Below are 72,089 nucleotides of genomic sequence, written 5' to 3'. Positions count from 1 at the left end.
TTTCAGTTTGTGAAATTGGGCTCATTTTCTGTGATCCAAGCCATTGCTATTTTGGACCATCCATAAAAAATCAACGAAATTTCCGATAACTTTTTATAAGTAGGCGATAAGGAAACTTTCAAGAAGAAGATATAGAAACCTACAAATGAACCAACGAAAGACAATATTCTATGGTGAAGATTTCTCGCTGTCGGGATGATTTCTGGTGCATGGCCATCCACTGAAAGTCTCAAAATACCTAGATTTTGGACGCGGATTGGGTGGTGACTCCAACACCGCCGAGCTAGTTGGTGCTGGGCGCTATGGGCCCACCATGATGTATGTGTTTTATGAACCCAAAAATAAAATAGATCTAAAGCTCTAGTGGACCACACCACGGGAAAAAGTTGTGATTGAATACCCACCATCAAAAACTTCTTGAGGGCCACAAAAGTTTTGGACCAATCTGATATTTGTGTTTTCCCTTCATCCAGGTCTGTGTGACCTTATCAACAGGTTGGATGGCAAACAAACATTACAGTGGACCCTAAGATCAAGGGTGGGTGTTATTATCCTTACTCTTCCTTCGGTGTGGTCCGCTTGAGCTTTGATCTGCTTCATTTTTGGGCTCATGCCCGATAATAAGCTGGAAAAATGGATGGACGGTGTAGACATACCCCACATACATCATAGTGAGGCCCACAGTTCTGGGTCACTAGCTACCTAATGAGCCATGGGAAAAGGTTCTATTAGGTCGAGCTCATGGGAACTCCCCGTGATGTCGAGCTGTTTGGGCCCCACCATGATGCGTGTGGAACATCTACCCCATCAGTCAGATGCGCCATTCCATAGTGGGCCTAGGGCTTAAAAATCAAGTCAATCCGTGAGTTGTTGGGTCACACCACATACAAAAGTTGAGAGGGGTTACCCTCCATTAAAACATTCATAATTATTTTTTGGGCCAACTGAGATGTGCTTCAAAAATCCAGCCCATCCATTATGTGTGTCCCACTTCAATGAGGGGTCAGACCAAGTTTCAAACGTATCCAATTTTCAGGTGGGCCCCACCAAGTGCTTTTATATGTTTTATGCTTGTCTTCACATGAGTTTAGATAGTATGGCCCACCTGAGTTCCGTAGATGGCTGATTTTTGGGATATCCAATAATCTAAAGGGGACCCATCAAATGCACGGTGTCGATGTTCGACAAACATCATGGTGGGGTCCACATAGCTTGACCTCACAGGAAGTTCCCATGAGGTCTACCGCATAGAACCTTTTCCCTAGGGAAATATATATATAGGAAAAAGGTTCTATGCCTGCTGGGCCCCACCGTGATGTGTGTCGAACATCGACACCGTGCATTTGATAGGTCCCCTTTAAATTATGAGATATCCCAAAAATCCGCCATATAAGAAACTCAGGTGGGCCAGACCATCTAAAATCATATGAAGACATGCCTAAACATATAAATGCAATTGGTGGAGCCCACCTGAAATTTGGATGCCTCTAAAACTTGTTATGACCCTCATCCAAGTGGGACACACATAATGGATGGGCTGGATTTGTGAATGACATCTCAATGGGCCTAGCAAATGATTATGAATGTTTTAATGGGAGGGTAACCCCTCTTAACTTTTGTACGTGGTGTGGCCCACAAAAGTCATGGATTGACTTGATTTTTAAGCCGAAGGTCCACCATGGAATGGTGCATCTGACTGATGGGGCAGATGTTGACACGCATCACCGTGGGGCACACACAGCTCGACCCTTCCCATGAGGTTGAGAACATAGAACCATTTCCATATGTGTGTGTGTGTGAGGGTCCAGTGCATAGAAACATTTCCATATATATATATATATATATATATATATATATATAGAGAGAGAGAGAGAGAGAGAGAGAGAGAGAGAGAGAGAGAGAGTTCCCATGGGAACTCGTGGAAACTTTTTCGAGAACTCATCATACGTGATGTGACTCCAAAAAATGAACGGTCCAAGTGAAGCAACACCTCATGGAACCCCCCAGGCCTAATATTTACTTCGATCCAAAACTTTAGTGGGCCATGAAAAATGAAAATACTCTCCTCCCTTGATTTTTATTTCTCTTTTCTATGGCCCACCAAAATTTTATATCAGGATGAAAATTTGTCCTTTAGAGTTTCATGGGATTCCGCATCACATGAACCGTTCGGATTATATGCCCATGACATGTGTGTAAAGGTGCGCATGTGTGTAGGTGCACAGGTGAGCATGACTATATATATATATATATATATATATATATATATATATATATATATATATATATATATATATTGGTGGGCCCTATAAACAGTCACGAAGATACATTATGATGGGGCCCACAAAGCTCAACCTTACAGGAAACTCCTGTGAGGTCGACCTCATAGTACCATTTCCCATAAGGATGAGCTTCATGGACCCTACCTTGATGTGTGATATACATCCATCCCATTAATCCAATACACCCTTCCATCGTGAGCCATGACCCTAAAAGTCAAGCCAATCCATGTCTTAGTTGGGCCACACCACACACAACATTTGAGAGCCGATGCCCACACATTGAACCCTTCCTGACTGTATGTAGGGCCAGTGAGATTTGGTTTAGACATTCAGCCCATCCATTGTGTGCGTTCCAATTGGATGAGGGGTCACACCAAATTTTAGGCTATTTCCAAACTCAAGTGAGTCTCCCAGAGTGCTTTTAGATGTATCAAGCATAATTTTTCATGGTTTCATATGATATCCCCCACCCGAGTTTTCAATATATATATAGCTGAATTTTAGCATATCCCACAACCTAGAAGGGGCCTACCAAATGCATAGGGTGGATGTCTCGACCTCATGGGAAGCTCCCATGAGGTCGGCTCATAGCAACGACCCGTTGCTTTTAAATAGCATATGGGGTAATTAATCATCGATCCAAACCATCATTCATTCATACAACTAAGATTAAATAAAAATAATTATTATAAAAAAAATAAAAAATCCATGGTGCAAGAATCATGACTATCAGGTCATCTGGTAGCATGAAAATAGACAGTCAAGTTCGATTGGAGAAATAAAATAGCTCCAATCATTGTCTTGAAACATTTAGTTGATAGATCCCACTTTCTATTTCTTATGATTCTAAAACAACACTTTGATTTGATGATTTGGCTCATAAACAACTGACGGCTAAAAAAAAGAAATAGCCCTATCAAAAGGTTTAGGATCACCCAATCAGCATGATTCTTGCACCATGAATTGCTTCTAATTGTGTGAATGAATGAATAGTGCCGTTTAAAAGGTTTGGGGGCATCATCCCTAATCGAGCTATTGGCACAGCTAAGACACCTGCTTACATGATATACTCCAAGAAGGGAGTTGTAAAAACTGAAAATTTGAATGTAATGTAAAATACCCCAGCTAGGCCATTTTATAATAACCTATAATTTTTCTGTTGCAAGAATACACTCAATGATTGTAACTAAGGGGGATAAAAAGATGAAGAAGGAGATCATGAAATTTTGCATTTGTTTCCTCATTTATTGTTAATAGAGTTTATAGTAAGATTTTATTTTATTTATTTTTTTAAGTAACTGGTTTTTCGATTGGAAAGAAATAATTCATGAATTTGGCAATGTTTTATTTGCTGAATTCATGAAATGTGTAATTCATTATTTGAAACCTCTCCGGGTCAACAAGGACTCAACCTAGTCCGACTCCGATGGGGCAAAAAACTGGCCAATTCATGGTATGGATCTTTTCTATATAGTTGCCCAGTTTTGGACAACTCTGATGAGTTTCGCATTGTCTGGGATGATCCACCAAGTCATGAAAACTTGGACCGAATTGATTCATTTTGAAAATAATAATAATAATAATAATAATAATAATAATAATAAATCAAATCATCAATAGCGATCTTTGACTGATTTTTGTTTGACTTTATAAGAAATAATTTTAAAGTTACTTTGGCAATTTCATATCAATTAATATGCTTGATTAGATTCTAAAATCTTTTATTTTCAAGTTAATCTTTTACCTCTTTCCTAATCACACTCCCTTATTTATTTAACCCATGGCACACTTATTTTATTCACACATTCAAAGCGCTACACATTGCTTCAACTCTAAGCCACACATGGTAGTACTGTAACTTTTGAAAGGTATATCTGCAAAATCTCCCTTTTTCTTATTTCTGATTTTGTTGTATATGTTACAAATGATCATCCATCTGATTTTTAGACTTAGCTACCCCACCAGTTGAGGTATTTCTAATAAAAAGAAGTATTTCTCAGAAGGTATCATTTCTGACTCACTACAATCAAGACATGTTCATTTTCATTGGTTGTCACCATTGTTTATGAGAACAATGAGCCACTAAACTAGATCATCCATTAGGTGAGCCATGCTTGGTATGGCTAATATGAACTGCAGGCAACCCGAGGCTTAGTCACATTACTAGATGGATTGGGTCTGAGTCTTGAATGCCTTCCGATACACAATAGGGGTCGATTTAAATGACTAAATGAAAATTAAATATATGAGCGTACTACAAGATTAGGTTAGATAAACCTACACTTTCACTACTGGCCATTATGTTTCCATTATGTTAACAGGGACAAAGGAGACACCAATTTTACTAGCTGCGAAGATGGGTGTGGCAGAGGTGGTGGAGAAAATCTTAGAAGTTTTCCCGATTGCGGTACATGACATGAATGATGAGAAGAAGAACATAGTGCTGTTGGCAGTGGAGAACAGGCAGCCCCATGTGTACCAGCTTCTGCTAAAGAAGAAGCTTTTGCAAGAGACTGTGTTTAACAAAGTGGACCATGAGGGGAACAGCGCCCTTCATCTAGCTGCGACAATGACCCAAAATCGGCCCTGGCTTATTCCCGGCGCCGCTCTTCAAATGCAATGGGAGATCAAGTGGTTCAAGGTCCGACATCTCTCTCTCTCTCTCTCTCTCTCTCTCTCTCTCTCTCTCTCTCTCTCTGTGTGTGTGTGTGTGTGTGTGTGTGTGTGTGTGTGTGAAACACATTATTAATGGGTTGGATGGCATATAAACACCACGGTGAGCCTAAGAAGGTTTTAATGGTGGCAATTTCCATCCCGACTTTCCTGTGTATGGCCTACAATTGAGTCTTGCACCTGCCTTTTTTTTTGGGGGGGCGGTGGGGGGGCTGGTCTCATCCTGAAATGAGTGGAGATTTTGGGGTAGGAGAAGCTACTTTAGCCAACTGACCCACTATGTTGGGTTGCCCATGCCGTATTTGCGGGATTCCATTAGATGTAAGGTCGAAAGTTCATTTTATTTCCATTTTTACTATAAATAGTAAGTTTTAATTCGATCATAACTTTTGATCCATTGAGTTTTAAGCGTCGTGCCCAACATGAAAAGCTTAGAAAAATTAGGAGAAAAACACGGTTAGGCCATATTGGACACTTATTGTTTTTGGCCAAACACCTTGAAGTCTAGTAGGAATCATGACCATTTATAAGTAATAAACTATATATAGTAAGTCACGTTTTTTAGGATGTTTGAGTTAGAGTTTGATTCTGAACTTTCTTACTAGGGCATTTTTTTTTCTTTTTTTTCTTTTTTTTAAGACCTTCATTTCATGAGAAAAGATGTACAAAATTTAGACATTTGGGCTTCCCACGGAACAAAAAAAGGCACCCATGGTCACCTATAATAAAGCCTATACAAAATTAGAGTTCCCTAATTGCGCCTAGTCCCACCCTATCTAGCAGAATCATTCCCCGAATAGGAGGAGGGAGATCAACGGTCTCCATGTATAGACTGCTCCCTTGGACACTGCTGCCCTCTCGGGCCAGACCATCCGCTGGACTGTTAGCTTCCCGAACAATGTGGGCAAAACGGATATTACCCACTTTCATAAGACTAGCTACATGAGCCATCCAATAGGTCCATCTCCACGATGGCTTAGACCTGCCCATTAGGGAGTCTATCATTAGCTTAGAGTCAGATTCAACCTCCACCAAACACAAACCGTAACTGAAACAGAGGAGCAGTTCATCTAACACTGCTCACACCTCAGCAGTGTTGTTAGTACCCACCCCATATCCATTAGAAAATGCAAAGAGGAGGTTACCAAGAGGACCTCTGTAAAGACCTCTGCCGCCGGACAAACTTCTTCCTAGGTTCGATATCACTATTTAAAGGATTATAAATTCGTTCTTATCATCAATTAATTTATTTTTGATTTTATTAAAATTTATTTTTATTTTCCTATTTTCCTCATGGATTCAAGAAACCTCTGTGAGGAGTCCAGAGAAGCTCCATGAGCTCCCCGAGGAAGACGATGATCTACCTCATCACGTCCATCCCTGTGTCAGACATCTGGGTGGGTCATACAAAGCTTCGAATTAAATTAATGTCTTCTTGAAGGCCAAGACCCTACCAATCAGCTTATTTAGCTCAATACTACCATGTAAACATATTAAATAAATTAAAAGAGAGGGTGAATTTTCTATTTCTACCGTCAACTTTTTCTTAATTCACCCATTTTTCCCATACCAATTTGACCTACCCGATCAGTTGATCAACAGTAGTCCAATGAATGGCATGTTCACAGTAATTAATTACCTACCTGATTGATGGCCTAGATCTCTAAAAACACCATAGGCTCCATCTTTGTACACCTGGTTTTAATTTATGAACATGCTAATTAAATTCAATGGCATGTGAAAATACTATAATAGATCAAAATACATTAATGTTGTTGTGTTTGTTCTATTTCTCGCCGTGTTTTAACTTAAACAGTTGTGTTTCTACCAGTTTGTCCAGGACTCCATGCCTCGCCGTTTCTTTTTACAACACAACAACAATGGAAAGACTCCGACAGAGATCTTCACCGAGACGCATAAAAAACTAATCAAACAAGGTGGTAACTGGCTAACCAACACGTCCCAGTCATGCTCAGTCGTGGCAGCTCTCATTGCCACAGTTGCTTTTGCAACCGCAACGGCATTGCCTGGTGGTGTGAATCAAGAAAATGGCAGCCCCACGCTAGAAGGCAAGCCAGCATTCGAAGTGTTTGCTATCTCCTCACTAATCGCACTATGCCTCTCTGTCACCTCGCTTATCATGTTCTTGGCAATTCTCACTTCCAGATACCAAGAGAGAGATTTTGCTAGGGATTTGCCAGTGAAGCTGATAATAGGACTCACCTCTCTCTTCATCTCGATTGCTTCCATGTTGGTTTCCTTCTGTGCTGGCCATTTCTTCGTGCTCAAAGACAAGCTAAAGTATGCATCATATCCTTTGTATGGACTTACATGTTTGCCTGTCACATTCTTCGCACTAGCTCAGTTTCCGCTCTATATAGATCTTCTCAAGTCGATCATCAAACGTGTTCCGCAACGTACGTATAAGATTCTTTCTTTCTAGCTCATCACCTTATGTGTATGTATGTAAGCTATATATATTTAAAAAATAAATAAATAAATTTATTTTTTTAAAAAAAACACTTGAAGAGGCCTGCCTATCTACAGCCAAGCATATATATGGCACGTTTTGTGTGAGTACAGAAATTTCAGCCAGGTGGGCTGCACCGTTTATATGTTTTTGCAGAGAATTTAGGCCGCTTAGCTCCTCTCGATCAGCTGGGTTACATTAATTGTAAAATATAAATGGATGGTTACAAAATAAAATGTTTTCACTGTGCATTTGTTTCAAACATTGTGGCCCCGGGCTTCTGTGCCCACCTGATAGGATGTGCTTGGATCTGGTTTATATAAGCCATATTGTCACATGTGTTGGATGGGGATGGGATATCCAATTTGGTGGTTTTGTTTTAAGATGTTTGAAATGGAGATGGATGCTCCGCTACATGGCTCTGCGGTGTTATAACTTGAGATTGTTTTGGTTGTTTGGTTTGCTTCACTGCAGCTAGGGTGCAGATGTATAATTCTCTTTGGAATTAGCTTGAAACGTGGAATTAGCTGATGCTCTTACTGAGAATCATTGTCCAAGTCCTAGTAGCTTGGGGTTTTGTAAGTAGATAAAACAACTTGTGTGAATAAGATGCCACTATTTTGTTTTGTTTTTTTTTTTTTTTAATGAAAGCACGCTAACCGTAATTTTGTTAATTAATTTGACAATTACGATTTAAACCTCATTCGGGTAGGCTTTACAAAAAGCTTATATAAACTATACAGCACCAATATGAAAGGAAGAAAACAAGTAAAAACATGCATGGAAACAGCCTAAAGAGAAATAAAAGGTCAGAAATATTGAAATTGGTGCCTTCAATCAAGTAAAAAATTAAGTGAAAAATAGGAGATTTTGATCGATCGACTTTAGCCTCGATTAATCGAGAAATTTCCAAAATTTCAATTAACTCTCTGGATAGTTTTGGACAAGTTCGATCAACTGAATATACATGGAGGCTCGATCGATCGGGATGAATCTAAAATATCATGTTAGCTCTCTAGATAATTTTGACCATGTTTGATTGATTGAACATTGTGGGATCAATTGATCGAAGGATTCTCGATCGATGTCGATTGATTGATGGTAAGATCACGCAGTTTCTAAGTAAGTGTGCGTTTTTTTTTCTAATTCCGAATATGGGGTTATGTACACAGGTGTAACATGGGATTAGGCTATTGAGAACCTGTTCTAAAGAAATCTAGAGTTTCAAGAATATTTTTATTAGGTTTTCGCATAAGTTGATCCCGTCTCTTGTAATTCGTTTTTATAGTAGATTGTTTGTCGTTTTGTGCCGTGGTTTTCTCCCGCAATGATTTTTTCACGTAAATTCTTGTATTCTCTATAGTTGCTTGTTTTTGTTTTCCTATTACTTATGTGATTCAACTCTAAGGTTGCTTCCGTGCCCCCCCAATAAGAAACCCTAGCAAAGTTGCAGGCCGCCATCAATTTGGTCATCCACGCTATTGATTCAGATGCAACAACTCTTAACATACTACCACACCTGACCCACTTATATACGCAGACCTCATCATCGATCTGTCCAAACTAGTTGGGCCTTCCCTATCAAAAGAGCACCCCAACTTGCTAACATCTGCTGTTCCGCAACTCAATCCACACACCACGACAACATTTTAGCACATGGCCACAGGCTTGGCAAAATAGAATCAAAATTCAAAAAAAGAGAAAGATGTTCACATGGCAGCAACTAAAATAAATAAGAAGACTCACAGTGGAAAAACCTAAGCATGTTGCCAACTGATCCAAACAAACACCACTCCTTCCAAAATAGAGGTCCATTACCTAAATATCCATCCACCAAAACCTCTCTATAAACCACTGAGAGGCTAAATGGTATGTTATAGCCAAAGCTAAAAGAGAACCCCAAAATACTCATATCCTCCCCACACCAACACCAACATAACCTCTTTCCCATGCTCCTCAAGAAGAGGGCAGGATCAAGAAAGGGTCCCTGCCCTGCAATATCCTTTCCCAAGACAACTACGTATCTGCCTTTGAATAACTTCCAACAATAATCTTCAACTTCACTAGTATAAACACCCCACCCAAGCGAGCAACTTAAGATCACAAACATTTACAGCATTGATATTTCCTAAATACCCAAAACCCAAGCCATAGCCTATACCCAAGCCATATAGTCTATACCCAAGCCAAAGCTAAGCCTTAGCCCACCCTAAAATTAGGCTAAATCTAAGGCAAATTCAAACCAAATTCATATTGGGAATGCAACAAGGCCTAACATGACTTGTCTGATGCAACAATAACCTCAGAGGAAATTACATGACACAATAGGGAAAAAAAAAATTCAACTAACCACAAATAAAACACAAATTTTATATGGAAAAAATCTTGCAAGGAAAAACCACGACACCAAGCGACAAATAATCCACTAAATTAAAAAGTTACGAGAGATGGAATAACTTACAGATTTAAAAACCCTAATTTCCTCCCTCCAAAACCTCAAGCCCTCTCCTTTCTCAAATGTCTTGTATTAACCCTAATCTGCGCTTACAAGAGATATACTCTATGTACGCAATTAAAAACAAAACCCGCACTTATGCATTAAGTCTAGTCGAACCAAATAGATTTTTGGTTGGACCGAATTGAACCGAAGTGCAAACTTTCGGTCGAACCAAAATTGTCCAAAACATTATAGCGGGCAACGGGTCCGAATTCCAATCTTTGGTTGGACTGATTGAGTTTTTTATTAGACTGAAAATTGGGCTTCTGCACAACAATTCAAGCCAAATTTAGAACCGGGAATCTAGCCCAAATCCCAACCTAATACTCTAAAGAACTTTACCAGTGCCCAAACCATAGTGTTTTGGAGGTCAAGAAGCCAAAACAAGTCTGTTGCCCAAAAATGAAGCTGAACCACATAAGAGATGACACTTCAAGTGCAACCTACCATGTGGTATGGCTTGAGCTTTGATAGCAATAATTGTGGGTTGATGTGTAAAGTAAATTTCACCTCAAAAATGAAATGATCCCTTATAATTTAAAATAAACCTATTCTTTCCGCTTTTTACACTCCATGTCACTCCTTTCAACTAATGATAGAGTATCATATGGCACCCCTCTCCTCTGTAACAATTACTTGCCTCCATTTCAGTAACTATTCCTCCCGAAAAGTCTAGTGACCTGAGATTTTGTATAACACCCATGGTTTTTAATAAATTAAAATAATAATAATTATTATTATTATTATTTTAAATTTAAAATTGAGAGAGGGAGAGAGAGATTCTATATCCCATCTCTCCCTTTTATCCAAAACCCTATCTTTAGTATCCTATCTTGAGTCTTCTATCTAATCATAATCTCTGATCTTATCTCTATACCTAATCCCTCTCCATTTTTCTCTCTCTTCCCCCATACCTATCAACCTCCCTATAAGCCTTTCCTTTTAAGAAATGTTTCATAAGAAGAGCTTAGAGAGCTTAGATTCAACAAGTTTATGTTCTTTCTTTCATTTAACTCGATCTATGTAATGAACGGTGTGAATCGGCCACGCATTCAATACATTGATATATGGATAGATACGATGTAAAGATGATAGAAAGTTAAGATTCTATATGAAGTTTCTTGTCACGAGGATTGATTTTGTGTACATCTGATTATGCCACATCAAATTTGTACGGATCATACGATCCTTAAGGCCAAAATATACAAGAGCCATAACTTCCAGATCGATCTAACCATCGGATGGGCTACCCTAATTAGACCTAATCATAGACATTAATTTATATTTTTAATTCTAAGATAGGTGATCTTACATATCAGATTTGATTCCTACCATTCATATATATTCTTAGATAAATCTATCATGACATCGAAAACTATGAATGACTTTAATCGTCTGGTGGGCCACAATGATCGTAAAAAGGGTTATTATTAACATGATCTTAAGGGAATTGTAGATTTTAGATAGTCTAGATTTAGATAATTATTGGTTTTTCCTTAAATTGATCAAGTGGAAGCCAATAAACGGTTTGAATCTGATCCAAAGAAGTAAATAACCCCTAAATCGGAGAATAAAGGAAAAAATTTTACAATATTAAATTAATCTTCAATCAAGAACTTATTTAAAATGTATAAATTATTTAAGGTTTGTTGAATAGTGGTTAGCTACCTAAGGTGATTAATCAAAGGTAAGCCCCCCACTATGTGATAAAATTGGATCAAATAATAATGTGGTGTATATGATTGTTAGGATTTTCAATTCAAATCAATCTAATCATCTTGTGAATTTTTCATTACTAGACTCAAGTGAGTAATCCCAACATGTCTCATGTTTAGAATTAATATTATTTGAGTAAGTGTGGATATTTATATGTACATGGTTGAATGTTGCTAAGAGTTATGTATGTGTGAATGGAAATTGATGGACTTTGATGAAACTTAGAATGAACGTAATTCCCACCTCTAATTAAACCAATTAGCATATGAAGTTTTAGTACACTTTATGTATAAGTCATATTCCGTAACTCAGGTTTGAGGGCGTACACTTTGTATTCGAATTTTAGGACATGACATTTTGTACACCTTTATGTATACGCATACATTTATACTTGCATTCATGGAAGCATACATGCATAAATCAATCCATTCATCCAACAATTCATGCATACGCACCTCAATAAATCTATATAAAGTGTGGCCATTTATATGTGTGATAGATTTGTGTATAGTGTTAATCATTGATTTATATAATTAGTAATTATATGTTTTTTTATGTGTATGTGCGTGTGTGTGTGTAATCAGTATTTGCATTTATTTTGTAATTATGTTTCATATGATTGGATCAATTTCTACCCGATTCAATGTGCTAAAGTTCGACATATCCAATTATGTATTGTTGAAATTGAAGATGAACACGGTGTTGGTGAAGGAACGATATGCAATTGTGATTCAAGAAAAAAATATATCTTGTAGAGATGAACGACGATGTATTTGAGTAAAAAAATCAATTAGTCATGACAGATCTTTTTCTTACACTGGACGATTCAGTTTTGTTCAATGTGTCCAATCAAACTACTGCAAAAGGTTCGCAGGACAAATTGTGAAATTTATATGAAGGAAAATCAATGTCAAACAGAATCTTCTTTCAACGGCAACTGTACAACTCGAAGATAAAGTAGGGGTCCTCTTTTACATGAAAACTTTAATGGGTTTAATACTCTAATTAGCATATTGAATGTGGTCAATGTGAAGATTGATAATAAAGAAAAGGTTACACTTCTTCTTTGTTGAATACCAGATTTGTGATGATTTGATAATGAATCTTAGCAATGGTTTATATCTCAGTATGGAGTCAACCATGTTCATGTTGATTACCAAATAGTCTTATAGAAAAATGCATGGGGATTCTTCTAGTGATGCTATGATGGTTAGAGGAAGATCTACTGAGAAGGGTATTGGTGGAAGATATCAAACAAAAAGCAAGTCGAAAGGGCACGAAACATGTTAGTGTTGGAATTAAAGAAAGAATGGTCACTTACACAAAAATTATAGACTTAAGAAAGCATATTAGAAAAATTACAAACCTGATTCACACGATCAAACATTATATTCAAATGGTTACCAATAAAACTTAGTTGAAAAATATAATTAATCTGAAGACAGGGATGTACTATCTACAGTGATTCCATGAGAGAATTTGAGCCATCAATGGATCTTAGGTTCGAGTACTTCGTTTCATATGGCTCCACACAAATATTATTTTTACATATATTAGTTATGTAATGCGGTGTAATTTACATATGTGACGATAAAACATGAAAATTGTGACGATCGGAGATGTCGTAATTACTATGTTTGATGGTATCACATGTATATATTTTTGTGTGCAGAACATATCGAATTTGTAGAAGAGTTTTTTATCATCGAAAAAGGTCGATGAAGATGATCATAAGTTTTTTTTGTGATAAAAGTCAATTAAAGATTGTAAGACCCTTATCCTAGCCCATACCGTTTCATAAGCTTACGTGGTCCTCCCTGTCGAATTCCGGTGACCCTGATCAGAAATTGGTGTTTGCGCGTGACCCTAAGTTGCATCCTATCGACCTTAGTTGGCTCGGCCCGAGACTTGTATCATTGCGACCGTGCCGTCGCTGCGATTCCGATGCCACGTCTCGTGCACTAAGGCGATACCCGGGCCAGGAGATGTGGGCCCGCGTTTATTTTGAAAAAATATCGCACGTTGTAATTCCCAAGAGAACCTATCAAATCAATCGCATCATTCAAGTCAAGTACAATAGGTACAACACACATGCCTCTCTTACCAACAAAGCATGGCACCCCTCTCTCTCTCATCCCCAAAGTTAACATTCCTTACACCCATCACCCATTCCTCTTATCCCTCTCTCCTTACATATTCTCTCTCTCTCTCTCTCTCTCTCTCTCTCTCTCTCTCTCTCTCTCTCATTTTCTACTCATTCTCTCAAGCAACCCAAGCACCCAACGTCCATGGCTTCCATGGAGAAGTTAGGTGTGGCCCACCTCCCTACCACCCAATTCTGTCATCCAAAGATCATCTCCACCGTTGAAATGCATCCCCCGGAGCTCTAGGATGTGTTGATGGAAGAAGAAGTCCAAGAAAATCAAAGGTGGGTGATTTGTGATTTGATTTTAATGATTTGAGGGCCCACTTGTGGTGGCACCTATTTTGATGAAAGCATTGTATAGAGGGGCCCATAGTGGCAAGGCCCCTCCTCCATCCATTTCTCTCTCTTTCTCTCTCTCCCTCTCCTTCCATCTTCTTGTGGTCCACCATGATGCATGTATGTTATCCAAGCCATCCACCAAAGGGGTCTCGCACCGCTGCCACGTACATCAAAGCCCACTTGGCTATCTGTTGAGGACGGATGTGGATGAAGTGAAATTCAAACATCAGCTTGATTTAAATTTTGGTGGGCCATTACGTGGACCCACCTTATTGCATGTGTGATACTCACACCGTCCATGCACCCCTTGAATTTCGGTCCACATCCCAACATGTGGGACCCACCAGATGAACGATAGTGAGCTTGCACGGTCTAGGATTAGCTACTGACAATTGTTTGAGGTGACCTCACCAAGTTTTGTGGGGCCAGCAATGATTTAAGTGCCAGATCCACACCATCCTCACCATCCAGCCCTCTGGACGGTGGGATCCACCTTTCCGTGTGTATTTCATACATGCCATCCGTCCCTGGATTCCATCCATGTGGCCCTCTATCATATGTGTATGGACCCACACTGTCCATCCAGGCCTCCTTGGCCAGATGAGTCAGATTTAAATCTCAGGTGGAGTGCACTGTCCACCACGTGGACCCACCCTGATGCTTATGCTATATTCATACCGTCCATCTAAGGGACCTACCATGCGTGTGGGGTCCACACACTCACCGTCCATGTGGGACCTATGATGGATGTGTCTTACATCCAGGCCATCCGTGTACGCTGGACTCCAGACGGGCGCTGGCCATTTTAAAAAAAAAAAAACAAACAAACAAACAAACAACACACGTGTATAATATAATATATGTTATATACATATATGCATATGTGATTGGCCCACGTGGACCCACTTGTCTAGAAAGCGGATTGGCTGGTATAACGTACACCAACTATATGGCTGGTGATATTGACGTCAGCAGCATGTGGGACTGCTGTGTGGACCCTATCCACATCGTACGTTTGATGTATGGTGGGCCAGTAGCTGCTGCACATGTAGCAGCAGCTCAGGGTCACCGTGATGTATGTGCAATCCATTCCATCCGTCCATCCATGTGCCCCCTACATGATGTATGTGTGGGTCAAATCTACATCGTCCAAACCTTGGACGGTGGGACCCACCATGAGGCACGTGTTGTATCCTTACCACCGAACCATTAAGAGAGATCATTTTATGGCAAGAGAAAAGAAAGAGACAAATCTATAGTTCAAGCGGGCCCCACCATTGAAAATAGTGGGGACAATGACATCCACCGTTCAAAACTTCTGAACGGCCAAGGTAGTTGCAATCAAGCTAATGTTTTTGTTTTTACTTCATCTATCTCTATGTTAACTTAGGTATAGGTTGGATCTCAAATACATCACGGCGAGCCACACTGTAATGTGTCCCGTTATTGATCAGGTGGACCACATTGTAAAAACAGTGGGGAATGAACGCCTACCATTGAAACCCCTTTTGAGAATACAGAAGTTTTGGATAAGTATGAAATTTGTTTTCCTCTTTATTCAGGTCTTTGTGACCTTGTGAATAGATTGGATAAACGTTATGGCGCGGTCCACCTTGATGTATGTGTTGTACATCCATGTTGTTCATCTGGCGGGCCCATTTAGGAGGTGCAGGCCCACCTGCTGGTTGTGCAGGGCCCACCTGTTTATACTTTTTAGCCCATGTGCGGGGCTCACCTATTTTGCATTTGAAGCCCATACGATGAGGCCTGACTTAATGTACACGAGGCCCATTATGATGTGTATTAGGCCCTTATCATGCGGCCCATTATGACGTGTATTAGGCCCATGATGAGTGGCCCATTTGATGAATTCGAGACCCAGGTACGTGGCCCATTTGATGCATACGAGACCTATGTGTAGGGCCTACATGTTATGTATGTGCGACCCAAATGGAGAGGCCCATTGTGATGTATATTGGGCCCATGAATGAGGCCCGATGTAATATATACAAGGCCCATATGATGGGGCCCATCTGCTTGAATCTGAGGCCTATGGGCAAGGCCCATTGTGATGTATTTGTGGCCTATGGGCAAGGCCCATTGTGATATGTATTAGGCTCATTAATGTGGCCCATTGATGCGGTCCAATTGATGTATATGAGGCCCACTGGTGCGACCCATGTGATATGGCTGACTCGATATATATGAGACCCATTGGTGCGGCCCGTGGATGCGATCCACTTGATGTATTTGATAGCCCATGGGTTGAGACCCAATGTGATGGATATAAGGGCCACGAGTAAGGCCCAATGAGACGTATGTGGGGCCTTTGTATGGGGCCAAATGTGATGTATATGAGGTCCATTGCGATGTGTGTTTACTCCATGATGTATGTAATGATGATTATGGCGGGTCATGCCTTGGGAGCAATGATGGTTTAATGTCCACGTTGATGGGCAATGATGGTTAAAGGTCCACATTGTGACCTTTCCTTAAGCTTAGTTAGGCTCATTCTCATCATTCTCTTATGGGTTAAACCAAATTATTGGGCCCCATTGATATTGCTTGTTCCATCATCGGTTGTCCATCCATGGATCCCGCCTTGCATAGAGGCCGATTACTGATGCTGAGTATCGAGGCCGCTTCCGATTTGTCGAGGCCGATTATATAGGTCGATTCCAATTTGTCAAAGCCGATTGTATAAGCCGATTCCGATTTATCGAGGCCGATTCCGATTTATCGAGGCCAAGTATCGAGGCCGATTCCGATTTGTCGAGGCCGATTGTATAGGCCGACTCCGATTTGTCGAGGTCGATTCTGATTGTCGAGGCGAATTATATAGGCCAATTCTGATTATCGAGGCTGATTCCGATTCATCGAGACCAATTGTATAAGTCGATTTTGATTTATCGAGGCTGGTTATATAGGCCGATTCTGATTAATCGAGGCCGACTGTATAGGCCGATTCCGATTTGTTGAGGCCAATTGAATATGCTGATTCCGATTGTTGAGGCCAAGTATCGAGGCTAATTCTGATTTGTCGAGGCTAATTGTATAAGCTGATTCCGATTTGTCGAGGCCGATTATATAGGCCAATTCCGATTGTCGAGGTCAAGTGTCAAAGCCGATTCTGCTTATCAATTTGGATTGTTGAGGCCGATTTCGATTGCCAAGGTCGATTGTCAAGACCTATATGATGTATATGAGATCCGTTGTTGAGGCCCATTGTGGTGTGTATTCGGCCTGTGTAATGTATATATAACCCGTGTTTAAGGCCCAATGTAATGAATATAAGATGAGGCCCATTGTGATGCATTTGAAGGTCAGGCGATTAAGTCCATTGTGATGTATATGAGGCTCATCTAAGAGGCTCATCGCGATGTATATTAAGCTCTTGAATGAGGCCTATGGTGTTGTATATTAGGTCCTTGTGTGAGGTTATGGGCCCATTATATGTTAGGTTCTATGTGAGCCATTTCTTGGGGGCAATGTTGGTTAAATGTCTACATTGTCGAGGTCGTTTATCGATGTCAGTTATTGATACAAATTATGAGTATATGACAGCATAACATCATGATACATGCTCATACGCATCATCTGCATGTTTGTTATGAGATATGATTAACCATTACATATGTCATTGGGTAAGTTGTTATGAGACTCTCTGATAGGCGGAGGTTACCTCACATGAGCGTACGGTATGCACAGGATTGATGCATGTCTAGATTGTATGACTTATGCATCTTGCATTGTGTGTTGTGATTACTGTAGTCCTAGCGACATCAGGATCGTAGCTTCCACAGGCATATCGTGAATGGTTAGATGGGACACCGAAAATATGTTATTAGCATCGAGCTGCTACAGATGGCCCTAGGTGAAAATCTCTAAACCCTCTTGGTACTAAAGGACGCCCCAACGTTGAGACCGAGTGGATATATATGAGCGCATGAGAGCCGTATACCAGTAGGCCGTGTCTCCCACTGTGTCGTAGTCGATTGGGACAGGGTGTGGCCTTAATAGTTAGGCTGAGTTTTACCAGTTCGTGAATGGGTGCGATATCGACGTGCCGGATAGATATTGGCTGACTACTGGCCAGGCGGATAATGAGGTCTTTTCCACTTATGCAGTTGTGCGCTTAATTGGGTGACAAGTTGGTGTAGAGTATACTAGACCCCGGTGATGATTCTATAGAGGAACCGTGCTGATATGTTGACTTATTGAGTAGGAATTACATACTCATTCATTCATTCATTCACTATCCACTCGGGCTGGTGGTGCGCAACTATTTGTTACTTGTACGGGCGCGCGACTAACCTGAGATCCGTAATTTACCACATTGAGTCTGACTATCCAAATTTAGGTATGGGACTGGTTTGGATAGAAGTCCCTTGTAGTGGACCCCACAGCTTGCGATACTACGTACCATCATCCCGATTTTCACATTGCAGCTTGGTCATTTCATTCGTACCACATATTGCATATTGCATTACATCCTCGGCATATGACATCTTAGGTTGCTATGTTTCTGTAGTTATATGACTTAGATAAGGCTAATGACATTCGTAGCTCTTTTAAATTGTATAATGTATTGCATCCTCGATATCTGATATCTGGTTCATTATGTTTCCGCATTACATAGTCGATTTACATTACTTTCTCAGTATATGACATTAGCTTGCTATGTTTTTGTATCACATATCTTGGATGAGGTTGATAATATTTTTATGGACTTATCAGTATTTCTGCTTACTTTGATATTGAATAGTTTGTGGACTTACCAATATTTTCGTTTACTCTGATGTTACATTCTAGGCACGCATATACTGCCCACACACTTGCACCACCCTCTAAGCTTTTTATAAGCTTATGCACGATAGATACATGTAAGTGGCATTAGGCTACAACAACGTCGAACTTGGAGCGTACAACTGACTTTTGGAGCTTTAATTTTTTTGATATATGTATTTCCCTTTCAACACTATATTCAAATGTTTATATTAGTGGATATGTGATGATGATGTTACCTTTGTGATTTGGGTATACTTGTGGTTATATTTCTTACAAGTAAAATGTATATTGAAAAATCCTCCTTGCAGGATCCTAGGATCGGAATCTTGTGTATGCACGCCGGGAGCCGAGAATGGGGTACTATGGAGGCTGTCGGCACCAAATTCGGCGATCGAGAATTTTATGAGCCCGATTTTCAAGATTGGGGCGTGATAAAGATTATAAAAGGGGCAATAGTAGTGGCGAAGAGAGAATTAATGAGTGATTTATATCATTTGATCGAAGATCATCGGTGATTTTATTATTCCCAATGCAATGATAGACTTTGTGACAATCATGCACAAGAGATTAGGCCATATGAGCAAGTAAGACATGTAAAGTTAAATTGTGGCACTTGTGGTACATGTTAGGTGCTTCAAGCACTAAGGTCCCACGTGTGGCACATGCATTGACACGTGGGCACTTGAAACTATATGAAAGCATTTGTGCAACATGGGCACTTGAAACTATATGAAAGCATTTGTGCATATTAGCGCTGTTGGCACATGACATATTTGGAGTGATTGAAGATGACACGTATCATAATGCATATTGAGTACTTTGGACGTGTTCGACGCAAGAAAAGATGATTGGTGGTATATGTGGCACATCAATACATTGGTGCACAAGATAAAATGAATAGTGTCACGTGTGGCACATTAACACATGTGGGATGCTTTTACACACACATGTGGGATGCTTTTACACAATGGAGTTATGTGGCATATTATTAGTGCATGTAGCATAGTAGCACATGTGGGGCCTGCTCAAGAGGTGGACATTGGTTCATTTGGCATAATGATAAATTTAGTATATGGGTGATTGAAGATGGATGATGGCACATAGGGGTGTACACGAACCGAGCTAGCTTGGTTAGCTCGCTCGACTCGAATCAAAAAAGATCGATTCGACTCGGTTTGAAGCTGAGTTCGAGCTGATATTTTGAGCTCGAAAATGAGTTCGAGCCGAGTTTGAGCAGGCCCTAGCTCGACTCGACTCGAATCAAATCTAGCTCGAATCCAGCTTGAATCGAACTTGGATCGAACCAGTTTGGTGACTCGGTTACTTTGCCATTGATGTTGCTCACCAACTGTTTGATAAAATGACTCAACAAAATGTGGCTGGTGGCAAGCAAGGTATGTACATTAAATAAATACTTTTTTTTTCTCTTTTTCTTTAAATTTTTTTAATTTTTTTTAATTTTTTTATGTTACTTAGAAGGTGTTTGATAAAACACCTGTAAAACCATTGCCTCTGTTTGTAAAACAGTGGGTTTTTGAAGTTGCAGTTCACATGTTTGTGGAAATGCCTCAATGGCGAACTCGGCTTGATCTTGGCTCGAGCTCGGGGCCCAAGCTGGCCCAAGCTGTTGACCGAACCGAGCTGAGCTGGCTAGTCAAGCTCGAGGACTGAGCCGAGTCGAGTTCGAGCTGAGGTCAGCCAGTGTTCGAGCAGAGTCGAGCAGAGGTCAACCAGTGTTCGAGCCGATTCGACTCAATGTACACCCGTAGTGGCACATTTAGACTTAGGTCATGTTTTTATACCCACATTTAGACTTAGGTCATGTTTTTATACCCAACAAATAAACAATTATTACATTTTCACAAACATGGGCTAGTATTTATGCTTTGAAAACCAGTTTTGAAACTATTAGTTTAAAATTTTGAGCCCTAACATATATATTTATATTTACACCCTCCATTCTTTTTACTATAACATTTTGAAGCATTTACTGAAAAAGGAGGCAAATCCGACACTCAAATGACCCAGGTAGTTTTTTGCCGATAGGTGTTCGCTTAATGATGCCCCCAAAAAGTTAAACCAAAAAGATTTTAACGATAGCTGTTCAGTTCCCTTTCCTGGTGTGGTGAACCTTAGTTTTGAAACTGCCTTGGTTGTTTTCAGCTCGCGTCCTAAATTCAGCTCCATAACGGATGGACCGTGTGGATAAGCCACAGGCATCACCGTGGCCTCACATATATTCCGCACCTCTTTTGTTTTTGTCAAGTCAAAGCACAGGAACGAAGCAGTACTTAATGAGGAAATAATCATTACCCATTTACAAGGTATCTACGGGGTATTTGGGAAATCAAACAGGCCCTTAAAAACCCATTTTCTTCCGTAAGGGTGTTGGCTGGAAAATAAATCAGCAAAGAAAGTTGAAAATGGTGTTTCCTGCAGATTCCCGCAATTGCTTGATAAACAGTGAAAGTGAGTTTCATTCGAAACAATGTGCACTTTTCCTTTCCCTGAATCCAGACAGGCCTTGAGTGAAAAAATTCAGTAAATTTGAAATTCAATCAACGTTATTGTTTATCTGACTCTCAATCCAATCCAACAAGGTGAGGTATCCTACTTTATGGTTTTGGTTTCTCAGAATTTCTAGGGATTTGTATTTAAATTCTTAGCTATTTCTTCTTCTCGATTCGACCTTTTACTCTTTTCTTTTGAATATTCTTTTTCTAGGGTTTGTGTTCTTCATATTTCTTAGATTTTTAACGGTTTGATTTTTTGAATACATCTGTTGAATCCTAGAGTGAAGACTAAGTAAAGCTGGCACAAGCTCAAGCATCATGTCCAGGCGCGAAATGCCTTCATCACAGTAATTTTCATGCCTTATATATATATATATATATATATATATATATAATTTCTACCTGTCGATTCTCGAATTTTTGGCTTAGCTGATTTTGGTAATGAGCAATGATGATGATTTCATGCATATTGTTAGTAGTTTTCTTTGTTTTAGAGAAAGGTGGGAGTACACCAGCTGTAATTTTGTTGACTCGATGGGAAAATTACAGCTACCAGGGGGACAGAGCCCCACCCAACGAGATGTATACAAACGGAGAAGAGGCCACCACAAAATAGAAGGGGCCAGTGTAGTTAAAAAACAGGGCAAGAGACACCAAAATAAACCAGTAGCTCAAGCTTGACCGCTAAGAAAGAGGGACCATAGAAAACCAACCTCAGCCTCAAAATGCAGAAACAGAGAAAACTGAAACAAGAGCAAAAAATCATTCCCGAACTGACATCGCAAGATAGGGTGCCTTTGAGAGCATTCACAAGTTCACCGTTCCGACTTTGACCATCAGGATTAAGCCTCTGTCTTCCTTGGGCATTTCTCTAGTCGACTGGAAAACCGCTCCCCGTACTAGCTAGGAAATCTGCCATGTTGTTGCTCTCCCAATCCATTTTTCTAATTTGACTGTCCATGTCTTGAAGGACTCTCTGGATCTCTCCCCACCAGTGGCACTCCAGCCATGGTCCTTTGGCTCTAGAGCATAACCCTTCCACAACAAGTTGGGAATTGCTCTCAACAAGAACACCTGACAGCCCCAAGCTCTTGCACATCATCAGCCGATCATAGATGGCCCAGATTTTCGATACATGTTAGAAGTCATGCCATGAAAGTTGTGAAATGCGAAGAAGACATCACCCTTATAGTCTCGGCATCAACACTCGAACTGAGTTATCTCTTGACAACCCATCGACATTAACGTTTGGGGGGAATGATAATGATCTTTCTAACCTAACTGATGCTAATTTCGATCAATCTCAGTGCAATTAATTCATCAAACCCAGCCTGCTCCTTGAATTATTTATCCACGTACACTGCATTAGCCCAGCCTATAACCATCTACATAATTCTAGCAATAGAGTCTTCCTACCTTTGAATTTGCTCTCAGTTTGAGCACGGCATAATTCCCAACAGATGGATCCTGGTAACAGCCCTTTTAAGATCTTAAATTGATTGATGTCATCTGCTATAGAAAATTGCTCAAGCAATCTCTGATGAATGAACTAATTAGTAATTAAGGCAACACTGAAGGCTTGGCTGAAGGACCATACCTTTCCGGCCAGCCCCCTTCCATAACTAGGTGATCTAAGCCTTGGCAGGGTACACTACCTTCTTCAAAGCAGCATTCACACTTGGATGGCTTGGCCACCCTTGTGTCTTTTACCCGGTCATACACATGCACTGATTTGTGCCATAATTTTCATATGAATACTGAAATTTTGGGCAGCATCATAGCATGCCAAAAGGCTCTAAAAGAGCAAGAGGGTGGCCCAAAAGGACATGGATGGAGGTGGTAAGAAAAGACTTGATGACCTATGGTCTAACCGAAGGTCTGGTCCTTGATAGAATGGAAGGCCGGAACAGGATTCATGTAGCCAACCCCAATTAATTGGGGTAAGGCATAGATGTTGATGATGACCATTGCATACCAAAACAACCTTGCTCAACTGTGAGTAGATTCATGCCTTTGGAGGTTTTTTCCATGCTCATTTCACAGAAAAGGAGCCCTCAACAAATGGAATCCAGATGGGATGGTCATCATACTCAAGTATCCACACACCACTAGCAATCGGGACATGAAACACATTAGACGGAATAGGCCTGCACTTTGCTTCAATTTCGAAATTGCCCTCAATGTTCGTTACCTCAGCAATTGTTAAGCTTGTATCCTCTGCATGTCTATTTTCCAACATTTCAATCAGAGGGCCATTTTCACATCCGTTGCATCAAAAACTGATGAGGCCCCACCCAACCTGACGAATATCAAGGCAAGAATGAACACTATGCCGCATGAAAGAATCATCCTGCTGATGAAATATGGCCACCAGGAAGATATTTTGCTAGCATGAACCTTATCTAAATAGACATAGACAAGATCAAATCACAACCTAGCTTCAATATGAAGCTTTGCATGATGTCTGCCATTGTGGATGTCTAGGTCCCTTCCCACTTTGGAAAGCACATCCTCTTCCTTGATATTAAGTATCTTTTATGTCTTTCTCTTGATGCTTACCAAAAGAAATTTGCAAACAAAGCTTCCATGAAATTAATAATTACTTTTGGGACGTGAACAACTGTGAGATGTGGATGGGAGTGCTCAAGGGGATGCTTTAGAACAAAACTAGCTTGCCCTTGAGGATCATAGCTTCTCTTTCCAACCATAGATTTTGCAAGTTATCCTTTGAATCACCTTGTGGAAGTTGGAAGCCTGCATCCTACATTTCTAAGTAAAGTGAACCTTTCAAAAAACGAAGAAGAAGAAAAAGAAGAAGAAGAAGAAAGTAAAGTGCATATTTCACTTATCTCCTTTTCCCATTTCTTTTATTTCCTTTCCTAAGGCTGATTTTATTTTATTTTATTTTATTTTTTTGAAAAAGGAAAAGATATGAAGAAATGCTCCAGTGCTCTTAGAGCACTAAAAGTTACAATGTTCCTAGTTGCATTGATGCCCTTGGACAATCAATTCATTGATCTATAGTTGTTCAATAGGTCCAACACACATTTTGTGGGCCTCCGTGCAAATACCACACCATGAACATATCCAACCGATTGCTCAATCTCCACTCATTCTCAATGAAATATCATATAGTTTTCCACAATGGAGTATCTTGTGTTAACACTTATGCAAGGGAAATGGGCACATGCGTTTGAATGTGTGGTAATTACCATTTGTTTGAGCTGTGTGGGATCAATGCTGATGTGTGAGTGACATCCAAACCTTCCATTACATGACCTTGACACCCCACCCCACCTTCAAACCTAGATCCTAAGATTCATATTGATAATAACTCAAGTGGATCACACAAAAGGGAACATTGATGGACATTGGGGAGAGGGATGCTTCGCCTATCTTGTAGATGCCACCCAATCCATGCATTGGCTGAGCCCCAACAGGACGAAGGGACACAGCAAGTCAGGTGGAACACACCATGCAAAGATATAGGTTTTAGACATGATCGTGCATTGTTCCCAGTGATGTGTGCCACCTGAGATTTGGATCAGAATGGCTTGTTGTCCATATGTTTAACGTGAGGAGGTGCACCAGATTCACAGTTTGGATTGCATGTAAACATCACAAGTTGGCACCAAACAGCCTAAACACACAGTTATTACCATACATTCCAACGATTGTGATCATTCCCCCTTGTGCAAAATCAAATCAGACTAAAACTATACCAACCCATGTGGTATCTTATTTACATGAGTTTGTTTATCTACTCACACAACTGTAACATACTATAACTTGGATAATGATTCTCAGGAAAATCATCCGCTAATTCTACATTTCAAGCTGGTAAAGAGTAACCTACATCCATACATTGGCTGCAGTGAAGCAAACCAAACAACCAAAACAATCTCAAGTTACAACGCAGGGCCATGGAACCCAACATCCACACACATTTCAAACTTTTCAAAAAAAAAAAAAAAAAAAAAAAAAAAACCAAATTTCATGAGCCATCTACATTGAAACAGTTGTCAATATGCCTAATATATGCCAGATCCAAGCATTCTATCTGGTGGGTCACATTGATTAGATCTTTTGGCACATAAATCCGGGGCCACAATGTTTGAAACCAATGCACAGTGCAAACATTTTCTTTTGTAGCCGTCCATTTATATTTTACACTGTAGAATCATTCAAAAAAAATGTTACAGTGTAGCCCACCTGAGGAGTTAAGCAGCCTAAATTCTCTGCCAAAAGACATAAACGTTGCGGCTCACCTGGCGAAAAGTTCGGAACTCACACAAACACATGCCATATGTATGCTTGGATGCAGGTGGGCAGACCATTAAGTGTTTTTCATAGCTTAGGCACAAATACAGGGACACGAGGTGATGAGCTAGAAAGAAACTATCTTGTGTGTGCGTTGTGGAACACGTGTGAAGATTGACCTGAGGAGATCGATATAGAGTGAAAACTGTGCTAGTGCTAAGAATGTGACAGGCAAACATGTGATTATGTACGCGGGATAGGCTGCGTACTTTATCTTGTCTTCGAGCACAAAGAAATGGCCGGCGCAGAAGGAAACTAGCATGGAAATGATCGAGAGGAAGAGAGAGGTGAGTCCCCTTATCATCTTTATTGGCAAGTCCCTCGCAAAATCTTTCTCTTGGTATCTAGAAGTGAGAATTGCCAAGAACATCACAATCGAGGTGATGGATAAGCATAACGCGATTAGTGAGGAGATGGCATACACTTTGAATGCTAGCTCGCCTACAAGTGTGGGCCTGCCATTTTCTTCTTGAACACCTCCAGGTACAGTCGCTGCAGTTGCGAAAGCAACGGTGGCAATGAGAGCCGCCACGACCGAGCATGACTGGGATGTGTTGGTTAGCCATGCACCACCTTTTATGACTAGATCTTCATGCGTCTCGGTGAATATCTCCTTGGGGGTCTGACCATCATTGTTGTGGTGTGGGAAGAAATGGCGAGGCATCGAGTCCTTGATGAACTGGTTCATTTATTAGAGAAACACAATTTTTAGCTTAAAATGCAACCAGAAACAGAACAGCCACAAAACCAATGACAACAACATTGTATTTTGGTGTATGATATTATTTTTACATGCCACTAAATTTAATTAGCATCTCATAAACTAAAACCAGGTGGCTACCTCATTTTCAATGCATTGTTTTCTTTTAAGACAAAGTCAAGGACAATCCCATGGACAGCTAGGATCGAAAGAAATAGGACTAGAAAGTTCAATCTAGGGTCTAACACAAAGTATAGTGTCTGGCAGCCATTACCTTGTGATTGGTTAAAAATTTAATATGTATAGTAAGTCACTTTATAAAAAAAAAAGAAAGAAAAAAGCTTGAAGAGTCTTGTAAACACCTAAAATCTTTGTTTCGAGTCTTAGTGGAGAGTTTGGTAGGATTAGACATCTTACTCTCTCTAGAATGTTTTTGAAAATTTACCATTTTGGGAAAGTTACGATTGTAGGACTTATATAAGTCACGTTAATGACATTGTAAACAAAATTAATCAATTATTATCAAATTTGTTCTCTTTTTAAGTGGGGTTTTCTTTTTGGCTTGTGGATTCAAGGATTTATGTTAGAAGAAGAAGAAGATGGTGATCTCTTCCTCTTCCATTTTCACTATGCACTCCTATGTCACAACGGGTCATGAATCTAGGGGTGGAAGATGTGCTAAGGATAAGAGTGGACATGTGTCAGAGATCAGGGCCATTAATCAAGTAGGTTAAACATGCCATTCACCAAAACTAGTGTTGTTGTATTGATCATGCATATCTAATTGGTATGAGAAAAATGATACTAAGAAAAGGTCCACGATACCAATAGGAAATTCATTCTCCAAGTTAAATATATTTAAAAAATAATATTGAACTAAATAAGCTGATTGGTAGGGCTCTTGGCCTTACAGACGTGAATTCCTATACCCCAAAGCTCCCTGGGACCCACCATGATGTTTGTGTGAAATCCAATCTGTCCATCAGTTTTACCAGCTCGCGTTAGGATGAGAGCTTGGAAAATAGGCAAGTCCAAGATTTAAGCGGCCAGACACAAGAAATAGTGGGTATGGGAAATCACACACACACACACACACACACACACACACATAGTGGAAATACATATAATTGTGTTTGTTTCTGTGTGTGTGTGTGTGTGTGAGAGAGAGAGTGAGAGAGAGAGAGAGAGAGAGAGAGAGAGATTAACATGCACAACACAACGAGTTGCCCTAACGTCTCTCTCTCTCTCTCTCTCTCTCTCTCTCTACCCTTTCTCTTCCACTCTTTTTTTTTTTAAAAAAAAAAAAAAAATTTTATTATTATTATTTTTAACAAATTTCTTTTTGAATCTACTTTTGCTTGACATTAGAGTGGTTTGTGGACCTAATCACAACCTACGATTATGGGGCCTAGTGCCGACATCATATGTACGTACGAATGATGTCAGTAGGATATGGCTAGGCAGTCCTTTGAAGCAAAAAATTATGGGATCTAAAAGATAATAATTTTAAAAGAATATTGGTGATTTTTCTGCAATTTTTAGAAGAGTTTTTATTTTTTTCTTGGTGTTTCAGCACAAATAGAGAAGTTGGAAAAAGTTCAGATTTCGGTTTTCTATCTGTGCTGTTTTTTAAAGGGTTTTTTTTTTGGGGGGCAGATTTTTCACATGAAGCAAGTACGATTGATTAGGTGCAATCACTAGAAGCAAGAATAATGAAGTTGTGTCAAAATTTGGGTGTGCTATAATGTTTTTTGTGAGAAATGGGTGCTGTCAACCCCCTTTTTTTTTTGGTTTGGCTGGAATTTCTTTATGCATTCAGGTTCTGATGTTATGAGGCTATGAAATGAGATGTGTAATCATGATGAAGATGGTGATTGTGTCATTGGAGTTCTCGTTCCATGCTTAGAGGTACTACACACACAAACTGTTTGACGTAATGCTTGACCCAACTTGACATGGAGGACTTCAACTAGTAGTGGAGTTTTCCTTTTCCATTCACAATTTCTTCCTTTATTAAGACTTTGTTGAGTTGTGGGTGTAATTCACTGACATAGTGTTGCATACATGTTGCACATGCCATTGTGTGTGTATCTTCTCAAGTGTTGTGAATGTAGTTTACTCATTTATTGTGTAATGTTGCATGTATTTGTGGGAAGATTTTGCATGTGAATGATGAGTTGGTGACTTGATGGTTGTCAAGTTTGGTTATAGCCTCCTATTTGAAGAAAGGATTCAACGAACAACGAAAGTTCAAGCTACATGTCGAAAATCTTATATCCTGGCATGATTGATATTGATGTTCCAACTTTAGAGGGAGTGTGGAAATGTAATTATGTTTTTGTGTGTATGAATGCTTTATATTCTCGTGCAGCATTATATGTTTCTCTAAAGCTTGTGTGTGTGTGTGTGTGTGTGTGTGTGTGTGTGTGTGTGTGTGTGAATTAGCCAAAAGACCAACATACATAACATATCAAGTTGCCCTAACCTCTCTTCTCTCTCCCTCTCTACTCTTTCTTTCCACTCTTTCTACAGATTTCTTTTTAAATTTATTTCTATATATAGTCCAACCGGTTGGAGTATACATTAGGTCTAACTAGTTTAGATTTTGCTAATTTGAATTAATGCTCATAAATACTAGGTGGAAATGAGTTATTTAATTATTTGAAAAATAATACCATGCATGCTTGCATTTATTATTACCTTTTTAACTCTATTTATTCCCTCCCTTTATTTATCACTGGCAATAACATAAATTGATCCCCAATAACCGAAGTGGTTGTACATCCCAACTGGTTGGACTTGAGAGTTTCTCTATAGGCCTGTTTGATTTTCCAAATTTAGTGTAAATGCCCCGTGAATTGCCAATTATTACAATTTCACCTGTTTGAAATTACGACAGTATTCTTGCTTCGAAAAATGGTCCAAAATGACTGACATAAATTTGTGGGCCCCATCATCATGTATACGACATATCTGTGTCGTCCATCCATTTCACCAAAACATTTTGACACATGAGCCGAAGAATGAGGCAAATCTAACATTCAAGTGGCCCACACCAAAGTAAACAGTGGGCCTAAGAAGTTTTTAACGGTGAGTGTTCGAATCCATTTTTACTACGGTGTGGTCCACTTGAACTTTGAATCTACCTCATTTTTTGGCTCATGCCCTAAATTCATTAGGCATGATGGATGAACGGTGTGGATAATCTACATACATCACGGTGGGCCCCACATATATTTGGCAACATCCTCGGTTTTGGCGTTAGAAAATGTAAGAGCTAAATTAACCATAGGGAACGGTGCGGTAATTATATAGGGAAATAATTATTGCCCATTACCCATGCATTTACCTTTACTCTAAAAAATCAAACATGCTGTGTGTGTGTGTGAGAGAGAGAGAGAGAGAGAGAGAGAGAGAGAGAGAGAGAGATTGCACCTTGTACCACTTGATCTCCCAATGCAATTGAAGAGCGGCACCAGGAATATGCCAGGGTCGATTTTTGCGAAGAGCGGCACTAGGAATAAGCTTGGGCTGATTTTGGCCTAGCGTCGCAGCTAGATGAAGGGCGCCGTTCCCCTTATGGTCCACTTTTTTAAACGCAGTCTCTTGCAAAAGCTTCCTCTTTAGCAAAAGTTGGTACACTTGGGGTTGCCTATTCTCCACTGCCAACAACACTATGTTCTTCTGCTCATCATTCATATCTTGTATTGCAACTGGGAAAACTTCCAAGATTTTCTCCACCACTTCTGTCACCCCCATCTTTGCCGCAAGTAAAATTGGTGTATCCCTCATCCCTGTTAACATAATGAAAACTTAACTTTGCGCATTCCATCGATGAAAGTTCAGGCTTCTAGTTATACACTCGCATATTTTGATTTTTGTTTAGTTGTTTAAATCACATCTTATTGTGCATAGGAGGGCATCTAAGACTCAACATCAATCTATAAAGTAATGCGCTTAAGCATGGGGTTGACTGCAGCCCATGATAGCCATGACACGTCTGGATCATTGTAAAACAACCTAATTTTCTCCCACATCTTGTTGGTGTGGCTGACCGTTGACTTCAATGGTACGAAACAACCTTGTTTCCTCTTTTAGACCTTGATGATGTAGCCAAACTTGTGGTCGGCTCAAATGCCTTGCACATGTGACAAATTGGCATGAAACCCCATCCCCAGCTCTAGGGGATGTTAGCAACAACCCCTAACCTTTTGAATGACATGTGGGACATCCAATCATCGATCTCGAGTCAGGACAGTTCATTCAGTAGTATTAATTGGAGCAAGCAATGACACAAAATCATGCCGATCGGATGATCCTAACCCTTTGAAGAGGGCCGATTTTTTACAACCATCTATTATTCATGAGCCATAGATCACATGGTTAGAATCATCTAACCAGAGTACTAGTTTGGAATCATCAACAATATAGAGTGGGATCTATCTACTAGATGTTTCAAGATGATGATTGGAGCTTTCTAGTTTCTCTGCTCAATCGTAATTGTCTTTTTATGATATTGATCAGATGCTTGGGATCATCTCATTAGCGTGATTTTCACACTATGGCTTGCTCCTAGCTGTATGAATGAATATTCGCTTCATATCGATGATGGGTTAGTCCATGTGCCATTTAAATGCATCAGGGTTGTTGCTAAAGTTCCCATCAAGGTGGGGACGCTAGCAAAACCACACACACACACACACACACACACACACACGTATGTATGTATGCATATATGTATGTATGTGTGCACACACACACACATTTATATGTATGTATGTATGTATAGATAATTAGATATACATACATAAATTACAACATATATGTATTGTATTGTATATATTTTTATGTACATGGGTATATATGTGTATATAACACTAACACAATTCAATGATCCAAAATCTTGGTATGCTGGGACTCCCCATGGATGGTCCATGCACCAAAAATCACCCTGATTGCAAGATCTTCAGCATGCAATATTTTGTCTTTTGTCAATTTAGTGGTCCATTTCTATATCTTATTCTTAACCATTTCTTTATCACCCACTGATCAAAAGTTATCAAAATTTTCAATGTTGGAGATTTTATATGGATGTACCAAAATAGCAACATTTTGGATGATTGACAATGAGCCTTGCTTGCACAAACTGAAAACCTGAAGGTATTGTGCAATGTTAGCCTCCTTTGCATTACCTCCTTCTTCTTCCTTCTTAGCTGCATTTTTAGGACCACCTTGGGAATCATTATTTTCTTTTGGAGTCAGACTTTGAGATGTGTGAGGAGGCTCTTCGTCTATTTTCAGTTTGGTGACCTGTGTATCAGGTTGAGGTTTCCTCCCATTGTTGTCATACTCCCAGATAGATGCACCGGATACTAGTTCTTCCATGATTTGAGATGCCCTGGTGTGCTTCTGTTTCTTGTCTTTGATTTTATTTATCCTCCGATACCCTAAAAGCTCAAACATGGAAATTCAAGTTAACAATAGATTATAATATAAATTGAATTGGGACTTCTTCTTCTTCTTCCTTATTTATTTATTTATTTATTTATTTATAAATAATAAAAGATTGTAATAAAACCTCAATTAACAGAAAAAGACCTTGACCATTTTGAATTTTCAAAAGGATACGGATGCAGTGTGGATGGAGGGCAATTGACAAAATGCTCTTCATTTATTTTCTTTCAAGAAATGTGGCCCAAGCATTGCGGGGCACATATCATTTGTTCATGACATCCGATCTTTTCAAACAGGCAGACCCATCATGATTATTGTGAGACCAAAAAATCAGGCTGATCCAATCATAAGGTGGGCACATCATAGAAAATAGCATCTACCTCCCAAAAATCTCCAATTCATGTTCTGGCCCACGTGATGATTGGATCAGTCTGGTATTTAGGGCACGTGATTATCACGGTGAGGTGTGCCTTTTGGACAGGCTGGATGTATTACACCAACCATGCCAGCCCTATGACGTTATACCACACCACTTGAAACAAAGAAAAAACGAAACTCACCAATGACATTTTGGTCATTGTGACATCCATCTGTATGGTCCTTTAGAAAATTCAAAGAATTTGTTGAATTGCATTAGGAAATATACTGAATGAAAATTTTCAGTAAATTAAAACTTCAATCATATGTAGTAGAATGTTATTAACAAAATGTTATGGTTCTTTATTTCTTAGAATTTCTAAGGATTGTTCTTAAACTGTTAGTTGTTTCTTCCTCTTGATTCAACCTTTTCCTCTTTTCTTTTGAAGATTCTTTTTCGTGGGCTTGTGTTGATGGGGACATCTCGCACACACGCACGCCCCCCTTATGCACGTACGCAAGGAGGGCCCTACCTTCGATCTGGATCGATGACGACATCCATGGAGGGCCTCCTACTTAGAAAACTGTGTTTTGGTTTCTTGGGGTGGACCCGATCATCATGTGGATCCCATCATTGGATCTCATGATCGTGGCCCACTACCCTAGGTAACCTAAGGCTTTGAGTTTTGCTTGTTACCGTTATTAGGAACATCATGAACGGTTTAGATTACATTGATTAGTTGTTATTTTTTATTACTTCGTCTTTAAGTAATAGTATGCGCACATGGCGCGACTTTTGGGGTGTAGATTTTTCTTATAAATAGGTGACCCCTTGTAGGGTTTTTTTTTTCAATGAAGATTGAATAAAATTTCTGCCTTTTCCTGCTCCTCTCTAAGTTATGAAAACTTAATTGGGTGCGAAACCCTCCTTTCTTCGAATGACCACTACCGTAGTGCGAAGCCACATCCATCTCAAATCACCCCCACCTCCTACCATCCATATTCATCTTCTCTTACAGTCATCTAACCTTCAAATACACCATTATTTTACAGTCAATCTTTCTCTACAACAGACTTCCAGAATTAGGTCCTGCAGGAGGGCTGAAACTTCGGCGGAGCATCGTGCTCAAACCAGTCATCCGTTTGATCTAAAAATTGGTGTGTGGGTGGCCCATCCCTAGCTGACCAATCCCTTGCTGACCCTTTTTGGGTTCGTGGGCCCTACACACGTGCGGGCCACAATCCACGCACGTGCGTCAGGCCCACTTGCTGTCCTACACGCGTGGACTGATCCTAGGTTCTCTCTTTCCTCTCTTTCACTCCTCTCTCACCATATTTCCCTAACCCTAACCCTAACCCTAGATTATCCTAAATCCCAAGTTCCTTTTCCCTTTTATAACTCTAGAGCTTCCCGAATTGAAACATATGAATCCCTTGGATTGGGGAAATAATCCTTTGCATGTGTGGATGAATCTACTCTCTTTTGATCATTGTTTGGTCTATAGTTTCAATTGATTCAGCCCTATCATGTGTAGGCTTGGACCCTTGTAGATCTCCCTTGTTGAATGCTTGAGTTTATGTGGGATGTGGGATTTTTTGTGAATGTTTCTAAATTAGTATGATCTAAAGTCTGAAGTCTTGCGTATCATATTTAATTTCCAAGTCCTGCATCAAATTTGATATCAGGGCTTAGGTTTTTCATAGGGGATTGCATTACATGTTTAGGGTTTAGTTTACTCGCGTTTATTTTGCATTAAATTTCATCATATAGGGTTGTTTAGGACCCACCATTCACAACATAGACTGTTGAATTTTCTATTGTTAGAAATTTCTCAATTTTCATTGCTGAATTTTCTGTTAACAAATTGTTTGGACAGTTATGTTGCTGGAATTTTAGGAGTGTTGTGTAGTTTCCCTCATATAGTCCTATAGGAGCATTTAGTCATATGTAGACGCATATAGTTACATTAGAGGACCTTTGAGTTGAGTGGGTAGTTATATACCCACACGTACTGGTCGCTGTTTTGGATTGTACCCTGCGCTACACATTAACCAATTACAAGAGTCAATGGATAACATAACCCGATAGCTTGAGTCTTTGGGTAGGCGCTTGGAACAACGTATTGACCAATGCTGGGATCAGCTTAATGTGCGCGTTATCCAACTGGAGACCTACGCCTGGGCAAACCCCGTCATTGGGGAAGATGTCTAATCTCAGGCAGATGGTTAGGAGGATAGACAAGAGAATGGAGGTGGCCAAAGAAACAAACATGGGCACGCACCCGTGCACCCACCCTGTGAGGGGCATCATGATCATTATAACCTAGATGTGCAACTCCTCAAGGGAGTTGAGTAGACGCCCCCTATGTTTAATGGCCACTTGGGCCATAAAGCTTTTCTACATTGGTTGGTGGATATGAACCACTATTTTGAGTGGTATGACATGTCGGATGCTCGTCGAGTCCGATTTGCTAAGATGAAGCTTGTAGGCCAAACAAAGAGGTTTTGGACTACTGTGGAGCGAAAGAAATTGAGGTTGAGGGAACCTCCAATAGTCCATTGGGGAAAAATGAAAGAAACTCTTAAGCAAAAATATCTCCATTTCTCTTATCACTTGAGGTTGGTTGAGGAATCGAAGTCAATGTCTAAGCCTCTCCATATCATAAATACCAAAGACTTTGAGTAAGAGACTGAGTCGGACTCGATGGTGTACGCTCTTGTGGCTAGGGAAAGTGCACCAGAGGATAGTGCAGAGTTACCCATTGAGGTCATTCCAGTAATGGATGAGTTTCGTGATGTCTTTCCTGATGATCTACCCGATGAGCTTCCCCTAATGAGAGATATATAACACGCCATTAATTTAGTCCCTGGGGCGACTCTACCAAACTTGTCTGAGGTGGTCAGTAGGAGTCTAGGAAATTTGCTTAGGTGTTTAGTGGGAGAGTACACCAGGACGTGGGACACTGCACTACCTATCGCTAAGTTTTCATTTAATAGTTCTGTTAATAGATCAATAGGTTTAAGTCCTTTTGAAGTCGTTAATGGTTATAAACCTAGGAAACCTATTGATCTTGTTTCTATGTTCCTGTTCCATGGGCCATCAGAGTCTGCAGAGTCCTTTGCACATCACATTCATTCATTGCATAAAAAGATCAATACTAGTACTGAACATTACAAAATTTTTGCTGACCAACATAAACGATTCAAGGAATTCAATCTAGGGGACTCTGTGATGGTCTGCATCAGGCCAGAGCGGTATACTTAGGGAGCCGTTCATAAATTACACGCGCGTAGTGCTGGACCATTCAAAATTATAAAACGAAACGGTCTTAATGTGTATGTGGTAGATCTTCCACCTTCCATGAGAATTAGTTCCACATTCAATGTGGAGGATCTAGTTGCATTTTAGGGGACTACTGATACATTGTCTAGCCTATCGCCTAACCATCCTGATTCCTCAGACCTTTCTCTTGATCCATGGCCCCCTCTCGACCCATCTTCTTAGCCTCTACCTCCCATACCTATCATTTCCACACCCAGAGAGGAGATAAATGATATTCTGGACTATTAGATAATATCGACGTCAGATGGCGGATTTTAAAAGTTCTTGGTCAAGTGGAAGTCACGCTTAACTTCAGACAGTACGTGGCTTACTGAGGAGGAGCTTCAGAGACTTGATCCTAATATCTTAGAGCGGTTCAGGTGTTTTGTTTCGCCAATGGTGAAATCTTCGTAACCGGGGAGAGTTGATGGGGACATCTAGCGCACATGCACGCCTCCCCTTACGCACTTACGCAAGGGGGGCCTACCTTCGATTTGGATCGATGACGACATCTATAGAGGGCCTCCTAGTTAGAGGATTGTGTTTTGGTTCCTTGGGGTGGATCCGATCATCATGTGGATCCCATCATCGAATCTCATGATCGTGGCCCACTACCCTAGGTGACCTGAGGCTTTGAGTTTTGCTTATTACCGTTATTAGGAATATCATGAACGGTTTAAATTGCATTGATTAGTTGTTATTTTTTATTACTTCATCTTTAAGTAATAGTATGCGCACATGGCGCGGCTTCTGAGGTATATGTTTTTCTTATAAATAGGCAACCCCTTGTAGGTTTTTATTTTTTATTTTAATTATTAAAGATTGAATAAAATTTCTGCGTTTTCCTGCTCCTCTCTGAGTTATGAAAACCTAATTGGGTGCGAAACCCTCCCTTCTTCGAAGGGCTACTATCGTGGTGTGAAGCTACACCTATCTCAAATCACCCCCACCTCCTACCATCCATATTCATCTTCTCCTACGGCCATCCAACTTTCAAATTCACCATTATTTTGCAGCTAATCCTTCTCTACGGCAGACTTCCAGAATCAGGCCCTGCAAGAGGCCTGAAACTTCGTCGGAGCACCGTACTCAAACCAGTCATTAGTTCGATCTGAAAATTGGTGTGTGGGTGGCCCATCCCTGGCCGACCAACCCCTTGCTGACCCTTTTTGGGTTCCTGGGCCCCACACACGTGCGGGCCACAATCCACGCATGTGCGTCAGGCCTGCTTGTTGTCCCACACGCGTTGACTGATCCCAGGTTCTCTCTTTCCTCTCTTTCACTCCTCTCTTACCTTATTTCCCTAACCTTAACCCTAGATTATCCTAAATCCCAAGTTTTATTCCCCTTTTATAATCCTAGGGCTTCCCGAATTGAAACATGTGAATCCCTTGGATTGGGAAAATAATCATTTGCATGTGCGGATGAATCTACTCTCCTTTGATCATTGTTTGGTCTATAATTTTAATTGATCTAGCCCTGACATGTGTGGGCCTGGACCCTTGTAGATCTCCCTTGTTGAATGCTTGAGTTTATGTGGGATGTGGGATTTTTTGTGAATGTTTCTAAATTAGTATGATCTAAAGTCTGAAATCTTGCATATCATATTTAATTTCCAAGTCCCACATCATGTGTTCTTCAGATTTCTCAAAATTTTAACTGTTTCATTTTTTTCCTATCGAAATTCTGTATGCTCATCCAGATGATAGCAATCTGTTGAATCCTTGAGTGAAGCCCAAGTAAAGTTGGCACAAGCTCAAGCATCATGTCCAAGCACGGAATTCGTTCTTCAGGGTAATTTTTCATTAAAAAAAATTAATTTCTACTTGTTGATTCTCGAATTCTGGTCTTAGCTGATTTTGGTAATGAGAAATGATGATTATTTTCATGCATATTGTTAGTAGTTTTATGTCTTGGAGAAATGTGGGAGCACACCACCTGTCATTTTATTGACTTGACAGGAAAATTACAGCTATCAGGGGGACACAGCCCCACCTAGCAAATGTATACAAACAAAGAATAGGGCCACCACAAAATAGAAGGCGCCAGAACAGGAAAAAATGGGGGCAAAAGACACCAAAATAAACCAGTAGCTCAAACTTGGCAGCTAAGAAAGAACGACCAAATAAACCAACCTCAGCACAAAAATGTAAAATCAGAGAAAATGAAAACAAGAGCAAAAAACCTTTCCCAAACTGACATAGCAAGATAGGGTGCCCTTGAGAGTATTCTCAAGATCACCATTCCCACTTTCTCAATGTGGAATAAGCCTGTCTTCCCTGGGCATTTCTGTAGTCGACTGGAAAACTGCTCCCCCTCCTAGCTAGAAAATCCACCATGTTGTTGCCCTCCCTATGCATGTGTCTAACTTGAGCATCCAGGTCTTGAAGGATTCTCTGGATATCTCTCCCACCATTGCCGCTCCAGCCAACTCCAGCCACGCCCCCTTGGCTCCAAAGGCATAACCCTTCCACAAGAAGTTGGGAATCTCTCTCAACCAGAACATCTGTCAGCCTCAAGCTCCTGCACATCATCAGCTTATCATAGATGGCTCAGATTTCCATTACAATGTTAGAAGCCATCCCATTATTGTTGTGAAATTCAAAAAAGAAATCACCCTTGTAGTCTTGGCAGCAACACTCGAACTGAGTTACCTCTCGACGACCCATTGACATGAACTTTTGGGGGTTCTAACCTGACTGATGCTATTTTCAGTCGATCTTACCACAATTAATTCACCAAACCTGACTGATGCTATTTTCAGTCGTTCTAACCTGACTGATGCTATTTTCAGTCGATCTTACCACAATTAATTCACCAAACCTGAATTTTTTATCTACACATAATGCCCAGCCTATAACCATTTATGTAATTCTAGCTGCTAGAGTCTTCCTATCTTCGAATCTACTCTCATTCTGAGCTCGGCATAATTCCCAACAGATGGATCCTGGCAAGGGCCCTTGTAAGATCTTAGATTGTCTGTTGTCACCTGCTATAGCAAACAGCTCTAGCAATCCAATGAAGGAACTAATTTGTAATTAAGGCAACATTGATGGCTTGGCTGAAGAAGGGCCATACCTTACTGGCCAGCCTCCTTCCACATGGAGGTGATCTAAGCCTTGACAGGATATGCTACCTTCTTCAAAGCAGCATTAGCACTTGGATGGCAGGGCCACCCTCATGTCTTTTACCTGGTCATCCACAGCAACTGATATGAATACTGAAAATTTGGGCGGCATTATCCTTTTAAAAAAATGGCCGGCATCATTGCATGCCAAAACGCTGTAAAAGGGCAAGAGGATGGCTCAAAAGGACATGGATGGAGTTAGTAAGAAAAGACTAGATGACCTAGTCTAACTGAAGGTTTGGCCCTTGATAGGGTGGAATGTGGGAACAAGATTCATGTAGCCAACCTGGATTAATTTGTACAAGGCTTAGATGTTGATGATGATCATTGTATAGAAAAACAACTTTCTCCAACTGTGTGTAGATTCATGCCTCTGGGGAAATTTATCCATGCTGATTTTACAAAAAGGGCCCCTCTACAAATGGAATCCAGATGGGATGGTCATAATCCTCAAGTAACTGCACACCACTGGCTTTCAGGACCAGAAGCACATTTGCCGGAATAGGCCTGCACTTTGCTTCAGTTTCACAATGGCCCTCAATGCTAGCTACCTCAGCACTTGTTAAGCTTGTATCTGCTGCATCTCTATTTTCCAACATTTCAATCCAAGGGCCATTTTCCCCCATCTGTTGCAGCAAAAACAATTGAGGTCCCACCCAACCAGCCATGAAGTATTTTCCTGAAGCATATTCAGGCAAGAATGAACCCTATGGCACATGAAAGGATTGTCTGACCTGCATCCTGCTGATGAAATGTGTCCACTATGAAGATATTTGGCTAGCATGAACCTTGTTCAAATCATGGATATGAATAGTGGTATCGTATTGGCTGATACAGCCGTATTGTTTTTGTATCGGCATGAGACGAAACGCGATACAGGGTAGTATCAGTCAGATCCACAAAAAAAAAAAAAACCCTAACCCATATCGGCCAATATGGGGCGTATTGGCACTGATTGGGGATATATATGGCCGATACATGCCGATATGACCATAAAAGCTCAATTTTGAATTTTTTTTTTTTTCATTTAAATCATGGAAGAAGCTTAAAAATTCATTTTAGGCTAGATATAGACCTATTTTGGGATCAAAACAAATGATTTGAATGTGATTCAACAAATCGAAACAAAGTGGACCATTAGGGGAAAAATCGGAAAGAAGGGTAAACCTTTACTTTCTTTTTTTATATTGTCATCTACTTTTTGTTGTATGTCAATGTAATGGGCCACTGTTTACCAAATCATGCTTGATTTGTGTGTAATTATAGCCCATTTAGTTGACCTTCAACAAATCAAATTGACAGACATCATTCTCATCAAAGAATGGACCGATACACCATTGAATACATGGTCAAAATACAATAAAATGATAGATCTTTGAATATCACAAATCACCTCCCCACCCCACGTTTTTGCTTAAAAAAATTCTTATCGATATGGGCCGATACCAATATGCGACGCCATATTGTGTCATTTTTTCGTCGGGCCGATACACCTACCGATACCGACATTCAGAACCATGGTTCAAATGGACCCAAATGAGATCAAAGCCTAACCTAGCTTCAATGTGAATCTCTGCATGACATCTGCCACCCTGCATACATAGGTCCCGTTCGAACTTTGGAAAAAAGATCATATTCCATGATATTCAGTGTCTTCTGTTTCCTTCTCTTAATGCTTCCCAAGAGATATTTGTAAACGAGGCTTCTATGCAATTAATAACTACTTTTGGGATGTGAACAACCAATAAGATGTAGATGGGAATGCTCAACAGGATGCTTTGGTGAAAAACTAGCTTGCTCTTGCTGGTAATTGCTATGCTTTCCAACCATTGGTTTTGTTAGTCATCCTTTGAATCAGCTTTTAGAAATTGGAAGCCTGCACCCTGCATTTCGAAAGAAAAATTTTGATGATCTGTCATCTGATGAATCATGTGGGCTCTAGCCACCAAGGACTTGTCTGAAATTAGGAAGCTGCTCTTCAAGGGGCTAATCTCATGGCCTGATGTATAAGAGTATGCCATCAAGAACCTCATGAGATTAGAAAGTGATGCCTTCGTTCCATTGGTGAAGATCAATGTGTCATCTACCAATAGAAGATGGTAGGCTGTTGTGCAACCCCGCAAATCGTGATAGCACTATGTTTCCTGGAACTAACCAAGACCTTGAGGCGGCAACTTAGTACCTCTTCCACAATAATAAAAAGACTTGGAACCTTCAGGTCCCCTTGACAAAGCTCCCTAGAAGATTTATATAAACCATTCATCCGCTCGTTGAAGGAGGTCAGAGTGGACAAGAAGAAAAGTGAGGAAAAGTCAAGCTTGAGGATGTCGTTGCTGTGGAGTGTGCAACATAGGAGCCGTTAAAAGTTGTTGGAGGGTGTTATAACTCATGAACCATATTTTTAAAAATGTTTAGTACTTAATTGGTTGGATTACCCATTGCATTAGTTAATGCTTAATTCCTCCATGTGGCTGTGTCCGTGCCTCTATCTCTCCTCTTGTGTTATTTGTGACTCAAGAAATGGAGAAAGAACCCCTTTTAAGATGCGTCCTGTGTTAGGGATTGAGCTTAATGGTCCATCTATGTATTGTCCTTAGAGAGCTATGATGTATCGATTACATAATTCCATCTCAAAATATCTATGATAAAAGGTCTTAAGATAAGATTTGTGTTGAAGACTCATATGGATGTCTAATATGAATATATGATGGAATTAGCGTATAGATGCTCGTATTGTTAAGAAGGATTTAATCGCTATACATGTCATGATTCTTGGGAAGGATAGTTTTCACCACTCATGTGCTGGATGGTGGTTTTGTGGAGCTAAAGCATGTAATGACAGTATCTCTGGCTAAATCATTTTTGACATGGAAATTTTCACTCATAGTGAAAATGGGCCCGATGCATTTAATGGCATCATTGCCCTATCTCAAGGTAATATCTTCTTGCCTACGCTGTAAGTCGATGACAAACTTCAACAACTAAGTGCTACACTGATCAGCAACACTTCTGCGCCATGCACAACAAGCCTGTTAAGGTGGACAGAGAGATTTCATCACCTAGAAAATCAGGCCCCATAAGCCTATATATACCTAGGCACTCATTCTGAGGAAGAGACAGTAAGAGAGACACACAGTGGAAAGAGTGTTCTCTGCTATAAGGAACTTCAGGCACATATGCTCACCCAGGTGAGCCTCACTTGCCTGAACATTCTGCCATCCTTCACTGGGAGGACCTTGCACCATTTGCATGGGTCGTCTAAGGACTAAGGGCATGCAACTTTGAGACCTTTGCAACATTTCTGTGCAGTGTAGAGGGCACTGCCGTCATCTAAGTAAAGAGTGGTTGAGATAGGTATAGGAAGATAAGAATGGTACTTTGGCTGATCTCATAAATTCAAAAAATTATTTTACAAGGCCGAAAATTAGAGATCGAAAGAAGAAAAAGAAGTGATCATCTTCGATATTTCCCTTGCCTCCTTTTTTTAGTTCAGTTAAACAGGCCTATCATATTTTTTGTGGACAAACAAAGGTTGTTGATTTATTTTGCTCCAAAATCTTTTTTACCCCTCTTGGTTTTTAAAAGCCTTTCTTTCCCCAATGTTTGATCTTGAAAATCAACCTTTTATTGACTTTAATTGGGTTTCAAAAAAACCCCCCAAGCCTAGGACCAAGATTTAAGGAATTTCGCTTAATCTTCCCCAGGCAATGCCCAACTTTGATGAAGTCCAAGAATCAAAAGTGGTTTTTGGCGGAGGTTTCCAAAAAAGAAGCTCTTTCTTCAGGGCAATCTTTTGCTGATATAAAATAATTTCTACAACTCCTAAATTTACAAGGGTTCTGTTCATTTTGAGTTGTGAAATTCCAAGAAGGAATGGAGCTGGTCAACAAATCGTATGGAAGTCCGGAATAAAACTTAACTGGCACCTTATCCTCCAAAAAGCGAACTTTAGTCTAAAAGCTAGGGGTTTAAAATCTTGGGCTTGGTGAAGAGGTAGAGTTGCAAAAGAATAGGATTCAGGCCAAAAGGTGGTTCTGTGATGTTGGCCAATTAGCCCTTTAAATTTGTGTATACTATGAAAATATTTAAAGGTAGGTACATAAAGGTTGGCCGGTGCAGGAGTGGAGTGAGAAGACATGCCTTGTTAAAGAATGACCAGTGAGGCCTCCCGGGAATAAGTGAAAAGCTTCCACTAATTGGGTAAAGCCACTGAAATCTTTCGTAGGATTTGCAGATTCACCTGCAACAGTAGAGGTGGTAGTTTCTTCTATTTGCTGAGGATAAGAGACAACTACAAGAGAAACTTCTATTTTAGCAACTGTAACTTCTCTAAGAGTGAAAAATAAATAGAAAACAAAGGGAGAATATCCATCTAAGTTGGAACAAACAACGAATGTGGAATATCGATTGATCACTGAATGAATTTTGGTTGGCTAATTGATAGCCATAACAAAAGGGTGAGCAGAAAGAGGAAAAGGTGGAGGATTGGGATGATGCGGTTTGAGGTATCGACCCATGTGCTTTAAGGCCACCATGAGCCTCCCTGATCGAGGATCCAGACATTTCGAAGATGGATTATAGATTATGACTGATAGCACCATCCTATAGGAAGTATAAGTTCCTATGGTTTTACCTTTTAATCACTGATTTCCCCAGTAATGTAATTAAGGGCCTGTGCCAACCTGGAATATAATTTGTTCCTAAATATTAATAAAAGCCACTCAGCATGGCATGTTTCTTGGGTGCACAACATGCATATCATACTCACCTTCGTGAATAGAGTAACAATACTCTAGCTTCACAGGTTAATAGCTTGAGGGCTCTATGGACATTAGTTATATGACGCCATCGCCTCTCATTGGCAAACCCATGACACAAACTTTGGCTATATGAGACGCTTGAGGTCCAATGACAGTAAGAGACACCTGACGCCCCATGGCTAAAGAGATGCTATGATACCCTTCACCAATCTCAATTAGCAAATACACATTTTTATTATAAATAAAATTGTCGACTCCACTGGGTATGTCAAAGTGAACTTCTAGAATCTTTGAATGATTCTTTCCTCCCCATTCCTAAACATTAGTAAGATATAAGCTTTACACACCAAAAAAGTATCAACTGTTGAGTGGTAATTTTGACACTGCAACTGATTGCCAATTTTTTTTTTTCTTCTGGGGATAACAAATAATTTATTGCAAAAATCGTGAAAGCGGGAAAAATACAGGAAATTAAACAGAAAACCAGGAAGAAAGATTAACGTGGCAAGCTGTTTTTTTTTTTTTTTTTTAAATGCCCATTCCAACATCGCAAAAGAAATCTTATGAATAATTTCAATCAGGGAATGGTACTTGTTCTGAAAACAATAGTTATTGCGTGCCTTCCAAATGAACTACATAGTTCCCGTCTCAACAAGTCTCCAAATAGGTTTTCGCAACTTCCCCGCTCCTCCATGTTCGGCCCACGGAAATTGATCAACTGGCTTCAGCATCACCCATGAGATGTGGAAAATGTGGAGGAAGTGCTCACAAATTTCCTGAGCAAAGGGACAATGAACAAAGAGATGATTGATGGATTCCACATCCCTCATGCACATAAGACAGATATTCAGGAGGATGAGAGACCTCCTTTGGAGACTGTCTACTGTCAAAACCCTTTTCCTACCCACAAACTAAACGAAAGCTACAATCCTCGGAGGGGCACTATAAGACTAACATAAATTAGGGAAGAAAGGTGGGTGACCTGAATGAGGAGAATTGAGTTTTAAAATCAAACCATAAAACAAATGAATGGAGAAGCGACCAAATGGGAGAAGCGAACTTTAAAAGATCCAATAGGGAAAGAAGATTGGAATATTCTTCATCCAAATGATTGCAACAGGTAGGAAGAGACCAAATAATTGAGCCACCAATAATAGAATAACACTCGTCCACTGTGATGAAACAATTGGAAGCAAGACGAGCCAATCCCGAAAAAGTATCCTGAAGCGGCATATCTCCACACCAAGCATCTAACCAAAACCGGATGTGATTACCTTTTTCCCAAGGCGAAGGAAACTCCCGAGTGGAAAGAACGCTCAGAAGTAACAATAGCCTTCAAAATACGAGGAGCATGATAGAGCGAGGAGGATTTAATGCCCCAACCCATAGGCTAAACACCATATTTAGTTGCCACTATCTCCCTCCACAATTTGCCTCCCTCGGAGCCAAACCTCCGTTGCCATTTTCCAAGAATAGCAATGTTCATGAAATCCAAACGCTTCAAACCTACCCCTCCCTTATGTCTGGGCTTGAACACTTCCTCCCATTTTAGCAAATGGAACTTGGTGGAATCCCTGGACCCCGTCCAAACGAAATCCCTTCTAAGTTTCTCCAATTTATAACACTGACTTGGGACATTTGAAAAGCAACATGAAGTACATCAGCATATTCGAGAACGCCATTTTGATGACCGTCAGACTAGCCCCCAAGGGGAGATAACGATGCGTCCACCTAAATAATTTCCTCTCAATACCCTCCACAGCTTTGTCCCAAAGGTGCTTTAGCCAACTTGCCAATACACAATGGTAACCCAAGATAGGAAGAAGGAAATGTACCCAGATTGCACCAAATAACTGAAGCCAAATGCCTAAAGATCATCTTGAGAAACATGAATACCCAACAATTTTAATGGGGCTAAAAAGCCCCCAGCATGTTCGGGGCCCCACATCAATTTAATACACTCCCGGAGGGCCCCTATTAGGTTCGTTTTATTCTTGGGTGGACAAAATTAAAGCCCCAATGGGTTCTCATGCACCTACACAATTTTCCTATTTAGGTTTTGTTTTAAGATTAAGAGACTGGACGCATTTAGATTTGTTGTTATTTTTAATTTATGCAAAATTTATAATTTTGGGGTATGGGGTTTTCATAAATAGGACCCCTTGAGGTTTTTTTCCTCAAAATTTTAAAATTTATTTTTATTGGGCTTTAAAAATCCAATTGGGTTAAACCCTCCCTTCCCAATCCTCCTTGGAAACCAATTATATTGCCCATCTTTACCAATACGAATTTACAAAAGAAATACCTTTAGCGTTTTTTTTTTTTAAAAGTTTCAAATCGCCCAAAGAAACTTTGAAACCACCAAGATTGTACTGGTCGGGAAACCAGGGTTTTGGAGCCCCCTTGGCCAACCGACCAAGGATGGTTTCGGATTTCCCCCTCCAGTCGGCCGGTTGGCCACCTCATCCCCTGGTTGGGGGGTTGAATCTCCATTCCTACACCAAACCAACCAGAAATTATTTTAATTTTTCCCCCTTGCTAACCAATTCCCAATAAACCCTGAAATTGGATTAAACTTTTTTATTTAGAATTTACTTCCCTTTGAGGTTTGGCTAATTTTTATTAAGAAAAGTGGGTTTGACCCGATAGATTCCTTTATTAATTAACTTTTGGTTGGGAAGGAATTTTGGAATTGTTTTCAACAACAGTCTTCCTGAAACGAGAAGAATTTAGTCCCCAAAAAGATGGTTATTCTATAAATGATTCAGTTGAGATTTTTTACAATTATGATAATTTCATATAAATTTAAAGGCCAAAATCGAAAACTGGGATTTCTTTAAAAAAGTTACAACCAATTGCGAAATTTTCTTTTCCCAGAAGAATTCTGAAGGTAGTTAATTTCCTTAATAGAGCCGTAGGACAAGTTTATTTGCCAAACGTAGTACCTTTTAATTAGTGGTTTATCTCCTTACTCTTTTTGGCCCCCTCATCAGGAGCAATTCAAGAACAAAAAGTTACCTACTTTCTTTGGGTGGCTTGGAACAACTTCTCCCAAGTTTAATTGGGACCCCTGGACCTTCCGGGAAACCCCCTATTAAATGCCCAACTGGGCAATGGAGGATTAGACAAAGGAATAATGGAAAGGAATTTATGAGGCGACTTGGCCCCCCAGGGAAAGATTAAATGCTCACCAATTCCTCAAATTAAGAATGCCCCAGTTTGTGCCACTTGGCCCTAAAGACAGATTGGGGGGAATGGACCATTTTAATGGTAGAATGCACTCTAGCCGATTCCCAAATAAATTGGGGCCAAGAAAAGGGGGAAAGAAAGAAAAGCAAGGGAACTCCCAATAGTCCGGGGGGAAATGAAAGAAACACTTTAGGAAGCCTCCCTTTTTTACGTTAAATTGTTGAGGAATGAAGCCTTGGCCATGGTTTCTTGAATTAATTGAAAAGTTTAAAGGTATTATTTGCATTGTAAATATCATTGCCGTTTAAAACGGGTTTGTATTAAAAATTATCGCAAAGAATAGTTTTGCATTGTTCAAAGTTTGGGGTGGTCCTTAAAGCACTTGGAAAGGTTTTTTTTCCATTTAGGTTAAAACCCCTCTTTCCTAACCCTGGGTTTTAAAAAACCTTTAAATTTTCCCCCCCGGGGATAAAGGGGAAACCTCTACCCAATGGGTTTTTATTCTTTTCATTTCCCACCGGCTAAAACACCAAATATTCCTTTTAGGGAATAGAATTACCCCAAGGGGGGGAAAGGGAAGAAATGATATGAAACCCGGATGAGGGGGGAGCCAAAGGCCGGACCCTTCAAGGTGTTCCATTGGCCCCGCACGGGGCTTGCCACGTCTTCTATCTTATGCTGGGGGAAAAGGGAAAGTGATTTATTTTTAACTCTCGATTAAACCTACCTTACTTAAGTTCAATATTCAATTTGGGCCCCTTTTATAAAATTTCCATTCATCTGACCTTGTTTGCCATTCTTTGGATTTATAAAACCCTTTGGTTGTTTGTTCCCATTTTGGCCTACATTTGGGTAGACCGGGCCATAGGATTTCCTATTTTGTTTAAATTGTGTTTATTGGGGTAAAATCAACTAAATCCTTAACCCTGAAACTGAAAGGGTCCAAAATTTGGCGGCTCAAAAGAATTGAAGGTCGAAGGAATCCAAACCTCTAATTTTAAATGTAAAGCTTTAGCAAAAACCATCATTATAGCCCTGGCTAAGGAAGTTGAGGTATAAAGTATTAATGCAATTTCGTATTCTTTTTTTACTAAATGGCTTTTTTGGGGATTAATCCTTATTTAACCCTGGGGCATTAAAATTCCCACATTACGAAGAAAAAGGCAGTAAGTTAAGAGGTTGATGCCCTGGGGGGTTTTTGGGACTACCTCCCTGGCCCTTCACCTTAAAAGGTGGCTAAGAGGTGGTTTTGTAGGGCCCAAACAAAATAGTTAAGTTGGTTTATGCGCTTTAAACAGAGAATTTGGCCAACCACTTTAAAATTGCCCAAAATGGTTTTAAGAGTTAGCCCAGGATGAGTGGGAGGTTCAAGCGAATGTGGGCAACGAGGCATTATGTCTTTTGGGTTAACAACCCCAAGATTTAAGTTATGCCCAAGTTTGAGGCCCTGGGAAACTTAAGTTCTTTGATTTTTTTTATGCATAAAGGAAAAATAACCATTTGGGGGTTTGTGGGTCCTTGGCCAGAAATTGTCCCAATAAAGAAGGTTTTTTGTCAAACCCGGTTTTATTGTTTCAAAAGGGGAACCTAAAGGAAAGTACTCTTCCAACCTCAAATTATGAGGTGCGTCTTTCAGGTTCCATTCTTGGGTTTTAAAGTTTTAGTTACTTTGGCCCCTCAGGTTGGAAAAAGGAATTTCAAAAAAGGGCCCTCGAAGGTTAGGAGAAAAGGAAGATATGACCTTAAGTTACCGATTTTTTTAAAACTTTTAAGTCTATGGGGGGGGGTTTGGGGATCTTAGTCAAGGGCACCCCTTTTTTGGGAAAACAATGGGTAAACAAAAAATTCCACGTGTAAAGAATTTAGGGAAAATTCCGGGCTTGGGATTTAATTGGCAAAATTGTTTATTCTGTCACGGGCCAAGTTCTAAAAGAAAAATTAAACCTTAGGAGAAGTGGGTTAATTCCTTAAGAGTAACTTTGGAAGAAAGGCCAGTAGAAATAAGAGAGCGGAGTCTGTTACCTTCCATTGTGCAGGGCCTCAAGCCAAAAAAGATTATTGGTGCAGATTTTATTTGATTTGTTGAAGAGCCGTTAGGACTAGATTGGTTAGTTTTAACGGTTTTGTTTAAAGTGACCGTTGCTAGCCCTTTTTCCCCATTTTCCTAGGAGTTCAAAGGGGGTGGATTTCATAGCGACCTTGCCCTATGGAGGTGGTTTTATGGCCAACCTGGAGTCCAAAGTTTGGCAATTCTACGTAACCGGCAAAGAAAGGAAAAAAAGGTTTAAATTGTCCATTACCCTTGAGGGAAGAGGACTTTCTTGCCCCCAACATTTTGGAAAAGATTCCATAGTTGTGGACCTTTTCAAAAAAATTCATTTCGTTCAAACCTCCCAATTTAATTGCCAAGGCTTTGGAGGCGAAATTGAGGGACCAAAAACCTGTGCTAAAGGAGTGTACAGAGTTATTTTAAACACTAAGCCATTGAAATAGGCTAATTTTTTCCCTAACCCTCGAAATTCATTGAGGTTCTAGGAGTAAAGTTTGCCAATGTTTATGGGGGCCACCACAAATTTTACCAACCAAGTTTGGTTCAAAGCTCAATCCTAAGGTTTTCTTTTGAAGCATTCGGTTTTCCTAAAACCTAGATTTTGCCCTATATTATGGCCTCACAATATTTTCGGTCCTTCTTAGCTCGAAATTAGGGAAAGATTCCCCAATGAACATTCAAAAAAAAAAATTTTAAAATTTGTAGGGGCCGTGATGGTGAAAGGGGCCCGGATTGGGGGCCGTTCGTAAATTACACGCGCGTAGCGCTGGACCCTTTAAAATTATAAAACGAAATGATCTCAATGCGTATGTGGTAGATCGTCCACCTTCTATGGGAATTAGTTTTACATTCAATGTGGAAGATCTAGTTACTTTTCAGGAGACCACTAATACTTTGTTTAGCCCTTCGCCTACTCATCCTAATTCCCCATATCTGTCCCTTGACCCATGGCTTTTTCCTGATCTTTCCTCTCAACCTCTACCTTCCATACCTAACCTTCCCACACCCAGAGAGAAAATAGAGGATATTCTGGACCATCAGATAGTATCAACGTCGGACGACGGGTTTCAGAAGTACCTGGTTAAGTGGAAGTCACGCCCAGCTTCAGACAGTACATGGCTCATTGAGGAGGAGCTTCAGAGACTTGATCCTGACATCTTGGAGCGATTCAAGAGTTTTGTTTCGCCAGTGGCGAAATCGCCACAGCCGAGGAGAGTTGATGGGGACATCACGCGCACACGCACGCCCCTCTTACACACGTATGCAAGGAGGACCCTACCATCGATTTGGATCGATGACGACGTACAGGGATGGCCTCCTAGTTAGAGGACTGCGTTTTGGTTCATTGGAGTGGACCCGATAGCCATGTAAAGCCCACCATGGGTTCTCATGATCGTGGCCTACTAGTCTAATTAATCTCGTATTTTAGGTTTTGCTTATTATTGTTATTAAGAGTATCATGGACGATTTAGATTACTTTGATTAATTGTTATTTTTTATTACTTCATCGCTAAGTAATAGGTTGCCCACATGGCGCAAGTTTTGGGGTATAAGGTTTTTTTATAAATAGGCACCCCTTGTAGGTTTTTTTCCTCATTGAAGATTAATAGAAATTCTTGCATTTTTCTACTCCTCTGAGCCTCTGAGTTATGGAAATCTAATTGGGTGTGAAACCCTCCCTTCAAGCTACTGTGGTGCGAAGCCACATCTATCCCGATTCGCTTCCATCTTCTACAATCCATACTTCTCATCTCTTATAATCATCTATGCTTCAAATCTGTCCTTTATTGCAACAATTTTCTTCTTTACAACAGAATTCAAGAATCTGGTCCTGCAGGAGGGCTGAAACTTCGCCGAAGCACTATGCATAGACCGCACAACGGATCAGCCCGAAACTCGGGGATTTTGGAGCCCACCATTGGCCGAGTAGACTCAAGGAGTCGGTTTCCGGATTCGGGGCCCCCTCGCATGTGCGACCAGGCCCCTGCGCACGTGCGTCAGGTCTGGCCCGCTATCCGTGCTTGTGGACTCTTGTCAGGTTCAAATTTTCCACCTCTTTCATCCCTCTCGTACTTATTTTCCACAACCTTAACCCTAGATTGCATTGTTTTCAATTTGTTTGTCTCTTTTTTTCTAATCCTAGGGTTCTCTGAACTGAAACCTGTGAATCCCTTGGATTAAGGACAGATTGTTGTGCATGTGTGGATGAATTTACTTCCCTTTGAGTATCGTTTGGTTCATAATTTTTATTGATCCAGCCCTAACATGTGTAGGTATGGACCCGCATAGATTCCCCTTGATTGAATGTTGAACTTTTGTGTGGGATATAGAATTTGTGTAATTGTTTCTAAACTAACGTGATCTTAAGCCTGAAAATCTTGCACATCATATTTGAATTTCATGTCCTGCATCAAATTCGCATTAGAAACGTCGATATTTAATCTTAACACTGCTTCGAAACACACAATGATTTTACATAAATTATCGACTGAAGCTAAATCTGCATTGTAAAAGAGAATTGCATCATCCGCATATTGAAGATGGTTCAAATAAGACCATTTTCCTTTGCCTTGAGAAGCATCCTACTGAACGCTTGGCTGATAACAACGAACAAATAGGAAGACAAAGGATCGCCTTGCCTTATTCCACGGGAAGCCTTAAAAAACCAAAGGGGAAACCGTTAATCATAATCGAGGAAGAAGACTGAATACGGGCCTGCATCCAACTTCTCCATTTATCACTACATTTCTATCCTTTGAAGCATGTAATCTAAAAACTGGCAATCAACATGATCATAAGCCTTCTCGATATCCAATTTACACAATACCACTTTTACCCTATCTATATCTCGAGTCTAAGCATTCATGGGCTATGAGGGCTGAGTCAAAAATCTATCTGCACTAAAATCTTCCTGATTTTCTGAAATTACCGGAGACAAAACCCTTCTAAATCTCAAAGCCAAGACTTTAGCCAACAACTTGTATGGACTTCCCAAAAGACTTGTAGGCCTAATATCTTTAAGAGATTCCACTCCTTCAACTTTTGGAATGAGAGCGATGAAAGTTGCCCCAAGATCCTTGGATAGGTGACCCGTATCATAAAACTCATAGAAGAACTCCATGACATCACTTCTAATTGTCGACCAAAATTTTTGGAAGAACAAAATTGGGAAACTGTCGAGTCCCAGCACTTTATCCCCACGCATAGAGTCAATGGCAGATTTAACCTCTTCCTCCGAAAAAGACTTCTCGGTATCAGCCGCATCTTTAGTATCCAACATAGGAAAATGCAAGTTATCCAACTGGGGCCTTCTCGAATAGTCCCGCTTCTGCCTAATAGATGAGAGCTTGTCCCATAACTGATCACGCCATGCAGGGGTGCAAGGCCCATAAACCGAAGAAAAAATCCAAGTAAAACCCGAAGAACAATTACTTTAAACCACAAACAACACAAATGATCCTGACATACTATCAACCAATTTCCAATGATCAGTCTTCCAAGCCAAAAGAATGCCACCTGTAGAACCCAGACCCCACACCACATCTAAGGAAAGCCAATCAGCATTCACAGAACCCCAAGCAGAAGAAAGCATACCTTTGTCTAAGGAAGATAGCTTCGTCTTCTAAATTGGTGACTCCTAACGAGAACATTCCTCCCTCTAATTTTAAGAATGAAAACTAGAGTCAGCTATCCTCTCCAAACCAGTGTCTAGAGTGGAGTTGGGTCCTACGGATCTGCTCACCCGCCACTTCTTGCCGTTTCCTAAGATGATGTGCCGTGAACAATGGCAGAGTTGTTCCGTCATGAACAAGAGCATTAGGCGCGTGCGAAGTTTGTCTTCTGGATGCCATAGCCATTGGAAATAGACACCTTCCTCTTTCCATCTGGCTTCAAACAACCGGACTTATAGAAGTTCAATGGTATTGGATCGCTGCAGCAGCATCTAGTACACTTCTTCACATCAATGGAGAATTTGTTGAACATCCCACAGTATTGCCTCAGGTTGTTTGGTACTTCCTCGTGGGGGGAAGCATTCAAGTGGTGCAACAGTCTGGCCTTATGTTCTGTTCACGCGCAGGACTAGATGTATGAGTTGTTCTTAGCCAGCTTCTTCTCCTCACAATGGGAAGTTACTATCGCTAACTTTGCCACAACAAGGCAAGGAAGCAACTAGACTGCGCATCATTCATCGTCAGATAGAGAAGTCTTGGCTTGTCCTGCCAACACTTGCCTTCTGAGGCTGAGCAACGCAAGATTTGCATCTACAACATGCATGACAAATTGGCATATGCTCTGTTGGTCACACCCAGGACTTGGTTACACTAGCTTATGAGATCGAGCAGTCTTTGAACCACATTGACGTGCCTCGATTTCAGTGCCCTAGGAACAAGTGTAACAAATCTTCTACCTTGAACTTTGTTGACAAAGGAAGAAGCCTATGAAGGTCAACACCATGGGAGCCTAAGGGGACAAGAATGACAACAAACAACAAAGGCATAAACTGCCTCAGCCTCAGTACACCATCCTAATGGCAGACCACATTGCAATGTTCGAGCACCTCTTGGCCGAGGATCTCGTCAGCCTTCAACAGAAGTTATTCCAAAATGGTTACATAACGGCCATTATGTAATGGTAATGGTGGTAACCGTTACATGTTAAGGTGTTGTAACAACCATAATGGGCATTATGGAAAACTGGACCCATAATGGCCCGATAACGAGAGAGTGCTTACAAAGATTGACATCAATGAGGCTTGATTCCCAAAACAAACAAAAGGAAAGCGTTGATTAAACTTGAAATCAAAGCCATATGTGAAGGCTCAAAAATGCGGGGAGACTTGAAAGGCCATTGTGGTGGTTGAGACACAGAGACACATGACAAAGAACCAAAGAAGGGTCGTTACTGTGGCATAGAGGAACACTTTGCATGGAACTATGAGGTGAAACTCATCCTTGTAGAAAGCAATACTGCAACAGACGGTTAGTAGCATGGAGGGGCTAGTTACTCAGAGTGGGGGCCCTCATTGGCCATCACTGAGGTGAAATATAAGATCTTAGCCCTTTCCACATAAGTAGTGCTACTAAATCCTCATGATCGGACCTCAGGTATCATCGTGGTTGGCTCTAAGTAGCATGAGTGCTATGGTTATGCCAGTGACGAATCTTCCATTGTATTCCAAACATTGTGGTAGGCCGCAGTGTTGCTACTTGTGCTGGTTGCTTTGATGTAGTTAGTGATTCAATCTTGTACCTTTCACACGATGTGGCTACCTAGGGGGTTCGTCACAACTAAAGGATTGAGTTTTTGAGCCTTGTGTAGCAAGGAACTTGTGATCTCACTGATGGCCAAATGCTCTATCAGTAGTTCCTTGTCGTCATGCTGAGGGTTGTTAATGTTACCTGTTTTCAATGAAGAAAGAGATCAGTTATGCTGATGTTTTTCCCATTTGGCGCCGTTTGATTAAGTGAGGCGATCACTTGACATCCTTGTCAGGTACTCCAATAATGTTGAGCCTTTGTTGGGTTTCTAGATCACACCTGCACGCTAACTGTGTAGTTTGCAACAAGGTTTGCAAGATGGTTTTCGTCCATGGCTATGAAGATGATGAATGTCGGACCCGTGGTGATTAGAATTTGAAAGATCTTGAAGGACAGCTTGAGAGCCCCCTTTCTGCTCTAGTTTGGAAGGTGATCGGCATTGCAAATTGCAATTTAAATAAACCTGGAATTCCCTGATCCCCTTCCCTCTCTTTTTCTTTCTTTCTTGATATTGAAAGTTCAGGTTTTCATCGAACCAAGCAGATCTAGGAATACATGAGATGGTGTAATGGTTTGGAATGGGCCAGGCAGTCAAGAAAGTCGACCGCATCAATGACCCTTGTGCACATGGTGTTGCCTCTTCTCCACATCAAGAGAAAGTATGACTAAAATTTGCTCAAATTAAAAAAATGAAAAAGAAAAACAGGTAGTATGACTAAAATGTCAACTATTCCAATTCCATTTTACTTCTATCATTTTCTGTGTTTGGTGGTTTTTGCTAATTGATTATGTAAAACGTGATGAAAAGAACTTTAAAGGGTATGGTGAGAAAGTAAGGGGTCGTTTGGATGCCTGTAAAATCCTTTAGTTGTAAAGGGTTTATAAGTAAAAACATTACGAGGGCTGTTTGTATGCCTATAATTATCTGTAACACTTTACAGGTTACAAGGGCTTCTAGAATTCTATCATTTTGTTATATTTCAGATTATAGGTAATAGGTGATTTGATTATAAGCTCAATGGTCTTTTTTTGTACTTAAATTAAAGAGAGTCTCTCTCTCTCTCTCTCTCTCTCTCTCTCTCTCTCTCTCTCTCTCTCTCTCTCTCAGCCAGCCAGAGAAGATAGATTGTAAACAATTTACACCTAAAAAGAGGGTATATAGTGTTTACAATGAAAAATTTTATAGGCATCCAAATGACCCCCAAGTAATGAATTTCCTATCAAACATGATATGGTAGATACCTAATCCGAGCAGAACGAGAAACACTTTAATGGCAAGCTTGAGCATGTAGACGCATGTGTCATAATTGGGTGGAAGCACTTGAACTGGCTTTGAAGATGGCCTGGACGGTGTAGTTCCGTTTTGTATGCCAACACGTTCAATTGAAACAAGCCCTTCACTTCCGCCAACACGTTCGCCTCTCTCAACATGTTCAATGAAAATATGCCCTTCTCTGCCACCAACACCTTCAATGAAAAAAAAATGCCATGGAGTTAGTGAAGGAAGGAGGCTGCGTGGCAATTCCATGACTCATCTCGTTTGGTCCTCAGCCAAGTCGCAACTCACTGGAGTTGGGGCTGACTCAGTCCGACTTACGGATGACTCGAGGTATTGAACCAGATTGGGTTCGACCAAGTCAACTTGGATGAGTTGCATCAGACTCGTCCAAGTCTTATAGCCATGCTGCAGAGTACTAGATGATTGACCGCAAAGCAGGCACGTGAAACAGTCTAGTCAAATGCAGATGGTCGAAATCGGAAGTCAAATATGTTGTGCATGCCCATCATGACTCGTCTGAGTCGACTCTCCGAGCTTGTCTCAAGATTGGATGATTCTATCCGAGTCACCAGACTCTTTACTATGCCTACCTCAATTGTACATCTGATGTCCATAGCATAGTGATCCAGACTGTTGGTGTGACGTGAACCTCTATGAATGGGCCATCCCCGAAACTCTAAAAATTGGAATACTCTTATCCATCTGTTTATTTCACTTAAATGTGGCGCTGTGGCTGTGCTTCTCTTCTCGACCGTCTATTTCCAGGCCACAAATTGAAGGAACTAGGATGTATATATTAAGGAGATTTTGGGGTGGGTTCCATCGACAACAGACCAACGGCATGGATCAGTGAACCATTGGCTCCACTTGTACAAAATGAAGATGAGTACCATGTGATGAACAGTGTCAACATTTTTACCTGAAGGCTGTGGGTCCGGATGGTGGCTGTCATGGTCTGGCTGTTCTACGTCTCTTCCTATATATAAATCATGACAAAATAAATTAAAAAAGCAAGAGTATATAATGGAGTAGACAAAAAAGGAGGGGCTTGGAATTTCACTTACCGTATACATGCACGGACTTGTTACATTCTATTAAGGACTTGGCATTCTTGGATTCCCTTTTGTACCTGGCGACTAGAGATAGAAAGAAAAAAGAAAAAAAAAAGTTGAGAAAATGTAACAGGGTAAAAAGAATATTGTGGGTCCTGTTTTATCCACATTATCCATCCATTTTTCTATATCATTTTAGAGTACGAGCCCAAAATTAAGGCAGATCCAACTACACAGGAAGCAGTGATAATAATGACACTCACAGTTAAAACCTTCCTAAGGCCCACCATGATGTTCCGATGAAGCGAAAACACAAATATCAGCTTAATCCAAAAAAAAAAAAACAATTTTTAGGCCCCCAAAATGTTTCAGCAATAGTTGTTTAATCCCCAGTGCGGTCCACTTGAGGCTTGGAACTGCCGGGTAAAAAAAAAAAAACAATTTTTAGGCCCCCAAAATGTTTCAGCAATAGTTGTTTAATCCCCAGTGTGGTCCACTTGAGGCTTGGAACTGCCGGGTAAAATGATATGACAAAATGGACCAAGGAAAAAAAAAACAGGGTCTGGTCAATGTGGGTCCACCATTTTGGATCTGATTAAGAGTGGGTTGGGTTAATTTTAATTTTAACATCAACGAAACAAGGCTTGCAAGCCACGATGCCCCTCATGTGTCAAACTAGCACAAGTGTATGATCTAGCCTATCCGTCCGACTGGGCCAACAATATGAATACCCGTATTTGACATGAGCACGACCCATACCCCACAAGAAACTACCTCCATGTTTAGAAACCATGAATTCCATGCAATGATTTTAACGATTATCGATTATTGCAAGAAGAATATCAGATTTCCACTTGCTATTGGGGATTTTATATTTCACTAGTTCTTGTGGAAATTATTATTGCGTGATCATTATTTTTCTTTCTTTTCTGTGAATTCCATGCACTCAAACATGCTCTAGGGGTGGCAATGGGACGGGTGGCCCTGCCCTTGTCTGACAGCCCTTGAAGGTCGGACTTGGTCTTGGACCCAACCTGGCATGCTGGCTGGTCCGATTATTAGGTTTGGCTGCTGTTGTAAAATAGACGTGGACAATTTAAGATATTAGTGAGCACTCCCATTCAACATGCACGTGTAATTTAAAAGCATTTTTGGATCCAAGCGTACGTTTTTATGATTAAAGCTATTCACGACTTGTTATGGATGGAGGGCAGGTGTTTTTTTTTTCCCCCCTCTCAGTTTTGACTATTTCAAATCTTTAATCATTTCACTATTTTCCTTATAGGTCCAGCTCTCACCCAGCTTAGCCTAATAGGGCTAAGGCTAGGGACATGGCCTTTTTAGCCTGGATAGGCCTTAGGTGATACTAGGGCTAGGGTTGGGGCTGAGTTTGAGCCATCTTCGGCACAACCCATTTGAATTCTCTATTGGGCTATCTTTTTGGATAAATGGTGAACAGAAGGGTTATCAGATAATTGACGTATTGGATGTCAAAAATACAAAACATTGTGGCCCTAGGGAGGGCTTCTCATAGAAGGAAACATGTTAAGGTAATTTAGGTTTTAATTAAAAGGGTATTTCGTCATTTAAATGAAGTCTTCTATTCACTATTTAACTTGTATAAACAAAAAAGTGTTACAAAATTCTTCATATATAAGTATAATTAGATAAATAATAGGTAGCCAGCTATATTTATACCATAAAAGTAATTCGTATGAATAAGTATTTGAATGTGATTTTCTCTCTCTCTTTTTTTTAATTATTAATATATGGAATCAAGCCAAATGAAGACCCACTAGCCTTCAAGTTGAATTGACCCAGTCAGTTTTTAAGTTTCTGAACTATGCTTAGAATTAAACATACAAATAATATGTAAAATGATGTGTACTGTGTGTCCAAAAATTACTTTTGGTGGACATTTAGGCCTATTTGGATACCACCAAATAAGTTGCTTTTAAATCATGTCTAAGCCATTAAGTTACTTTTTTGGATTAAGTTAGTTTAGTAAATATGGTCATTTTTTTTTTTTTGTTAGCATGTTAGTACACCCCACTGTCAGTACACCCTTCTCTATTAGCCAACCCCACTGGGGAATCGATACCAAAGGTATCTTCACTCAGTCTACCACTTGAGATATGGATCAAGGCGCGTTTAGTAAATATGGTTGCTAAAATTTACTCACCCTACCACACTTGAGGTTTATATGTCTCTTCCTTTGAGTTTTTCTCGACAGGGGAAATCTTGTGTTTGTCCACTTCACCCATTATGATTTTAATTGAGAAAATTGTGTGGCAATGGTGGACATGGATCTTGCAAATCTCTCCAAACATCACATCACAGGCATTGTTGGTGTAGATATATGCTATTTGACAATATTTTGGTAAGGGCATTAAGATTCCAAGAAAGGACAATATCATTATAAGGGGTCTAGAGTGCAAAATTAAAAGAATGACGAGAAGGTTGAGAGAAATATCCTTCAATCAAGTATAATTTATTTTTTACACTAAGAGTGACGATCATGTCATGGCTCTAGCAAAATTGTTGCCTGTGAGTGGCTGAGAAACGAGTGTAACCTACGGCTGATCAGAGTAGTGGAGATGGAGAGGATTCGAGGGATCTAGATGCATCTGGTTAAGGGCTGAATCGGGTACCACATTTTCTTAAACGGAATCGGCCAGAGCTGATTATTAGAAGGTTAGGGCCGTGGATTTTCTATTGCAGGAGGACGTTGTGGCAAGGGTGATGAAAAACCACAGTAAAAAGTGGCAATTGAACGCCTACCATTAAAGACTTCTTGGGAGACTATTTTTAATGGCGGGCTTTCAATCACCACTGTTTTTCTTTGGTGTGGTCCCCCTGAGAATTGGATCTGCTTCATTTTTGGGTTCATGCCTTAAAATGATGATCCAAAATGGACAGACTGTATGGATAAAATACATACATGATAGTGGGGCCCACAGAGCACCGTCCAGCTGCGAAGTAGCTACTGCCAGTGTCAGTATTCAATCCCACGTTCACTTGATGGATGCTGTACGACTCATTCCATCCTAAGTCGAGTTGCAACTCGCCCAAGTCGAGGTTGACTGGGGGGGGCGTCTTGTGGTGCCTATTCAAGTGGGTCCCACCAAATCCGAGTCGACTCGTTCGAGTCACACCCGACTCGGACAAGCCTTAAAATCATATATAGCAGATTACTTACAGAAGATGGCAGTCAGCTTCCATAAAAAAGTGATGAAATCCCAGCAAGCCGTGTAATTCTGTGGTAATGGGCATTCTCTCTCTCTATCAGAATCAAGTAAATACGTGCTGTTGAAAAGTGTCTCTTCTTCAAACGGATCAGTCGGTGTACCTACCAAACAATTCCAAATTAGATTACCTTCAATACATACGACGACGAGGTGGAGCCAACCCAAGTGATTGAATGTCATGCTCTTGATCTTTGTTTATCAAACTGGGGCCCTTAGTTTAGTGATCCTAACCGTCCACACGATTGGCCCCACCGTAGATGGTCTATGCTCGGAAAATTCATTCTATTGGAAGAACTAAGCCATTGAATCTTTAGATCTTTTGTGGTTGAACATGGACCATTGCTGTATTTTCTGGGATGTTCATCAGTTATGCCCATCATCTAAGTGAAATCACGCAGTTGCAACTAATAGGCAGGCCGTACATTTTTTAATGATGGACGGTTAAGAAGGATTCACCAACGGTCCACATTTCAAGCACAACCATGCTTCATTTTGGCACACAGACGATGCACAGTGGACCAACTAATGTGGACGGAGGTGGATTGGGTACGACCCCCACCAGGACCTAGCTAAAGACGGATGGTCTTGGCAGTGCTTCTGTGGGGCCCACTGTGATGTATGTGTTTTATCCACGCCCTCCATCCATCTTGACAGATCATTGTAGGGCCTGGTCCCAAAAAGGAGGTAGATCGATGGCTTGATTGGACCACACCACGGAAGCAGTGGTGACATTCGCACTCACCTTTGAAACCTTTCTAGGGCCACGGTTGTGTTTATTTGCCATTCAACCTGTTCACGTGGTCACGAATATATGGATGAAGGGAAAACATAAATATCAGCTTAATCCAAAACTTTCGTGGCTTCTAAAGGTTTTCATAGTAGGCGATCAATCCTCTTTGTTTTCTGTGGTATGGTTCACTCCAGCATTTGATCCCTTTTTTGATTCATGCATTAAAATGAATCTCCGTGGAAGTTCCTGCGCTGTATGTGAGAAATCCACTTTATCCATACATTTTGTAATCTCGTTTTAGGACATACAACCAAAATGAGGCAGATCTAAAAGATTCAATGACTGCTATTGAAACATTCTTATGATTGAAAAGTTTTTTTTTTTTTCAAAATCAAAGTTAAGCCCCACAATTGACTTCAAATCAGTGGGAATGACTTTATAAATGGTTTGGATGGCATATTGACATCAAGGTGGAGCTTACCAAGGTTTTGACAATGGGCATTTCTTTCTCCAATCACTTTCCTATGGCCTACTTAGTTTTCGATCCGTCACATATTTTACTGCACATCTTAAAATGAGCTTTTTAAAAAAGGATGAACAGGGTGGATTTCTCACAAACATTGCGGTGGCCTCACCTAACATCACAGCTTAGGAACTTCCTGCTACCAATTGCATATTGAGTAAATTCTGTGGGGTCCACCATGATTTATGCACTTTATCCACTCCATCCATTCATTTTACCAGATAATTTTAGGGTTTAAGACAAAAAATGTGAGGTGTATCTAAATCTCAAGTGGACCACACATAGGAAATAATATGAATTGAGTGTCTAATTTTTGAGGGCTATAGAAGTTTTGGATCAATCTCATATTTTTGTTTTCCCTTTAGCCATGTCTTTGTGATCTTATGAACAGATTGGATGACAAATAAACATCACTATGTATTCTAAAAAGGTTTCAACTATTGAAATCATTATTTTTACTGTTTCATGCAGTATGGTTCACTAAAGCTCTGGATATTATTTAATTTTGTGCTCAACCCCTAAACTGATACCAAAAAAATAGATGGACAGAGCAGATTTGCCACACTTATTCACGGTGGGCGCAACATAGCTTACTCAGTATGATAAGAGCATACTGAATAGCTCAGGGATCGAATTTCCTTCCTGCGAAAGGCTTTGGCAGGACAGACGCGTCCTATAAGCTGCCACTTTCGCAGGTGGATCGTGAGAGGTGAGACCCCCCGCATCACCGAAGATTGTTCGGCCCTCACCGTAGAGCCCACCTTAATATAGGTATTACGTATCTATGCTGTCTATCCAATTCAGAATCATTTTAGGGCATTGTCCCGAAAATGAAGCAGATCTAATTATGACGTGGACAATACCATAAGAAACGGTGGAGATTGACTGTCCTACCATTAAAAACTTCTTAGGGTGCACCTTAAAGTTTCTGTAGTATTTATTTTCCATCCAATCTGTTGATTCACTTAAGCCGGTATGAAGGAAAAAATTAAATAATAAAAAAATTAGCTTGATCCAAAACTTTTGTGGCCTATTAATGATCAATCATCACTGTTTCTTATGGTATGGTCCACCTGATAATTAGATCTGCTTCATTTTTGGAATAATGCCCTAAAATAATATGAAAAACACGATCCGCTTCATTTTTAGAATAATGGCCTAAAGTAATATGAAAAAAACGAATGAACAGAGTGGATACATAATAAATACATCAAGGTGGGCCCCACTATAACCCCGTGGTAAGGGCCGCACCGTCTTGTGTGAGGCCGCGGTCTCACCTAATCCGCTCTCGTGGATTGTTCACTTTCTTTGGACCGGAATCTTTTACAACACCTGCTCTACGTATACCAAAGTTAGTATATCACGCTAGCTTTGTGGGCCTCACCGTTATGTATATGTAAAATCCACTCCATCCATCAAGTGAGAAACCTTATAATATTCGTGTATTAAAAAGATAATCCTGGCAGAAAAATTCATATGGGCCTCACCAATGGGAACAATATAAAATCCCTTAAAACCTTTAAGTTCACACAGTGTGTCCCACCTGAGTTGTGGATCTAGCGGATTTTTGGCCCCAAGACCTATTAACGTGGTGAGAACCTAATGAATGGAATGGATTTTACATTTACAATATGGTAGGCACCAAAGAGCTTATGTGTTAGAGAGAGAGAGAGTTCTTGTCTTACAGTCGTAGATGATAGAATCGAATGTGCCAAGTGGACGTCCACTCCTAAAAAGGGAAGGATGGCTAGCCATTAGATGCAGAGCTGATTGCCCCTTCTCATTGTGAGAGTTAATCAGCGTTGGGTACTTGTGAATTATGATAAAGGCCAGATCTGCCAACCACAAAACAACCATCTCATACATGCAGTACGTATAAAATAAATTAAAATTAAAAAAAATAAAAATAAAATGTAGCAGGTATATGATAGACGGTTGATGATTACCAAAGTACTCTCCCATGATGGCACAATGTAGAATAGTGTTCCCATCAGCTCTTCTACAAAGCGAAATATCATCACCATTTGGGCACTTGGAATGAAGGGTCATGAATGTCTCCTTCCTTCCATGATAGACGGCTAAGAAGAGCGGTGTCTCGCCGTCGTTGTTGCGGGATGTAATTAGTTCAGGGACTTTTCTAGCCATGCACAAGCAAATCTCCACCATACCAAGGGTGGCCGCTAGATGGAGTGCAATGTTCCCTCGATCGTTCTTTATGGCTAGGATTCTCTCGAGGTCTTGGTTGGCGATTAGATCCACCAGCTTTCTCGCTGTTGCTTCTCTTCTACCATAGATGGCAACATGCAATGCTGTATCTCCTGATCTTGTGATCTTGGCCTCTTGGGCCCTTGGATTGTCCTTGCAGACTCTCACAACTTCTTCCCAATTTTCCTTCATCGCATTTTTGAACATGGATTTGGTGGTGTCCTCTTCCATTTGGGAATTACAGGCCAAAATCATTCTGCAGGGAATGTTCATGTAAGTGTCTTATTTATTTTGGACATTAGATATGGAAGTGGCAGCAGCCGATAAGTGTTACCCCGCTAACACTTTACCATTTGAGGCCCATCTTGATAGATTTTCTCTAAATCCATGCCGTCCATCCGTTTTTTCAGATTATTTTAGAATGTTATACGGTAACTTAATCTATTAAAATCTCTCAGGTGGACCACACCACTGGGAAAAGTGGTGAAGGACCATTAAAAGCTTTCCGTTGCCACAAAAGTTTTAGATCAAGCTGTTCTTTTAAATTTCCCTTCATCCAGGTTCTGTTGACCTTATCAACGGTTTGGATGGAAAATAAATATTATGGATCTTCCTACATTGGGCCCTGGTAAGTTTTTAATGGTGGACATTCAATCACCACCGTTTCCTGTAGTGTGGTCCACTTGAGATTTGGATCTTCTTAATGTTTTGGACCGCATCCAAAAGTGGGCGTGAAAAACGGATGCACGGCGTGGATATACAAAAAAACATCAAGGTGGACCCAACGGTAAGGATAGCACCCACTAAGGTGTCACCCGTTAATACCTAATCCGCTCCCAATGGAAGTGCCCTCAACATTATTTCAATTAAAAATTCCACGTACCACGTGTCCTTGTACTTGCACCTGGGAAGCGGATTGCCTACTGAGTAAACTCGCCACCATGATTTATATACTTTATCCATTCCGTCCATCCATTTTATCATATAATTTTAATGATTAGTTCAAAACTGAAGCATATCCAAATATCAAACGAACCAACCCACGGGGAAGAGCTTGCATTGAACGTCTACCATGGAAAAGTTCTCGAGGGCCATAGAAGTTTTGGATGAAGCTGATATTTTTGTTTTCCCTTCATTCTATGCCTTCTTTTTTAAAAAATAAAAAAAAAAAAATCTTACTAGCCATGTTGGATGACAAATAAACATCACTGTCAGTCCGTCGTAGGAAGGTTTCAACGGTGGAGATCATTATTCCCCAGTGGTGTGTTCTATAATTTGAGCTTTGGATATACTTCAATTTTGGGCTCAAACCCTAAAATGAGATGGAAAAACGTACGGACGGCGTGGATGAACCATATACATTCACAATGGGCCTAACACAGTTTACGATAAAAGCGTCCTGAGTTACTTGGTAGACAATCCGATTTCTTGCACCTCCCTAGTAAAGTTGGTTAAAGAGCATATAATCCTATTTTCGAGGTGGTCACAGCCTGTAAAATGGTTGATTGAAGATTATCTACAAATAAACTAATGAAAACTTGAGTTCTTGGACAATGGAAAGTGAGGGCCTTCTCCAATATACGTCCATCTTCTATTTTATTCATTTTCTAACATTTTGCTGTCTTTATTCTTTCTCAAGCAGCAAGGGATTCTTTTCTCCCTTGGAGAGGAACTTTGATGCGACTATATTCCACAGGCACATCAATCTAACCGTTCAAAATTGTGGATCTCATGTAAGTAGGGTATGCACTTAAAGTCAAATTAGTGCAAACACCAGCATCCTATTCATTTGTAGAAAATTTCATATTTCCACCGTCCATTTGCTGGCCCAGAATTGGCCAATTAGAATCTATATGTTTAGTGTAATTTCTGGTAGCATACCTGATTAAGAATAGGAATACGATTTGGGTATTGTGGTTACATGCATGCCACGTGTACAACTGATGTATCGATGCGTGTAGATCATCGTACTCAGCGAGCCAAATCCGCATGAGAAATGCTCCTGTACGGTCAAGGCGAAGTAAGTTATAATGATCTTACTTGCATGGGGTCACTTGGACAGTTAATTCTATTTATTTGAAGTGTACACAAGTCAAGAACACATTTCATGGAGGCCATGGTAAATCACACTGATTAGCTAATATAATTCATCGTTGATTTTTCCTTATTTTCTTATTACCATCTGTTGGGTATAAAAATAGTTCAAGTCAGATATGTGGACTTATAGAATGGACCAACTCTACAAAATAGCAGGGCCCTCGATATCCGAGCCAATAAGGGCTTTTACGTCCAAAAACAGGCTGACCTTCAAGGATGTCGACACAGCTGTAAGGACCATAAAAAAGTACAATCATAAAGTCACTCATATGGCCAATTATCAACCAAACCCATAGGTCGGTAATAGATCGGCCAAAACACGACCCTAGATTGATACAATAGTGTTGAGGGTCAAATATTGCATATCAGACCCTGTTATTGCCTGGATTTTCAAATATGATACTGTTTAAACAGCCCGATTTAAATTGTGTTTGTGTTGCAGGGCGTATTTACGAGCCTGGAATGGAAAAAGGTACTAAGAGCATGGATTTAATAGTCTGAAGTCACCAAGGCAAGCGACGGACCCTAGGAGACCAAGAGCGACGGATGTGCATGCCAGGGATGCAAGAAATTCGAGAAACTGAAGCTCAAGTGGCCCGAAAGACAGCCAGAATGCAAGATCACAAGGTTTCCACCATCCGTTCGGCTCGAAAATTCATACATGGACTGAGGACCATAAATTAACCGTACACATCGAAATTCAGCCATTGGATCCTTGTGGAAATGTCCCAACGGTCAAATCATCCCACAAAACATCGATCTGGGACCCACCTGATATCTGGACATGCTTCAATTCTGGTCTCAACCGTTTAAATTAGATGGCATAACAGATGGTCGGAGCGGATATTTCATATACCTCAAGGTGGGACCCACCTTAAGTGGTGTGTGTGCACAGCATACGTGCGCCCGCTGTGCACTGGATCAGCAGACGTGGTCAAACCAACCGCTGACCCGCAAGGATTTAACGATCCTTCCTCCCGCTTGCGAAAAGGCCAACAGGGAGTTGTGGATGATTGCAGATGGGCCACCATCTCGGCCCAGAAGGCTGATCTGGACCGTCCATCAAGCATTAACAGGCCATTTGATCCAAGCCTAGGAGAGGAATTTATGAAAGAGCAGTAAGATCGATTTTTAACCGTTCAAACGCAAGACGAACGACAGAAAAATGATTCCGTGGGCCGTATCAACGGACAACCAAAACCGTCCATCTCCAACCGAAATTCCGAGGCGAATTCAACTGACGGAGTGGATTTCCTCTCCAGCATCTATCATGGGCCCACCAACCATCACAGCGCGGTAAAATTCGCAGAGGCGTGCGAACGGCAATTGCGGACGTCGCATGGGCCACCGCGGGATGTTGGACGATCAAGGTCCTGATTGAGGCCATGATCCGGACCGTCCAAACTCTTGTAAAGACGGTTCTGACTCTGCCTAAGAAGTCAGATTTGAAAAGTTTAGACGGTCAGCGAACCAAATTTGGATCGTGCGCAAGTCGGTTTCCGCGGTTTCGCAACACAAAAACAGAGCTTGCGTAGGTCCGTTTAGCAAGAGATTGGGCGGAAATACTTATAAAGAAGGCATCGTCCAGCACTACAAAAGGGGGGGAGGAAGGAGAGAGCTGCACGTGAGCGAGGCTTGGGGCTGGAAATTGGAAGGTGAAGACAGGAAGGTCTGAGGCTTGGGGCTGGACAGGAATTCATCTCCAGAGCTGGAAGGGAGACAGGGGAAGTGGTTCTTTAGAGTTTTATTTTATTTTATTCTTTCTCAGGTGTTCTAGCCTCATCATGTCAGGCTAAACCTCTTAGCTAGGGCTAAGAGGTGAGGCTTGTAAAGTGATGGGAGAATTTATGCTGATTGTATCTTTTGATTGAAGTGGTTTCTGATTCAATTTTATTATGGGAATATTTATAGTTTTTAAGGGCCTGTTGTGACTGAAATTACAATGGGTCTGCAATGGCTTTGAGTATTTCTTTTCCTTATTTTGCTTGTGACGTCAGGAAGCCCTGCTGTCCGCCATCGTCTCCTGGGCATGGTTAGATGTCTGTACCCTTCCTAACCTTCATAATCATTTGATTGGTTGGTAATTAGTTTAATTCTTTTGTTAACTTTGTCTCCTGGGCATGGTTTGGTGATGGAATCCATTCTAATTCATATACCTTTCATCTCTTTAAAATTATATCAGAGGAAGTTCAGTTTAATTTTCATAATTTTTGAAGCAGGCATAAGATCTCCCTGATCTTTACAAGTGGATCCTCTGAATCCCTAGTTTCCTTCCTCTGAATTCCTTAAGTTTTACATTAATCTCTCACCATTATTCATCAGTTTATATTTGATTTAGATTGCATCTTAGGCTAGTTTTATTTCTACCTAGTTTCAGGAAACGTACAAGTTTCAGTCCCTGTGGATTCGACCTCGGTCTTACCGAGTTTATTACTACATCACAACCTTATACTTGGGAAGTGAACAAGTTTTTGGCGCCGTTGCCGGGGATTGACGGCTACGTTTTTTTGAAATTAATTTGTTTTAGAATTAGTTTAAGATTAGGATTTTTCTAACTATAGGTCTAGGTTTTTCTGATTTCTAGAAACTAACCTGTTTTTCTTATTTTGTAGGATCCTGACATGAGTTTCTAAATTCCTCTACTTTTTCTACTTTTTAGAATTAGGGTTTAAATTTTGAAAATTTTTAATTTTAGTATTTTTCTATTTTTAGGAAGTAGTTTATTTTTAAACACTTTCCTCTTTTATTTTTTTACTTTCTAATTTTAACTCTTCTAGAATCTAACTTTGTTTCCTAATTTACTTTTAGAAATTTTTTTACTTGTGGAATTTTTGTTTAGAAACTAACTTTCCTATTGTGTAGGCCTTTAAGATAGAAATTTCTAATTCGGTAAGTTCTTTCTCTCTACTTTCTATTTTTCATATCTCTTTTTAATTTACTTTTTAGTTTAAGACTTTCTTCTTTTAGAAACTAGTTCACTTCTATCTTCCTTTTTAAGGATTTTCTAATTCTAGACATTCTCTTTAGAACTGACTTGTTTGTTTTCTTTTGCAGTTCCTTAACTTAAGGGCTTCAATTTGGTAATTTCTTTCCAACTCTCTCTTTCTTTCTAGATTTTCTTTCCCTTTCTTAGGATTAGGTTTTGAATTTAATTGAGGGCTGTGAGTGTTTCATGCCCAAGTGGGCCCGTGACAACACTCGACGTCTCTTGACTGAAGGAGGATTGGTTAAGGGGTTGACTATCCATCGCAGGACTAGACACCACTCGAAATCCCCTGAGTTAATTAAAGTTATAGCTGAAGACCAACCTCCTCTACTTCCACCCAGGGTGGAGGATACCCAAGATGAGAATGAGGTGCATCAGGCACCCCCACCTCATACTTTACGAGATTATCTACAACCGGCGGGAGTGAGTACGCCCTCATGCATGATTTTCCCTGAAAACACAGGACAAATAGACATCAAACCAGGAGTTATCCAACTCCTTCTCAAATTCCATGGACTTGAATCAGAGAGTCCATATTTACATTTGAAAGAGTTCGATGAGATTATAGCTACATTATGTTTTCCTAATGTATCTGAGGATACAATCAGGCTGAAACTCTTTCCTTTTTCCTTAAGAGAAAGCTAAGACGTTGTTACATTCACTGCGTCCTAGATCCATTGGCACATGGAACGACATGCAGAGGGAATTCATAAAAAAATTCTTCCCATATCATAAAACGATTACCCTCAGAAAAGCAATCATGAACTTTGCCCAAAAGGAAGATGAAACATTCTTCCAATGTTGAGAAAGGTTCAAAGATTTGGTCAGTTCATGCCCACAACACGGATTTGAAACGTGGCGCATTACAAATTTTTTCTATGATGGACTGACATCTTCCATGCGCCAAATGTTCGAGACAATGTGTAATGGAGAGTTCATTAATAAAGATGTTGACGAGGTATGGGATTACCTCGATAGTCTTGCTGAAAAAACATAATCATGGGACTATTACCCAAAGTCGAACACCACGTCTAGGCCGACTCAATTAAAGGAGAAAGGTGGATTATATCTCTTAAAAGAAGAGGATGATCTCAAGTGTAAAGTGACTACGCTCATAAGGAAAGTTGAGGCCATGGAAGGAAAGAAGGATAAGGTTAATGAAATTATTTGCGGCATCTGTGATTGCAACATTCATACAACTGAAAATTATCTTACAATACCCGCCTTTCGAGGAGTGTTGAATGAACAAGCTAATGCCATAAACAACTATCAAAGACCTTTTACTGAACCTAACTCCAATACGTACAATCCTGGTTGGAAAAATCATCCAAACTTTAGTTGGAGGAATGGACAAACGGCTACTCCTCAAGGTTTCTTCAATCAAAATCCAAATCAAGTGAAACCTCAAGAGGAACCGGTTCAAAATTCCATACAAGAGCTGGCTCAGGCAATGCGGGGAATTACAGATTTTATGTAAAAGATAGATTCTCGTATGACGGTTATAGAAAAGGGGATGCTTCCTGCACAACCTCTCTCCAATCATAAACCGCAGTACGAGATTAATGATCCCAGCTCTTCAAATCAGATAGGGCACGCTAAATCCATCACCACTCTTAGCAGTGGAAAGATCATTGATAAAACTCTTCCGGTTAGGCCCGAAAAGCCTCAAGAACCAGAAGAGGACAACAATGATGGATCTAGTGATGCCCCACAAAAATTGGAACCGGAACTTCTAGAGAAGCCAGTTGCTCCGTTTCCCCAACGGTTGGTTTCACCAAAACCTCTCTCTAACTCTCAGGATATCCTAGAGGTGTTGAAACAAGTGAAAGTCAACATTCCTCTACTCGATGTAATGAAACAGATTCTTTCATATGCTAAATATCTGAAAGACTTATGCACGACCAAAAGACGGCAAAGTATTCAAAAGAAAATTTTCTTGACTGAGAAAGTGAGTGCCATCCTAAAGCAAGACGTGCCACAGAAATTTAAAGATCCCGGTAGCCTAACCATATCATGTGTAATCGGGAACCATCGAATTGATCACGCACTTCTTAACTTAGGAGCGAGCGTCAATCTGATTCCCTACTCGGTATACAAACAGTTAGGTTTGGGTGAATTAAAACTCACCCTAACCACACTACAACTTGCTGATCGCTCTGTTTGTGTACCAAGAGGGATAATTGAGGATGTGTTGGTCCAAGTTGATAGATTTTACTACCCTGTAGATTTTATCATCCTGGACACCGAACCCATCAATAACATAAGCACTCAGATCCCCGTCATTCTTGGCCGCCCATTCCTTGCCACTTCAAATGCAATTATCAATTGCAGGAATGGTGTCATGACTATATCTTTTGGGAATATGACATTGGAGTCAAACATCTTTTTCAATAACGGTAGAAACTTAGAGGATGATGACGATTTCCACGACATTAACATGATTGACTCTTTCGTGGAAGATACGACACCTCTAACCTTATCCTCCGACCATCTAGAGATGTGCCTGCCCCACTCCCATGATTTTGATGATGACATGATTAGGGAGACGTGCGCCTTGCTTGATACTGCACCGGTACTTGAAGTTAACCGGTGGAGGCCACAATTTGAAGAATTGCCACAAACCAATGTAGTGCCTCTACCGTCTAACCTCAAGCCGCCGAAGCTTGACCTAAAACCTTTACCCTCTGATTTGAAATATGCCTATTTAGGTCAAGATGAGACATACCCGGTGGTGATCTCTGCCCACCTGGAGAAAGAACATAAGAGTATGATCATATTTACTCTCATTGAGCATAAAGGAGCCCTAGGATGGACGATAGCGGACCTCAAGGGAATTGATCCCTTGGTTTGTACTCACCACATATACCTTGAGGATAATGCAAAAACCGCTCGGCAACCACAACGTAGACTAAATCCAAACATGAAGGAAGTGGTTAAGGCCGAGGTTCTTAAACTATTGGACGTGGGTATCATATACCCTATATCTAATAGTCAATGGGTGAGTCCAATTCAAGTGGTCCCTAAGAAGTCTAGAATTACCATCGTAGCCAATGCTAATAATGAACTCGTGCCAACTAGAGTCACTACTGGTTGGAGAATGTGCATTGACTACAGAAAGTTGAATACCGTCACGAGGAAAGACCACTTTCCTTTACCATTCATTAATCAGATCCTGAAAAGGTTAGCTGGTCATTCCTATTACAGTTTCCTTGACGGGTATTCGGGCTACAACCAGATAGAGATAGCCCCTGAAGACCAGGAAAAGACCACATTTACATGTCCCTACGGCACATTTGCCTACCGAAGGATGCCATTCGGACTATGTAATGCCCCTGCCACCTTTCAGCGATGTATGCTTAGTATCTTTTCTGATATGGTGGGGCAATATCTAGAGGTCTTCATGGACGATTTCTCTGTTTACGGTTCATCTTTCAGCAAGTGCTTGGAAAGTCTTAAATGTGTGCTGAAAAGATGTGAAGAAAAGAACTTGGTACTTAATTGGGAGAAGTGTCATTTCATTGTTCAGAAGGGAATTGTCCTTGGGTATATCATCTCGTTCAAAGGAATCGAGGTAGATAAGGCAAAAATCGATCTTATCTTTAACCTACCTCCACCCAAGAACATCAGAGACGTGCGATCCTTCTTAGGACACGCAGGATTTTACAGGCGATTCATAAAGGACTTTAGTCTCCTCTCTCATCCTTTATGTAATTTTCTTCAAAAGGATGCTCTGTACGAGTGGACTGAGCAATGCCAGGAAGCTTTCACCAAGCTTAAAGGCACGTTAACCACTGCACCTATCATGCAGCCACCCGACTGGAGCCTTCCTTTTGAGCTTATATGCGATGCTTCTGATTATGCTCTTGGGGCGATCCTAGGCCAGAGAAAAGATAAGAGGCCCTACGTCATTCATTACGCAAGTAGAACTTTAAATTCTGCCTAGGTGAACTACTCGACTACAAAAAAGGAACTCTTAGCTGTAGTGTTCGCCTTGGACAAATTTAGGTC

General features: G+C 40.4%; 3 protein-coding genes, 1 long non-coding RNA gene and 1 other non-coding gene across 5 annotated transcripts in view; 2 read left to right on the top strand and 3 right to left on the bottom strand.

Moving 5' to 3' along the window:
• Window positions 1–7,398, top strand: part of LOC131232355 (ankyrin repeat-containing protein ITN1-like) — a 20,717-nt gene extending 13,319 nt beyond the window's left edge. The window contains exons 4-5 of the mRNA XM_058228587.1: window positions 4,604–4,923; window positions 6,787–7,398. Coding sequence (XP_058084570.1) covers window positions 4,604–4,923; window positions 6,787–7,398 — 932 coding nt within the window. The remainder of the gene's footprint in view (window positions 1–4,603; window positions 4,924–6,786) is intronic.
• A 13,878-nt stretch (window positions 7,399–21,276) lies between these two features.
• Window positions 21,277–28,701, top strand: LOC131232915 (uncharacterized). Its single transcript, XR_009164978.1, has 3 exons — window positions 21,277–21,511; window positions 21,712–21,771; window positions 28,656–28,701. It is a non-coding gene; the product is annotated as an uncharacterized LOC131232915 (long non-coding RNA).
• LOC131232914 (ankyrin repeat-containing protein ITN1-like) lies at window positions 25,330–30,459 on the bottom strand. The gene is made up of 2 exons (XM_058229440.1): window positions 29,880–30,459; window positions 25,330–26,423 (listed from the first exon to the last, which is right to left on the bottom strand). Exons 1-2 carry the CDS (start codon window positions 30,246–30,248, stop codon window positions 25,812–25,814), a joined length of 981 nt encoding a protein of 326 aa, XP_058085423.1. The 5' UTR covers window positions 30,249–30,459; the 3' UTR covers window positions 25,330–25,811.
• Window positions 30,460–31,493: 1,034 nt separating this feature from the next.
• Window positions 31,494–63,284, bottom strand: LOC131232354 (uncharacterized). Its single transcript, XM_058228586.1, has 7 exons — window positions 62,740–63,284; window positions 62,479–62,628; window positions 59,492–59,641; window positions 56,305–56,376; window positions 56,160–56,216; window positions 55,204–55,428; window positions 31,494–31,891 (listed from the first exon to the last, which is right to left on the bottom strand). Exons 1-7 carry the CDS (start codon window positions 63,269–63,271, stop codon window positions 31,494–31,496), a joined length of 1,584 nt encoding a protein of 527 aa, XP_058084569.1. The 5' UTR covers window positions 63,272–63,284.
• A 5,539-nt stretch (window positions 63,285–68,823) lies between these two features.
• Window positions 68,824–68,930, bottom strand: LOC131234064 (small nucleolar RNA R71). The gene has a single exon (XR_009165477.1). It is a non-coding gene; the product is annotated as a small nucleolar RNA R71 (small nucleolar RNA).
• Window positions 68,931–72,089: the final 3,159 nt, after the last annotated feature.

The sequence above is a fragment of the Magnolia sinica genome, chromosome 18 (assembly GCF_029962835.1).
Source record: "Magnolia sinica isolate HGM2019 chromosome 18, MsV1, whole genome shotgun sequence".
NCBI classification, from domain to species: Eukaryota; Viridiplantae; Streptophyta; class Magnoliopsida; order Magnoliales; family Magnoliaceae; genus Magnolia; species Magnolia sinica.
The sequence above is the reverse complement of the archived record's forward strand: the minus strand, read 5'-3'. Positions and strand labels throughout refer to the sequence as shown.

Bases quoted from the DNA above. Each gene is read 5' to 3' on its own strand.
- LOC131232914 (XM_058229440.1), bottom strand. From the start codon at position 30,248: ATGTTAACAGGGATGAGGGATACACCAATTTTACTTGCGGCAAAGATG. The intron at 26,424-29,879 runs GTGCAATCTCTC...TAAATGAACCAG, and splicing joins GGGAGATCAAGTGGTACAAG to TTCATCAAGGACTCGATGCC.
- LOC131232354 (XM_058228586.1), bottom strand. From the start codon at position 63,271: ATGAACATTCCCTGCAGAATGATTTTGGCCTGTAATTCCCAAATGGAA. The intron at 56,377-59,491 runs GTAAGTAATCTG...TTCTATCTCTAG, and splicing joins GAAGCTGACTGCCATCTTCT to TCGCCAGGTACAAAAGGGAA. The intron at 55,429-56,159 runs GTAAAAATGTTG...TTTTCATTGAAG, and splicing joins TCCGGACCCACAGCCTTCAG to GTGTTGGTGGCAGAGAAGGG.